Genomic DNA, 72,089 nt, shown 5'->3' with positions numbered 1-72,089 from the left:
AGTAAGAACAAACCGAGCTAAAAATGGAGAAGCTGACTCTATTGCTAAGGCAATATCCAGCGAGGAAAAACTCTAGGAAGGTGTACTAATGGAGCGACAATACTCACAGAGCTTCGAGCACAACGAAGTGCATATGACCAATGAGGACAGTAGCTGGATGCAGCCCCTCTTAGATTACTTACAAAAAGACATCCATCCAAAAGATTTGCAGGAAGCCATCAAGTTAAGCAGCAAAGCATCCAATTATAGCCTGCAAAATGGAGTTTTATATAGAAGATCTAAAGCTCACCCTTGGGTCAGATGTCTAACTGAAGCAGAAAGTGAATACATCATCAGATAAACTCATGAAGGGTATTGTGGTTCTCACGAGGGCTCGGATGCTACCATTCGAAAAATGTTATTGTTAGGTTATTACTGGCCTATAATAAGAAAGGATGTGAGGGAGTTCGTCCGAAACTGTGCAACTTGCCATAAGTACAACTGAGTGCCAAACCTGCTGCACTCCTTTAACCATTAAGCTCGGCTTGGCCCTTTTCCTAATGGGGCATAGACATCTTGGGTCCTTTCCCAGGGATTACTGGATAGAGGAAGTTTGTGGCAGTCGCGATCTACCATTTCTCAAAATGGGTGGAGAATGAAGCACTGAACACTATAACCTCACCCCGGGTCATCAGCTTCTTTCGAAATAATATTATGTTCAAGTATGGAATTCCAAATAAACTTGTTACTGACAATGGTAAATAATTCGATTCTGTAGCTTTCAGGTCCTTTTGCTCCGATTGGCATATCGAACTACACTTTACTTCAGTTGGCCATCCCCAAACTAATGGGCTCACTAAAGTGACGAACAGAACCATACTCCATGGCTTAAAGAAAATGCTAGATGGAGAGAAGGCAAGCTAGGCAGAGGAACTCTACAGCATACTATGGGCATGTAGAACAACACCTAGACAAACAACTAGAGAAACCTCGTTGTCCTTAATGTATTGAGTCGAGGCTATAATCCCTGTGGAGATAGGATTCCTAAGCTGGAGAACACAGAACTTCAACGAGCAAAGCAGCAACAAAAACCTAAGAATAAACCTAGATCTGGTGGAAGAAAAAATGGACGAGACTTCAATCTGGACTCAAGCTTGCCGCCAGAAAATGAGGAGGTACCACAATTAGAAAGTCAACAGTAGGAACTTTAAAGTAGGTGACCAAGTTTGGCGAAAAGCTGAGATATCTAAAGGCTCAGCAAGAGTAAGGAAGCTCAGACAGAACAGGGAAGGACCTTACAAGATCACAAAACAAATAGGACCTAGTATCTATAGGCTTAGAAAGCCTCATGGAGTGGAACTTCCTTGAGCATGGAATGCAGATAACTTGAAAAAAATGCTACTATGTGCTTGCAACTTAATGCTAAGAAAGAAAATAAAAGAAAAACTCAAGTTTTTTCACTTAACTTATACAGCCTCAGGACAAGGAAGTATTAGGGGAGATCGGATGGGCATGCTGATCTAGGGTAGGAGATGGATATATATGTTAAGTTTTTCCTGAGGTTTTTCATAAACGAAAATTCTCCATACTCCCCACTGAGCTACGGACTTAAGCAATTCTTGCCGAGCTTCAAAATAAGCTTCCTAACTTACGGACTTAAACAGTCCTGGCCGAGCTTCAAAATAAGCTCCCTACCTCATGGACTTCAGCAGTCTATGACGAGCTTCAAAATAATCTCCCTAACTTATGGACTTAAGCATTCTTGGCTGAGCTTCAAAATAAGCTCCCTAACTTACAAACTTAAACAGTCCTAGCCAAGCTTTAAAATAAGCTCCCTAAATTAGGGACTTGAACGGTCCTAGCCGAGCTCCAAAACAAGCTCTCTGACTTATGGATTTAAGCAATCCTGGCCGAACTACAAAGAGCTCTCCAACACACCGAACTTAAATTAATTCCAAGTATAGCAAACCAAACACTTAACTTTTATGAGAGGACAAAAAGGCCAAGAAAAGCAAGGAAAAATCAATTGGAATTGAAATGAATATTGTTTCCATTAAAGATCATCCAAAAGGAGTACAACCCAAGCATCTCTTTTTTACAAAGTTTGCCTAGTAAACTAAAAGCGATGTCTAGACAAAAAGGGATACACTAAAAGTTCCTAAGCTTATTCGATCTCATCATGAGAGACCGGAGGATCTCTGACAATTGTGATCCCCCGAACTTCTTGGGAGAGACCCACATGAGCATCTAGAGTCTCCTCTAATTTATCCTCTGGCTCGTGTAGAGATGACTTTTCACAAGCCTCTTCCTCCCGAGTCTCTGCAATAGTAGGAGATTCCTCCTCGTCTTTGGGGTATATGCTGTTAATAAACGTCCAATCCTTATCATGTTCTCGAGTGAACAGTTCGACGATAATTTTTTTCTGAAGATTCAGACACACTTGAGCAAGGCTCTCTTCTTTTCCCACCTCCTCCTCTTGCAAGCTCGCCTCTAGTTGCTTAACTTGAGCCCCCAGCTTACCAATTCGAAGTGCCTGCTCCTTATTCTTGGCTTCAAGCTCACTACACTCAAGTTTCAAATCTTTTATTTTCGCCTGATGTTTGCAGTTAGACTCAGTAAGAGTCCATTTTCCCAGCTGGATGCAATCATTCAACTGCACCTTCTCAACCTCCATCTCAACAATTTTATCTTCCAGAGTCTGAGCTCTCCGATAAGACATGGTCATAGCATTGATAGCCTACAAAAGAAAAGAAAAAATCAGTAAAGAACTACCCCACCTGAACTTGTGAGGTAAGGTCAAAAGCGTGAACTCATTTGAAAAAGTGCTTAATTAACTGTATCCCAAAGGCTCTCCTCATCCAAACGGTCAATAGACTCCCGATCTTTAGGAAATAGACAATATAAAGCCATCTCACGACTTGTAAATCCTCTTGAAGTGAGGCATGCACCCATACTTAGTCAGAAAATAGTTTCTTGGATCTTGGGGATTTTTATAATATTCACCGGCAGTTGCATTTGAAGAATCCTCTCGAGGTACTTTCTTCCTTTTCGGTATAGAAGCTATGACAATCTCATCTCCACCCATGGGAATTGGCTCTAACATGACAAGTTCAGCCTATCTTTTCTTGATTTTAGCTACTTTTTGCGAAGAGCTCTCCCCCTTTTTCTTCATTTGTTCAGCTATCTTCCTAAACTTCACCTTTCGAAGAGCCATGTCTGCACACACAAAAAATGAAGAAATTAAAATAGATTAGTGAAGTTTGGTAGTAAGACAATAAGACTATTACCAAGAGAAGGCATATTTGATCTCAAGGGGCTACTAAGAGAAAAGACATGGTAAGCCCGCTTAGTAATCTCCTTCAAACTCAAGGTCTTTGAGCCTCGGCCCTTAACAAGAGCTACACATATATGTTCTTCCTCAGAGAGTTCACCTTTGGCTTGACTTTATAGGGCTCGGTGGACCATTTATTTGGGATGTCACGACCTCCTTTATGCCTGATGATAAAGAATTTCTGCTTCCAATTTTTTAAGGAAGAGATCATCCCTCGTTTATGGAAAACATTACAGTTTTTTTTGAGCTTGCAAAAAGCAAAAGTCCTCCCTCCCCTGATCTCGCAGCATGTATAGGGCATGAATGGCCCGAGTTGTAAGCTGAGTTCCATCTTGACGAGCTAGTTCAGCAAGCCCGCAGATGATACTCAAACCGTTTGGGTGCATCTGGCTTATAGTTAGGTGATATTCATTGCAGAAAGATATTAGAGGCTCGCTCAAAGGAAGTCTCATCCCTGAATGAAAATCTTCACTGTAAAGCATGAGCAACTCGCTGTCTAAAGCTTCGTCCGCCCGCATTTACTCAAAAGGACAAACTAACTTATACTCTGAAGGTATGTTATACATATAGGAGACATTGAGAAGCTCACTCTCATCTATATTCAAAGGTGCTTCCTTTATTTTTATATTCACTTTCCTAACCTTATCGCTAGATCCCCCCTCCTCATGAAGTTGGGTATCCTCTTGGTCGGTAGAAACACTATCACTATCCTCAACTAATATTTGCACCTCCTCGCTAGCCGAGCTCATAGTGGAAGAATTAAAAGATGGTTAAAAGACATGAGATTCAACGTTCCTTACCAGAAATGAATGTGGAGAGAAATCCTAGTGAGAGAAAATTTTTAGAGAGAGATGCTCTGGATGCAAGAAAATTTAAGATGTGAAAATAGAGGGGATCTTAAGCATTTTTATAGGCCAAGGGAGAGTAAACGAAAAGGCGCCGAGCAACCTAAGAGTCGCCTCATCAAATTTGGACATAAATGACCAAAATTGTTGGGGGCCTCTTGATAACAAAATAATATTTTGAATAATATCTAATAATAAAACATATATATATATATATATATATATATATATATATATAATCTATATAATCTATAAATCTTAAACTAATTATTATACCTAAAAATCTTCAACTAAAGTAGGATATAATGGCAGTTAGTAGTGGAGAGATTATCTCCACTACCCCTCTTCTGCTTCCCTTATATATATAGAATTAAAAACTCCAAAGGCAGGATATACACTTCATCTCAAGAAATTCTCATTAACACAAATCAAAGGATAGAAATAATTTTTTGTTATCAACTCTAAAGTTACTAATTTTTGATAGAATTGCGAGGTGTTAATCCCCTCTGATCGTTGAATGAAAAAATTTTTAGCGCTTCCTGTTAATGTGTTTTTTAAATAATAAATTTATGTTCTGATCTTTATGGAAATCGAGCCGCTTAAAATCACAATCAACATGTGCAAACATTTTGTTATAAGAGTTTACAAACAATCTTGCAAATATGAGCACAAATCATTTATATTTTTTGATTATCTCATTAACAGAACCAACAAAACATGATTAAATTAACACAAATGCAAGAGTTATTTTTGTATTTAAAACACCATTAAACAACTGCATTAACACTTTAAAATGGTATTGAATATCAACATAGTTTAGGCTCTCTCTCTCTCTCTCTCTCTCTCTCTTTAACCATTAAGAAGTTAATTAGAGGAAACATAAATGGGTACAATAATTTTCAGTTAAGCACTATCAATTGAAGGAAATTTTCCTTCCTTCTAGATTTATTGGAATTGTGTGTGAATCTTATATACATGCACACTTAATTATTAAGCGTAGGCAGAAATTGTGTCCATAATTTAGACTATGCTTGCAACCCCAAAAATTTAATTTCTGCGCATAATGTGAAGAAGTCTTCATTTTCTTATGGCCCGATACAGTCTATTTTGAAACATTGCCCAACCATAATAATGTCTGCCACTTGAAATTCTCCTAAAGTCAATGTTTAAACTAAAAACTAAAACAATGACATATTGGACTTTTTACTTTAACACTAGTCACAAAGTTATCCTTCTAAGCAATTTTCTCTATATAGAAAAATGCAATAAAAAGAAATTTTCTCTACATAAATAGAATGGAGGGAGTATTGAAAAGACAAAAAAATGCCTTCCTTTAGTCTCTCATCCAATCCACAAACTTTTTTCTCTCTCCAAACCATAATTCACAAACAATTTTCTCTCAACTTCACCTTTCATATTTTCATCATACGAGTTCACAACAAGTCTCCAAACTCATGTGGGTGTTTCCCTTTAATGACAAAAGTTTTTGCTTTTTTCTTTTCTTTTTTTATGAACATTTCGCAATTGTTTGGATTTTGGTTGAATATAAAATATTCATTAGGAAAATTATTGGATATTTCTTCAAACAGTATTGATGTCGTCGTAGTCGTGACCAACATCCTCCTTTGGAGATAATTTCTTCTACTACCATTGATTTTGATAATGCTTCCTTTAGGTCTTCAATTTTTCAAGAATGGAGTTAGTTCTTTGTCCATATTACTTAGTTCGTTACTCCGAGACCCTAATCCGAGGGGCAAGTCCGATCCACTAAAAATGGAAGTTGGTTTACTTTAATTTAGAAAGGTTCATTAAAGACCTTAATTATCATGTTTTAGGCATTGGATTGTTGTTTTGTAAAAAACATCTATAATCAATCAAACATCTCTTCACATTGACTATAGGTTATGAGCACATATCATTTATATTTTCTAGTTATCTCATTAATAGAACTACCAAAACATGATCAAATTAAGGAAAAAATACAGTACAATTCCTATGTTTTGCGAAATACAACTAGTTTGTCCCTATCTTTTTTAAAATAGACTAAAACTTCCTTATAATTTACTTCCGTCGGACTATAAGGTCCTTCTATCCAATTTTTGCATTTTTTCCGCTGAGTACCTTATGAAATGACAAAAATATCCCTTTTTATTTTTAAAAATATAAGGACAAACTAGTTGTATTTTTTACATTATAGGGACTGTATAGTAATTTTTTTACCAATAATATTTTAGTATCTCTGGTTTCACCTCTGTATTTTCTTATTAATTTAATGAAAAAGATGCAAAATTGAACAGAAAGACCTAGTAGTGTAAAGGAAGCAAAACATAGGGAAAATTTGTATATAAATAGTTATTCAATTTACTTCCAAATAATTATAGTTAATAATTTTTCAATTTATAATTAATTATCCATTTTAATCTTACTTAATATGTTATAAGTTTTCTAACTTTATACTGATCAATTATACTCAATATAATTTAATTCAATCTATAAATAATCATAAATTTATTTTATTTTAAATAAATATAAAGAGAAATAATTAAAGCACACATTTTTACTATGAAATTTAAATAAATATAAAGCCAAATAATTATGAAAATTACACATATCACTTATTTGGAATCTTATGTGGCAGCACCATAGGAAAATCTCATGATTTTTAATAATGAGAATGAAATTAGTAGATAAACATATATTGAAATAGTGGAATATAAATAAATAAAATAAAATAAAAAGAGAATTAATTAGTTTGATTTATTTTATAATTAATATAAAAATAACTCACATAAAATGACCCGAAAATTTTTTTTTCAAAAATTATTCAATTAAAAATTTAACCGTAAATTTCAACCAATGAAATTTAACGAAAATAATTTTATATGCTACGAATCAAACCCGAAAACTAAATTCAAACCGTCAAACTCAGTTGAAAAACATGTAAATCAGTTTAAACCGAGCCAAAACTCACGATTTGGACCAAACCAAATTCAAATCGAACCTAAATCACTCTAGAAGATCCTAGAATATTGAAAAATTATTTTTTGGCCCCATTTTCTCTCTCCTCTCTCTCATTCTTCCCTCCTTGTCGCACGACAGCCCCCCGTCCCCTTACTTTCCCTCCATTTTCCGTCCACCGGACACGGAATCAGGCAACCAAGCAGTTTAATTTCATCTTCTCGACGAGGAGCTTATCGGTGGTATTGATTTGCGAAATAGAGGCCAAAATCGAGGAAGATCAGGATCGAAAATTTCAACATTGCGCAATGGAGGCTTCTAGCGATCCACGCCGTAGTCAGACTATAGAGAGGGCTTCGATTGATGCCTCATAGCCTTCTGGTCATTTTCCCTTCACCAATTTCGGCTACAAAGCTTGGATGGCGAAACCACCATGAATGATGGAGTTGGGGTGGCCGTGATCTTCGATCCGGCCAAATGAGCAACTACCTCCTCAAAACAACACCATATTCGGCTTCTACAAATGATCTCGAGCATTTTGGTATGTGTGTTGCATTATTCTGGGTTTGAAATTTTTCGGCCACCATAGACAGCGACGTTCAACTGACCAGTTTTGAGAAAATTGTGAGTTATGATTGATTAATTGTGAAATGCACTTGATTTTTAGTTTATACGTGTGGAGAATCAGAAATGTGAGCTTAATGGTTTAGCTGGAATGAGTTGAGAAAATTTGATTTTGGGCAAAGAATTTTATTGTGAGTGGTGTGATTAAAAATGGGTTGAGTCAATTTGATTTGGTTCTGAATTTAATTGTGATTATTTGTCTTGTTTGATTTTAAAGCTTTATATGGGTTTTAATATTTTCTAAGCATGAAAATTGACATGAATTGGGATAAGAGGAGTTTTGATTTTATGTTGAAATTATGAGTGGCCGAATAGGCCTAGTTAAATTATTATGATTCTTGTTAGAGAACCTCGATAGGTAAGTACACTTAATTCCGAACTTATGAATACAAGTAATTTAGAATGATTGTTATGAATTGAAAAGTGAAAGATAAATTGGAATATTTGAATTAGTAGATTTGATTCTTACTAGGAATTAGTTAGTTGGTATATTTTAAGTTGTAAGTTGAATTTCTTAGTGGATGTATTCATTAAATTTTAGTTTAATTGAAGCATTTGTTCTTAGTGGCTAATATAAAATTTAATAAAGGTTTAAATTTGTGGTTGTTATCTTTAAGCAAGGATAAAGGAATGAAGATTTGATGAAGCGTACCATAATAGTTAGACACTAAGGAACTACCTAGTGAAAGTAATTGAAATTAACTTAATGATATAAGTTTTATTCGAGTGCATATGTATTAAAGCTTTCATTTGTTAGGTAAATAGCTATAGAAGCTAGTTATAATTATATAAAATAAAGAATGATTGATATTATCATTGGAACATAATTGGAGGTTATTGTAGTTGTAAATTGATGGTTGGATGTTGATAATCGTATTAAATGGAGGATGGGCATTTGATTTGATTGATTGCCCGATAGATGGGCTGTGTGGATTGAATAAATATATGGTGAATATTTGACATTATCTTAATAGGTAGAAAGTTCTATTTTTAAGGGAAGTTTTGCCGAAATCTCGATCAAATCTAAGCTAGTTATATTTAATGACTAAGTTAATAGGTTTGTTTGTATAATTCTTTCATATGATATATTCAAAATAAATCTCTTTATTACTTTAGTTATTTCCTTTGCATTTATGATTTATTAAATCGTCCGAGTTCGTCCACCGCTCCTGCGAATCTGAATCTAAGAGCTTATCTTCTCTATCACTGTGAATAATAATAAACAGGGTATTACCATCTGCATCATTTATTTGATTATTACTTATTTAATTCATTACTTTCTACTTATTTTATAAATGTGTCTATTTGTGCATTTGCATAATCTTGTTTATTAATGAGTTGCATTTAAATGCGATGTTTGATTATTTGTGTTATGATATTGCTATGCCTTGTTTGTGTGAAATTAGAATGAATTGGTTCACCATGGGTTTGTGAGGGCAGTCTTCGATACCGTCGGCCATATATGGGGAGATCGACGCTCCCCTGTGCATTAGATGATATGGATTATATGGAAAACTGCAGGGTGACCTCCTATTGGTGTGGAAAGAAAAGATAGTATAAAAAAAATGATTGGGCCGGTCGATCATGTATGGGGATCGGCTTCCTGGTGCATACGTCATGAGAGGATGGGCCATGTGTGAGGACGGCTCATTGGGGGTTTCGGTGATACCACTGACTAATTTCCACTTGTTTGATTACCTAAATGTGTAATTACTTGTGGATGTTGATGTTGTGCCATATACTTGACCGGCTATGTATTCATTTTAGTGCTGTAGGAAGCATTTCGTGTGAATGCTTGTGTTATGTAATAATTACTATTCATTATTAAACTCACATTTCTTTTGTTTAACTTTTCCAGGAAGTAGATTCTTCTTTGTCCCGGCTAAAGCTCTATTTCTTTCACCGCAAAGCAAAAAAGAAATTTTCTAATTTCTGTAATTAATTTATTATATAGTTATATGTACGAGAACTTATTTATATTTATTTGTTAGTGAACTCCGCAGTTGTAGTATTGTAACCGATAAACTTATGAGGATGTTTAGTTATTCATTTATGTGAATGCAGACATCTGTTAGCATATATTATGAATGTTTCGTATTATAATTGGGCCCGAGCTATAAAATGTTTAATATGTTAGATCTGGACCAAAGTATAATATAATTATGATATTTATTATGTATGGCAATATGGGCTGATTGTTTAAAATTCATATTGAGATGGTTGAATTTTAGTGGTTCAGACTTACTATGGGCCTCGAGGGCCTTATGTTTACCTGGGCCCTAGTACTGGTCCGCCCAATGATTTCACGTCATGACATCACAACATCATTAAAATCTATAAATTAAGTAATTCATTTTAAATATGATAAACTGGACCATATTTTTTTTGAATAAAAAAACTCCATTGTATTTAATACAACTTAATTCAAAAAATAAATAATCATTCAATTTACTTCCAAATAATTATATTCACTACTTATTCATTTTACAATTAATTATTCATTTTAATCTTACTTAATATGTTATTAATTTTCTAACCTTATACTAATAACTCATACTTATATAATTTAATTCAATTAATAAATAGTCATAATTAAATTCAATTTATTTTTAAATAAATATAAAGATAGATAATTAAAGCACATGTTATTACTATGAAATTTAAATAAATATATAGTCAAAAAATAATAGCAATTATGCATGTCACTTATTGAAAATCCTACGTGGCAGCATTAAAGGTAAATCTGCCTGATTGATATATATATATATATAATTTAATTTTTTATCAATTTATTAAATACGCATATATTACATTTGAAAAATAAATATACTATATAATTGCGCAACCGCTCAGTAATTAATAAAGTTTGTCTAAAAATTAGACATCTGGTCAACTACTTAGGCATCACTAACCAACCTCAACAGATGAAATCTCATAATCAAAGAACCAACTGTCATTAAAAAATAATACAAAAAAAATAATATCTGTTCACCCGTTCGTGGATAAAAAAAGACAAATCAAGACATTATAATCAATAAATGTAATTTGTAGTTGGTGTAGAAGAAAGAGAATGATATTATTAAAAAGCAATCACTGAAGGGTATAATGGGGATGCTATTATTTCAATGTAACTAATGTCTACTTTTCAACTCTGAAGGAAGTACTGTCACATAATAAAAATTAAATCTCACATGTGTATAATCAGTTTTTCGATTAATTATGTTATTTAGAGACGTTCGATTATAAGATTTTACAAATTAAAATACTAAATTATTGTCATTTTCTGTTAAAATATATATAAAAAAAATTTAGACTATATAATTATCCATTTGAAATAGACAGTAGTAAGGATAAATTCACTTTTCAACTTTCATAAAAGGATTGGCTTTCTGAATTTCAAAAATTGTGTTTTAACCTCTTAAATTTCACATTTTGACGTTATACAATTTGTATTTCATTTTTAATAACAATCTCCCAGCTAAACTGAAAAGTGAAGTAACTCCAATGAATCACTAATATATAAAAATTGAATTTTAGAGGCCAGAAAGTTAAAAGATGAAATTTAAGGTAACTACAATTTCTTTTTTTTAAAAAAAATTCAGGCAATAAATTATGTATTGGGCAATGGATTTATTACTGGAAATCAACAATTATAAAAACTGAAGCAACCATAGCCTGATGGTCATTTGTTTATAAGTTTATTATATTCTATTTTATTTAAAAAAATAAAAAATAAAATTGTACGCAATCGCGTGCCAGGTCTGAAGGTATGTAATACTTTCTTTACCTTTGAAAGTCAGCATTGAAAAGAACATAACACGTGTAAATGACAAGGCGTGACTGCGTTAGCCGACCCTTTCTTGATCCTAGCAAGGAAGCCGCCTTAGAGACTGTGGCGGACACGTTGATCCCGCTCATATTGGCGCCGTCACTTTCTTTCATTATTTTATTCAGACTATGGTTTTTAAACCTGAACCAGACCGGTTTGGTTGAGAACTGATCAGGTTCCCCTTTTGCAAATTGAACCCTAGCCTCCAGAATTTATCATTAACGTACACTATCTCCTATCATATCACTCCCTATTGTATTCAATAAAGTTATTTTATTTTTCACTTATCTTATGAAATATTGTTTTTTAAATTACGTATCGGCTTCCTCGTATGATCGGTTTAGAAAAATCTCTAGGTGCTCCAATGATCAAAACCAGAGTTAGTAAAGAGATATTTTCTTGCTTTTGATACTCCGGAGAAACAAATCTTGATCGAACTCATATTTGCCCAATAGATACAATCAGCTCACGGTACAACTTCATATAGATCGATGTATTTTTATCTTCAACAAATAGTTTAATCTTCATTGCAGGTCAAAGCATATGGTTGCTCAACTGGTCAAATGCTGTGAAAATAGTAATTCATTATTCTTAATAATAGGGTCCCGAAGATTTCTTGGTTCATCATGTTATTGCTCTAGGTTTACATACAACCAAATTAATCTTAGTAAAAGGTATATTCTCACTTGCTATGTAGATGATTTCAAACAATTTCTAATCAATTATTATATTGTAGAATCAATTAAAATCACCTTAGTATTGATTACTATAGTAGGAGTAATATTTATTGCTATTTATACTTTTTTTAGCTGTTTACTAATATATGTTTAATAAAATTACGGTTCAAAAATCCGATTGAGTTTATGATCCTTCTCTATTTATATTAAAATCTCGATTTAAATCCTAAATTAAATATTAAAAATTTAATCCATAACTATATGTTAGTTTATCTAAATTGTTTTACAATTTAATTCAGCCTCTTTTCATTTGGTGAAAATATTTTTTAAAAAGATATCTTTTAGATTTTTTAATATTTGAAGAATTCAAAGAATTATTTATAAAATTTAATAAAAACAAATGAACTCATATTCTAAAAAAATTATGTTCTTTTTTAAATTAATCAAGCCGCTTACGAGTTGCTTGATACTTGGTTTTAAAAAGTTTTAAAAAGTTTTACTTAAATTCATTTTACAAATTTATCAATTTAAATTATGGAGCTCCTTTAACAAGTGAACTAAATTTAAAGTTGATTATTAGCTTACGAACAAGCTCATAAATTTAGTTTATAAAAATGGCTCACGAGTATTCCAATAAATCAAGGTTAATCAAAACTACATCAAAATAATATCGATTTGATTTGGTAGATTTTAAATTGTGCTCATTTATGATAAAGTCAAGTTTAGATTTAAATATTTTTAAACAAGTCAAACTCAAACCCGAGCATACTCTTGTTGAAGTAAACTTGAACTCATTAAAATTCTCGTTTATAGCCCTACTATTAGTTACTAATCGATCATTTACTCATTATAATTTATTATTGTTTTACATGGTTTTCTTAAACTCATTATAAAAAATATATAAAATGCTTATAAATTAAAATATTAAATAGTTTATAAGTGACAAGGATAATATTTTCTTTTATGTTTTCAAAAGATAAATTATATTCTTTAATACATAAATCCTAAATGGGTTTCATTTTCAAATCTTCCGGTGGCTATGGCTTGTTTGGCGGCACGTCTGGCCTGGGTTTGGAAAGTGGCCTTTTCAACTTTTAGTTTTTCTTGAAAGATTCTCTGACCGACTCCTGTTACCATCATTACGTGTCATCATCCTGTTGCTTGCAGGCCTTCTTTTTTCTGCGCCACACTATATTAGCAATTACCCATATCTCACAGATTCAACAACTGGAACTGGAAAAGTTATTATGACATACGAAGGATATCTATACACACACGTTAGTTCTTTTTAGCACCTGCATATGTATTTCCATATTAATACATTGATGCTTTGTTTTGATGGAGAGAAAATGTAAAATCACCGAGTAAGATGGTACTATTTATTTTATCTTTTTATTTTACATTCAGATTGGAGAGAAAATAAAAAAAAAAATAGAATAAATATATTTTATTTTATTTCTACCTTTGTTATTTTATGTTCTTCTCATTCTGAGAGTAAATTGGAGAACGTAAAATAAAGAATGTTTTATATCCACTTACAATTTTACCTTCTTCCAAACACGGTATTTGCAAAGCCCAAAAAGTTTTTACTTGTTATTTTACATTCCTTCCTATTTTACACCCGGTCAAACAAGCCGCTAACAAATTTAAATATTAATGTAATTTTTTATATATTTATTCAACTATATCTTTTTTTTTCTTTTAATAAAATAAAACTATAACTACCGTACAAAATTTCATTTTAGTTTGAGCAATTGAAGTGTTTTTTTGATATTGTAATTTTACTAATATTAAAAATCTATAGAGTTAATTTTACTAAATTCTAAAAATTTAAAAATTAATTCATTGAGGAAATACATAATATACAAATTAGTTTATTCTAAAGCATTTGTAATAAAAATAAAACTAAAGACTTTCGATTAATAATACACTATTAAACTTAGACTTCATCTGTCTCAAAAAGATAATTTATCTTTTTTTTTTTGGTTTGTTCCAAAATATAGTCCAATTTCCATTTTTTGGATTATAGTTAATTCGTTTTTGAACCCGTCTTCTTAAGATGTCCATTCTACTAGTAGTGAGTGGATTGAAAGGCATGCTTGACATGTGTTCCTCGTCTCTTGAATAGAACATCTGGGATGACTATCTTGATTTAGCTTGTCATATTAGGGATTGTACTTAAACGTATATAGATTGAGAATTTCTCACTCTTTTAATCATAACTCTTTCTACAGATATAATTTCAGAATATTTTTGGTATCATTAGAAATTAGACCGAGAGATCTTTCCAACAAAATATAACACGTAAACATCCAAGTTGAAAATGGCTACAAACCAATCATACCATATTTATACTGAATCAAACCATTTGAATTGAACTAGGAATAAGGTTGTTGTAGGCTAAACCGAAGGTCATTGCATGCTCTGTGATTTACAATAGACCATGTAGTCAACCATAGAGGAGCCTATGATCACTGCTGGAGCAGTGTTATGACCCTTTTTGTGCATTCTAAGTACGTAAGGTCGAAGTTTTCTCGAACTTATTTTTCCCTTAAGTTTAAAATATTCTTATTTTGGAGGCTAAAGATCTCTTCGAACTTGCTTCCCTAGTTCAAAGATTTGTTCTCTTCTAGGTTTAACACTTCTTTGATTTGCTAAACCTCGGTTCAACTTGTTGCTTATGTTTGGAGTCTCTTTGGTTATCCATTTCTCAAGATCATGATTTGACATTCTTCTTGAATCTAAATTCACCAAGCTGAAGCTCTATACCACAAAGATAGTGCCCCTGCCTTCTTAGCCAAAGAAGAAGCAAGGGCAGAATCTGCCTGCCACTAGCCAAAAGGCCAAGGTATGGATCTCCAAGTATCCTAATCCCTTTGAATTCAATATTCTCTTTATTTCTTCTTAGACATCTTTTCTAAATATGATAAAGAAGAATTAAAATCAATCAATTAATCAACTTTTTTCCTTATTAGACATCATAACTTGGTAAAAAAGACTTCCAAAAATATGATAAAAGAAGCGTAAAATCACCTCCATTTCACAATGAGTAGAATTGCATGGTTTTGATTTCTATTCGAAATGATATATAGGTAAACTTAATTTAAGTTGCAAACCAAATTAATTAAAACTCTCTCTCTCTCTCTCTCTTCTCTTCTTTTTTTCTTTTTTTTTTTTCCGTTTATTACTTTAGGAGATATGTGAGCATCCTAGAATCCAAAAAATGGTATAAATATGTACTCCTTGAATTATTTTCTAACTATTTCTTTTCTTTTCTTTTATTTATTGCCTATTGAGATTTTAGATATACCCATGCATAATAAGTTGTCATGCATATTGTAAGTGTTCATCCAAAATTTCTTTCATGAGTTGACCAAGTTCTATTTAAGGCTAAATCTAAAATTATTTTCAATCGAATATCTAGTTTCAATCCTTTTTAGTTTCGTGAATCAGTATATTTTTTTCCATTGGAATAACATTAGAGTCAAACTAAGTTTTTCTTAAATTTTCTCTTCGAATCAAAACTTAAATGATGACTTCTTAAAATCAAATTTTCTTCATATTCTCTTAATATTTATTTTACCTTCATTCTAAAGTCTGCTTTCGATACATCATGTATGGAGCTAAGTTGTTAAGATGTGACTGAATTGTTTACTCATAAGTATCACCTCTCTACAAAGGTTCATTGATGGCCTATTCATGCAACCTAATTGATCGTTCTACTAGATGTACTTCATCTTTATTGTTTTCGCCTTGATTCTTAATGAAATAAGCGCGAGGATGAACAACTTGGACTTCCGCAATTTGTCCCTATAGTGAAGCCACAGTTGAAGCTACTCAAAAGTGAGCATAGGAGAAATTGGATCATCGACAGGGTCATCGTTGGCATTAGGATTATATGATTTAGTATATAATATAATTTTTTTAGTTTATTTAATAAAATTTAAATTTAAATTTAAATAGAAAATTAATATATCAATCAAAATTAAATTATTTTTATGTTTTTTAGAAATAATTACCTTTATTTTTTAACTAGTAATTAAAATTAAAATCTTTAAAGATATTATATTCTTAACATATTTAATTATGTAGTATATAATATAATTTCTTATTTTATCCAATAGAGTTTAGATTTAGATAAAAAATTAATATGATCAATCAAAATTAAATTACTATTATTTTTTTAATCAATTAAATTAAAATTCTTAACGATATTTTTTTCAATCTATAAGCTTAATAAGAGCATTTTTGGTAATCTCAATGTTCTCCTCCCATCCCTGCTTATATATATAATTACAGCTTTTAATTATTAGTTATAGGGTTAGTTAGACATGGCCATATTACGGTTCCGGGAATCGGAACCGTCGGTTCGAACCGGTCCGGAACCGTAACCGGAACCTGTGAGAACCGGAACCGGGTCGAACCGGAACCAAAATCGGGCCAAACCAGTTCGGTTCCGGTTCTAGATTCTCTAGAACCGAAACCGGCGGTTCCAGAAAACCGGTCGGAACCGGATTGGAACTGCCGGTTCTCCGGCCGGTTAGAACCGCCGGTTCGATCCGGTTCGAACCGGCGGTTCTAGTTTATAGTAATTAAAAAAAAAAAAAAAAAAAAAAAAACGTTGCATTGTGTTTTACTTATGGGCAGACAATGAGACAAAGAGTCCACTCTTTTACCTATCCAAGAAAAGTCTACAGGGCCCATATCAACGTTCTTGTCTTTCTGTCTTCATTTTTGTTTTTTTTTTTTTTTTTGAATATTACTACATTAAAATTAAATAATTTAAAAATTGAATTAAAAATATATTGGCTAATTGAAACTAAAACTTAAATCAATTATAATGATTATAAAATAAAAAATAAACATTAAAATATATAAACTCATTCTATTAAATATTAATTATAAAATTATATACTCGTATTCTGATATATTTTAATTTATTCAGCAGTCAGGTTGTGATTCTTTCAAAAGAGTAAGTTTAGTTTCTGTTTCAATTAATTTCAGTTTATTTTAATATTAATGTAAAATAAGAGCACAAGAAAATCTAAAAGAAAATGAAGATTTATATGATTTATACGATGGGTCCTCAACGGGAACATCAACCGGTGGTGCAAATATCGATTAAGGTAAATGGAGTGAAATTGGTATAAGATAAGTAAAAACTACGTGGGCTTTGATTCCTCTAAACCCTAAGAGGATACGTAGGCAACTTAATTTTTTTTTTAAACAAAAAAAAATTTAAGTTCAAGCCCATTTTTTTTTTAAAATTATGTTCAAACTTTAAAAAAAAAAATTCAGTTGAAATTTTTTTTTTTAAAAAAATAATTATGTTCAACAGTTCAAGTCTTTAAAAAAATAAATTTAATTGAAGTATTTTTTAATTTTTTAGGTGTATTTTTTAATTTTTTATGTTCAAATAAATTTTTTTTAAACCGGTCTTCAAATTTTAAAATTTTTTAGGTGTATTTTTTAATTTTTTATGTTCAAATAATTTTTTTTTTTAAACCGGTCTTCAAAATTTAAAATTTAAAATTATGCGATTCGCCGGAAAACCGATCGGAACCGTCGGTTTTGTCACCGGATCGGAATCGGAACCGGACGGTTCCAAACTGGAACCGGAACCGGACCTTTTCGGTTCGGTTCCGGTTTCAATTTTTCTGGAACCGGAACCGCCGGTTCCGGAACCGTGGCCAAGGCTAGGGTTAGTGCTTTAGCACAGTGTGTACCCTCTTTTGTGTGGAATATCCATGAACTTGATGGCTTATCATAATCCGGGCACGGGGTGTTATATACAAAATTATTATAGTAGAATTTTACCAAATTATGTAAAAATCCTTAAAGATATATACAACATAGTTTATATTTAAATAGAAAATTAATGTAATAACTACTAGAAAATTAAATTAAATTAAATTACTTTTATTATTTCAACCGATTAAATTAAGTAAATATTATATCTTCTATATATATATATATATATATTGTGTTTACTGAATTATGATAATAAAATAATATGAAAGAGTAATAATTTACTATTATTATAATTTCACAATCAATTTTTTAAAATAAAATTAGTTATCTATCAATTTAAATTTTATTATAATAATTTATATTTAATTAATTTAATTTTTTACGTATATAATATAATATCATAAACTGTTTATATTACTAAAATATGAGAAATCAGTATTAACTTTTATAATAATTAATATATTAATCATTATTTTAGAGCATCATTTATAATTTTAATATTTTGTTTACTTTTTACTAAATTCATGAGCATATAATTAATTTTACAGTTGCTTTTTTTAGAAAAAAACCCTTTTAATAGTTTGCTAATATAACAAGTTATATTATAAATATTTCTTGAAAGTTTTATTTTCTATTTTATATCAAACATAAATCTTATAATATATTCCTTAAGAAATAATAATAAATTAATTTATTTCTTGTACAATAAATTATTTGTAGAAAATAATTATGATCAATCAAATTAAAGACTTATTAAAATAATAATTGAATATAGTATTCTTATCGTTTTTAATATGCATTTTAATATAATATAACAAATCAAAATTAAATTATCTTTATTTTTAATCAATAAAATTAAAATTTTTAAAAATATTAGATTATTAGCATATTTAATATATACCTTATGTAGTGTATATATAATTTATTATTTTATTCAATAGAACAAGATTTAAATAAGAAATTAATTCAAAAAAAAAGATTTAAATAGAAAAATAACATGATCAATTAAATTAAATTATTTTTATTTTTTTAACTAATCAAATTAAAATCATGCATTATGATATTTTTATTAATCTATAGACTTAGTAAGGCGTTTTTGGTAATTTCAATATTCTCTTATCTATTTCCACTTGTTTATATATATTATAGATAGATTTGATTTATTATTTATAAATAAAATAATAAAAATAACAGTAAATAAATAAATTAACTAGCACTTTCTAAAATTGTAAACTAATTAATTAGGAAGATTTCAAGAAGTAATTAATTATTAATAAAATAAAATAAAAAATAACCATGTCGGTTAATCACCTGTGGCTATACTAAGATAGGGACGAAAAATGCAATACGTGTAAGGAATCGCATGGAGACAAAAAAATATGAGATAAAAATCAGTGGATCCTTGTCAGCAACTAAAACTGAGTTCACATGCACAGACGAAAAAAAAAAAAAAAAAAAAAAAATGGCGCCTTGAACTCATCGTTATAAATACAAGATATCTTTGCTAGTTTGTCAGTTGGCAAACGGTGCGTTTGGGACTGTGGAGTTGAGGTGGTCTTGGTTAAACCGAGATCAGATCAGTGATGGCCGGCTGCTTCGTCCTTTTATTGGTTCTCTTTCTTTCAGGTTCGTTTTCAATTGTTTTAACTACCTTTGCAGAGTTCTGCTTGGCTGCCATGAAACTGCGAGAATATTAAAGAAAGTGAAGCAAACTTGAAAGCTTAATTTTTTTTTTCTCCTTTCTTTTTTTCTTTGTTTGTTGCACGAGAATAAGACTTGCTACCTACTTGAAGCATTATTCTTTGGCTTCATCTTTGCAGAAACTGAAAATTTTTGTCTCTAGCAAACGAACAGCATTCTTTGATATAATCTTTGGGTTTGATAAATGGTTTTAATGGGAATCTAATTAATTTTTCTTTGCACTTTGTTCTGAATTTTTCTTGATTAATGATTTAGCTTACTCATGTAGTTTATTCATTTTTTAAAATTTTCATTAAGTTGAAAAAATCTGGCATTGAGATTTATTTGTTGGAGCTGGATTTGAATTGTAAGGAAAAGATATGTAGTTGTGTTCTTGGAATTTCTAAGTACAATGGCTATGTCTTGAGGTATAAAACTCAAAACTTCTAATTTTTGGGCCTTGATAATTGTTTTTAGTATTTTCATGGATGGAGTTGCATAAGTATGGTAAATAATTTTCATTGAGCTAAAGAATTCTTGCATTGAAACTTATTTGTTGGAATTATATAATTATATAATTCAGCTGTGTTCTTGAAATTTTTGAGTAAGAATATTATATAATTTTGTAATTCTGGGTCTTGATTGATAGTGTTCTTAGTATTTTCTTGAATGGAATTGCATAAGTAATGAATCTTGAACTCTGTTTGTTTGCCCCAGATTCAGTTGTCCGAATACAAAGCGTTGGCGTTGGAATTAACTATGGCCAGATCGCCAATAATCTCCCGTCTCCCTCTCGAGTTGCGTTGCTCCTCCAATCACTGAACATTACAAGGGTAAAACTCTACGATGCAGATCCTAATGTCCTACTTGCTTTTTCCAATTCAAATGTAGATTTCATCATTGGTCTTGGAAATGAGTATATTCAAAACATGACGGACCCAGTTAAAGCTCAAAATTGGATTCAACAGCACCTTCAGCCCCACCTCCCTCAAACTAAAATTACTTGCATTACTGTAGGAAATGAGGTCTTCAATAGCAATGATACTCAGTTAATGTCTTATCTTCTCCCTGCAATGCAAACTGTTTATCATGCTCTTGTTAATCTTGGATTAGATAAGCAAGTCACTGTCACAACTGCGCATTCTCTTAATATCTTAGCCAACTCTTACCCTCCTTCATCTGGGACTTTTAGACCAGATTTTGCTGAATATATCCACCCTATATTGAACTTTCATTCTCAAATAAATTCACCATTCCTTATCAATGCGTATCCATATTTCGCGTATAAGTATAACCCAAATGAGGTTCCTTTAAACTATGTACTTTTCCAGCCTAACCAAGGGATGACAGATCCAAATACAAATTTGAATTATGATAACATGTTGTATGCTCAAATTGACGCTGTCTATTCAGCCATTAAAGCAATGGGGCATACAGATATTCAAGTGAGGATTTCAGAGACAGGTTGGCCATCTAAGGGAGATGCAGATGAAGTAGGAGCAACACCAGAAAATGCTGGCTTATACAATGGTAATCTTTTGCAGAGAATACAAGAGAAGCAAGGCACACCAGCAAACCCATCAGTACCGATTGATGTGTATGTTTTTGCACTTTTTAATGAGGATTTAAAACCTGGTCCAACATCAGAAAGGAATTATGGGCTCTTCTACCCTGATGGTACTCCAGTTTATAACATTGGATTACAAGGCTATCTTCCTGTGTTAACTTATTCTTCAGGATCAAATATAAATGTAAGAGTCTCCATCTTTACCTTTTCAATATTAATTTTTTGGGAGAAATGTTGCATATCAACATATTTTTTCTGTTATGAGCAAAACAATGCATCTAATGCCATTTCTTGCAATTTATATTGTTCTGCAGGTTTTGTCTGTATTCTGTCTGGCGATCTACGTTATAGCACACTTTCTTTATGCTTAGAAGCTTCAGAATTCATGATGTAGGGAGGGAGAGATTTTGAACACACACAAATTCTTTGAGATGATATAACTGCAAGAGTAGTATTTTTTTAGGTGAGATTCAAATTCCTTTTACAATTTGGAGCAAGATCCATTCTGAATTACACATCCAACTCTTGGACCTCACTAAATGTGGCCTATTATTTTTTAAATATCAATTTTCCACGAAATCATCACTGCATATACCTATGTGAAGAGAAGAAAAGGCCCTCTTTTTTCCCTTATTTTTTGGATCTAACTTATGGGAGCTGACTTTAGATACTATTGAATATATGTATTTTAGACATCTTTAGAATAATCTCCAAATCATACAGTTGATGTTTTCACAACATTTTTAAACCATCCAGTTTCTTTATGCTAGCTTGAATCAACTGTAATGTTGCCTAGTCAATGCATGCACCAAGTGGATGCTTTGATGTGTACTGGTTTTTGTATTAAGTCCAATTTTTTGGACACAGTTCATTTTTTTTTTTTTTTCAATTCTTTAATGGAAAGATATGGTAATGGATCTCCATCTTCCTTATCTCCACTTGCAATCATGCATGTGAATCTTTTTTTGCTGAGAAATTCTTGTTATCTTCAACTAGACAAAAGTCCAAACTTGCTTCTATCAGGAAAAGACATTGCAGGCCATCTTTCGGCTAACATTTCACACAAATCTTTATTTATTTATTTTTCTCATTGATCATCAAATTTTGTCTTTTGATTGTGAGCTCTTATTCCAAATATAATTCTGAGTCTGTATACCTTTTATCTCCATCTCCAAAATAGAATTTCTAGCATCAACCATGTCTATGTCAAACAAGTTCACATCAGTAGGCAAAACATTGCTATCAGGTAATCTTTATCAGATTGCATCAGCAGCAGAAGAATCTTGAATTAAATTACTATTGTAATTGATTTTTCACTAAAAATATCTTCTAAATACATCATCATCATCTCCAAGTTTTTCCAATCTATTTCCAAGTTATTGTCTTTTCTGTATTCATTGGTTTTGAAGGTGTAAAACCAATGACAACTTTCTCAAGGTATTTTGATGGTACTTTTGATTCTTCAGCATAGTTTTGTGGCTTAAAATAAATGATTAACTTAAAGAATTACTACTTTTTATTATGCTAAGAGTGAAAATTGTGTTTCATGTTCAACACATGTTACATCAATTGATACTGGAGCATAAAGTGGGTTAGTGGCTATCAGCATCATGGACACCCTGCATTCATATTAGATACCATATATTGCATCAGCAATGTTTCTGTAGGGGATAAGATTGACAGATGGACGAATCCACTCGATCGACCATTCGACAAAAAGTGACTGCCTAGCTGCCAAAATAGTTCATTTAATCTCCAATTTCTGCATAATAAAATATTTTCATAAGCTGTTGTTTCTTCAGCCATCAGAAGTGTCTCTCTAAGGTCCCCCAAGAATTGCACACTAAAGTTGTTTTTAGATTCTGATAGATCATTTCATATAAGCTGACCTTATTGACAATTAGTGGACATTTAATCTTTAAGGAATGGTAAGGTTAGCTGTGCTAAGTAGTTGGCTGGCTTGAAAAAGCCGGCCAAAAAATAAATAAATTATTATTATAAAAATGAAAAAGTTGTTGCTTCTTTTTCACTAGTGGAATGGTGCCGGTAGTGGTAGGCCATTGCTTGAATAGGGTGTCAACTGATTTGCTTGTTGGAGGTTGAATTCTTAAAATGACAGCAATTAATTAATTATGATTTTCTGACTTTCTGAATTCATTTACAGGTTTAATTTATTATTATTTGTACATGTGAATATTAATGTAGCTTTAAATTTTATTTATATGCAGGGAAAATTTGGCAGCAGGGATTATCCTAGCAGTTGACAAAGCATCTCTTCTAAGAGTTATATATTTATTGTAAAACAATAAATATCACTAACAAATTGTGGGATTTGCCATTCATCTCTGTGGGTTAAAGTTGCAGAAAACTTTTTTAGGGAATATATATGGTGAAATAAGGTAGGCAAATAGATTATATTACAAGGGAAATAAAACATATAATTCTTTGGCAGATGTCTAATAAAGAAAAGTTGGTTAAGATTTTGGAAGGCTTTTGCTATTTTTATATTTGTAAGTATGTATTTTGTGGACCATTCAATAGAATTTTAGAGAAAATTGAGTATTCTTGTGTGTACGCCTCTAATTGGAAGAAAAAGAATATTTTGTTCAATTCAAGATGTGGAATCTCTTGTTTTGACAATAATGTGACGTGCAAAAATATTTGATAGCGGTAGGTATGATTAGTTAGCATTAAATGCACGAGTTCTTTTCACATATACAATTTGCATCGTCAATTAAGCCATAATCTGTGAGTGGCATCAAACAATTTTAATAATGTAGATATTATTTAGATTCTAATTAAAACATTAAATACAATGTTAAAACTTTTTTCAAAAGCAGCATAAATAAGTCTCGAGGATGGTTATTACTATTTTTATCTTTTGCTTTTGAAAATAAAACAAAAAAAAAAACATTTTAAGTGTGGTAAGCTATCTATACATATGTGTATATATAATCACGCCTTTCCTCCCTATAAAATATGACATGCCTGCTGCAACATGATCACCAACCGCCGGTGACCAATTCATAAGTTTGAAAGATCATATTATATGAAATAGCATACCGTTAAAACGTTTATTAATTTAATACTTTACCTGAAATAGAGTATACAAAATAAAGTATTTGAAATTTATTGAAAGTTTAAGAACGTAAAATATAAAATTCCTTGAAATCAAACGGATCTTGAAAAAATTCTCTTCATAGAAATTATAGTTATCCAAACATTTAAAGCATAGAACATAAGTATCCCTGTGGTGTCAACCTGACAAATCTATAACCCAACATCTCATTAGGCATCATAATTGCATAATGATTATCTCTTTTAATATTTACATTGATAAAAAGTTAAAAGTTTACAAATTATTATATATACTAGTTAGTTTAATGAACTATACAAACTAAAAACAACTTGCTATTCAGTTTTCCCTTTGCCTTACTTGTGATAGGTTGATTCATCATCTTTAATTTAACGTCTCTAATTTAAAACTGAACATAAAAATTTATTAACCATAATCTTAGCGGTACAAAATTAGTATTTAAATAAAATGATATAAACTTTTTCTACTTAATCATATTATAAAAATCATTATCTTTCATATAAAAGATGTATCATATTATTTTTCTTTCTTGTATTAAGAATCTATAAAACTCAATTTCTCAATTTAATTTTATCTGTCATTACTCAACTTATTCCCTTTTCTCTCTATCATCCCTAATCTTCAAAACGTCCCATAAAAATGATTATGCTTTTAAATTTGTAACAATTAAGTCTAAAACCATTTAACTTCTCACTTTTGAACAGATTGCTTTGTTGGCATGCTAAATTAGTTGAAAAGTTGCCACATAATTGATGCCACGTCAACCCTAACATATTTATCACTTATTTTCATGCCCATTGACCAAAACCCTAACATACCTCTGTCCTCACTTTTCATCTATTTTTTCTCCCTAACGCTTTTTTGAAACTCTCTTAGTCATAGTCTCTCTCCTTATTTTTCTTCTTTTTTTTGGCTATCATTAAAATACCTCAAATTTTACAAGTAATTTTAATTGTACCCTAAATCCAACTTTCTTCTTCTAATACTCTGAATTTCAATTTTAGTTACAATAGCAACCTAATCTCAAATTGTATCCACTTTAATGAATAAAATTGTAAGATGAATAGATTTTTTTAATTTTAATATTTAATATAGAAGGAGTCTAATTTGGAAAAAAGGTTAAACTGAGACCCATAAAAATAATATTTTTGTTCATTAAATTGGTTATAATTTGAAATTAGGGTGTTATTGCAATTAAAATTAAAGTTCAAGGTACTAAGAGAAGAAAGTTGGATTTATGATACAATTAAAACTACACAAAGTTTGGGGTATTTTTAATGATTTAGCGTATTTTTTCTTTAAGCTTCTCTCATCCCATGTCAAGAACACATAATGTCGAAGTATGATTATGAAATAACCCGAATTTTTATTTTTAAAGATTTTCCATTTAAATTTAATAAACGGACAGCCTGGAAATGTATTTAATTATTTAAATGCAAATTAATAATTTGTACAGTGATAAACCGAATCGAAAACCAATTGAAAATCGGCAAATCAAAAGAAAACCAAGATTTGGGCTGAATCAAACCAGAATCAAACCGAATCAGCCCAAACCACTTCTAGAAGCCTCTCCCCTCTATATCCAGCGCAAACTTCACCCTCCCCTCACCATTTTCTGCACCACCTCCTCTCCTCTCTTCTTCTTCTTCTTCTTCTTCTTTCTTTCTTTCCTTTTTCTTTCTTTCTTTCCCTTTCTTCTTCCCTGCAACTGTGCGTCACTGCCAGCAACTCCAGCAGCTCCAGCAACGTCAGTCGATCACCACCACGTGCCAGTTGCAGTCGCACCACCTCCATCGCGCACCAGCACGTCCCGCAGCTCCTCCGCGCACCACAGTCAGCCCTCTGCCAGGCCTGTCGCGCCTACAACAGCAGCACCAGCTTCAAGCCTCGCTGCCAGCCGCTCCTCCGCCAGGTCTTGTGCCACCGCCGCCGATCGCCACTGTCTCCGCCACTGTCAGTTGGATCTGGCCACTGGCAGTTACTGCCCTTTGATCCGGCACACATAAAAACTCTCGATCTAGCGAAAATTTGACAAAAGATTATATTTTGGGGTAATAAAATTAATGCTACTAATTTTAGTTACTTGAATTAATTTTATTATTGTAGTTAATTAATTTAGTTAATTTAATTTCGTAATTGTGAGTAGTTAAATTAAGTTAATTTAATTTTCAGTATTGATTTATAATATAAATGTTGATTCACTTAAAATCCTTCGATTAATTTATTGAGGAATTTTGATGATAATATCATGAATGGAATGAAATGAATAATCGAGAATTAAAGGTTATGTTGATATTGATATTCGGATGGAGGATGAGAAAATTGAATTGATTGATTGCCCGATGGATGGGCTGTGTGGTTTGGAGTTATTAGATAAATTGTTGATATTTTAACAGGTGGATAGTCCGATTTTTAGGGGAGATGCTGCCGAAATTTCGGTAGAAAATAAAATGAATTTCGGTAGCAAATAAAATTCATTATAGAAATTTAATTATTTATAGAGAGTAGAAAATAATAGAAAATAAAATAGAGTTCGGTAGAGAAATAAAATTTATTATAGAAAAGAAATTAATATCGAGATTAGATTACATAGAAAAATTAAGAGTTTAAAATAAAATTTTAAGAGTGGTAAAGAAATGCTTTATCTGATATAGTTACTTTTGTTTTGTGTCATTCTTAAATTTCTTAGATCGCCCGGGTCCATCTAGTGCTCCTCCAGGACAGAGTCAAAGCTAGAACTTCGCTCTCCATCACTGTGAGTAATAATAAATAATGCATATCAACACTGCATTTGCATAACATTACATTTTTATATATTTACATATTGTATTTTCTCATATATATTATGTTATGATCACTATAATTATACTTGTGCATAATTGTGCATTTGGATGAAATTGGTGTATTATGATAAATGAATTGTTTGATTATTTGTGCTGTGTATATACTGTGCTCTGTTTGTGTGGAGTTGGGATGAAGTGGGTCACCATGGGTTTGTGAGGACGGTCGATAAATAAGGATCCTGATGAACTGATGAAAGTGGACCGTCGACCGGGTAAATGGGAGATCGGCGCCCCCGTGTGCACCTGATGAACTGATGAAATGATGTTGATGATATGGAAAAGAAAAGAGAGAATGTAAAAATAAAATATTGAGAGGACTGGTCAAGTGAGGATTAGACCGGTCGGCCAGATATGGGGGATTGGCTCCCCGGGTGCACATGTTTGAGAGGATGGGCTGTTTGAGAGGACGGCTCGTCGGGGGTTTAGGTGACGCCACTGACTAATTTCCACGTGATGTGATTATTTGAAGGTGATATTGTTTGTGGGTGCTGATGTAATGTCATATGGTTGACTGTTGTGTGTTCATTCAGTATAGTAGGGTGCATTTTGCTTGACTGTATGTGGTGTGTATTATTTATTATTATTCACTGAGTTGCAAAACTCACCCCCTTCTCTCCAAACCTCCCAGGTACTAGGAAGCAGTTGATCCGACTGAAGCTCTGCAATCTTCTCCGCAGAGTTATAAATGTAAACTTTATATTCTTGATATTTAATTTTGAATGTATAAATTATTCTTTTATCAGATTTTTTTTTTTGGACTCCGCAGTTATAGGGCTGTGTATTTAAATTGGGCCTTATTGTTAGCACTACGCTATAAATTAATTATTGTGCAATTAACTGTAGGTAAACTAGTAAGCCCTTATTGTAATTATGAGTTATTGTGAATAGGCCCTGGTTAAATTTTATGTATTATTTGATATTGGGCCAGATGTTTGAAAATTTTATAAAACTTATATCTTAAGTCATATGGGCTTACTGTTTTGTTGAAATTAGGAGAATCATGTAGACAGATTGAATAATTTAGGCTTACTACGGGCCTCGGGGGCCTTAAGCTTACCTGGGCCCTAGTGCCGGTCCGGCCCACGGAAATGGGTCGTGACAGATTAGTAAATATTCTAGTTGTAGAAGGTATGATGTGAGATATTGTAGATGTGGGCAAGAAGCAATATTGAAGACTGCACGGAACATTCGCGTAGTTTTGTTCCGTAGGTGAAATGGAACACTTCCAATGAGGTCACCCATCATGAGATTCCCTTAAGCGAGCACACTTAACTCGAGTTCTTCCAACTCTTCAGGTTATTTCACTAAAAGGTGTCTCTGGTGATTAGTTTCTCCCATTTCAATATATGCTTCGATTCATTCATGTGTCCTGCATTCCACTATCCTAACTAGCCTTGCCATTCTAGAACTTTGCTAGGAGCTTTACTCTACCACCCTCTTCAAAAAATTTAGTCAGATTGGGATGTTACACAAACACCCGCTTGTTGTCGTTTTCCAGAATGGGTGGACCTAGTTGTACACCTAGGATCAAAATGGTGATTGTTGGATTATTGAGAAAGCTTGATTGAATGGAGAAGATGAAGGAAGAGGGTGAAAGGAGAAATAAGAAGATGAAATGCTTATGTTTTATGCTTGCTGTCTATGTTTATATTTTGAATAGTTTTTAGCTTGATTGTGGGGAAATAATGCCACTAAGGCCATTTGTAATTGATTTTTGTGTTATGGTTTAGAAAGGTGTAATGAAGAAGTTAAGCCTTTCGTTTACCTGATACCTCTATCTCTATTTTAAATTGAATGAAATATAAGTTTCTTTATGATATTTCATGTTATATTAGAAACTCGTATTTGTATGTTGGAGGCAATAAAAATTATAAAAACATTATGCATGCTTTAATTTGCAACTAGGATTCTGTAAAAGTACTCAAACAATCTGAGACTGCAACTTCAACCCATTAAAATTAAACTCAAGCAACTTGAAATTGCAAGTAAAAAAGGATAAAATTTGAAAATTCAATAACTTGCAATTCTGATATATAATTGTATGAAAAGGTGTGGCATTTCAAAAAATAAATACCATAGCCTCATAAATGTTAGAAGCACAAAATATGGATATGATTCAAAAATGAAACCAAACATGCAGTAGCAAGTTTCAGTTTTAAAGCACAAAATAAACACATCACTTATCACAAACTATCACAAACCGAAAAAATATTTTTGAACATAAATAGAAAAAGCTTCAATATTACTTCGAAGGATGCTTAGTTTTTTTTAATAACTTGTTCCTTTCCTTTCATTAAAAGTAATCCTTGATTGCTGTGTTGGAACATGTTGTATGGCATTAGCTTGTGTTAAATTACTTATTGGTATTGATGAAGCTTGCAAATTGCTCGTTTGTGTTGATTAAGCATTATGGTTTGTAGCCTTAGATGATTTTTGATAGTGAGGGTCTCGTATATGTATGGCACAACCCAAGAGGGAGGGTGAATTGAGTTTTCTAAAAATAAAAATTTAACTTTCAAAAACAAAATCAGAATTCTGTTGCAGCGGAAATAGAATGCATTTGTGAGAATAAGTTATTAAGATTAGAACTTCGTCACAAAGCTCTATGCAGAAAATAGAAAGACTTTGTAAAGAGCAGCTATTGATTAGAATTGCTTCACAATATCTTAATCAATTTCAAAAACACTTTATGAAGGAAAGTTATTAAGTTTTGAACTACCTCATAAAGTTTAAAACAAATATTAAAATGTATGTGAGAGACAGTTATTGAATTTCTGAATTGCTTCACAAAGCTTTAAGTAAACTTAGAAACCTGATTAAAACCCAAATTGTGAAATATATTGAATATAGAAGAATAGATTAGAACTTGGTATATTCACAATGCGGAAGTCCAAAGTTCTAATGTTCAATAAAGATAAAGCTTATTCGAGTTTAGAATAATAAAACCATTAACAACTTAGCATTTCTAAAAGATTAACAGAAGGGTAAATAAAATGGTATCATGCAGAACTTTAGAAAATAAAAAGATTAACACAGCGATTTATAATGGTTCGGCACTAACTCGTATACATCCACTCCCCAAGACTCATCTTGAGATCCTCCACTATGTTGTCTCTTTTTAAGGGTAAGAGACAAACCAACAGTACAAGGCAATAGATCAACATCTAGATCTACCCTTTGTCCCGCTAGATTTTCCAAAGGTTCTAATCAATCTCAACCCTTTCTGTTTTTGCAGAGAACAGAAACTCAAATCAAGACATTAGAATCCACACAAGGAGAAGGTCGCTTGATAATCTATTTCACAACAGCTTTTCACCTAAGCTATTACATAAAAGTTTTTCAAATAAAAATCTATCTACAACAGATTACAGAATCTATATTGACAGAGAGAAATGCAAATGTAAGCACAGGAAAAATAGAAATCAAGATTAGAAAGCCGTTTTAAAAAATAGAACTGTTTTTCAAAAGAAGTTGTTATAAAATTTTTTCTTTTTTCTTAAAAGTATTTCATGAAGCAATAAAATGAAAAGAAATAAGGGGTTAAGAGCAAGTTTTGAGAGATTTAAAATATTTGATCAATGGACTTATACTCTAAAAACAAAAACCCACGTCTTTACAGGGGATAGACGCCTTTTATAGAGAGGATGAAGGTCCCATTTTAGAAAGTAAAATCTTTAACTTTTAAAATAAGAATTTTGACTTTCCAATACTAGAAAATACGGTGATCTTGTTGCCAAAAATGTTTTGAGTCAAAATTTTTTCTTTTAAGGTAAGCGAATAAAAGCAAGATTTTGGACTTTCCTTAAAAATAGTTTCGGAACATAAAAACCTTTTTCAAAATATTTTTTACCAAAAATAATTGAGATAAAATCTCTTTCATTTAGTCAAGTGAATAAAAACAAGATTTTTTTAGAGATAGTTTTCGAAAATGAATGAATCTTTTTCAAAAATTTATTACTAAAAATGATTGAGACAAAATCTCTTTCATTTAGGTAAGTGAATTTAATTTTGAATTTTCAAAGAAACTTTTTCAAAAAATATTTTTGAGAAAGAGAGAAGAAATGTTTTTGTGCTTGTAAGTGAATATTCTCTCTATCCTACAACAAATCGTAAAATGTTAACCACTAAAATCTTCAATGGTCTTCATGATCTTCAATTATCCATGGATTTGTAGGAATTTGCCTTGTTTATTATTTTCCATATTTTAAACATAAATAAATCTACATAAAATAATATTAGCACATATAAAATAATTAAATTTATTTATTTTGCTTAATCATCAAAATTTCAAGATAAAAAATTGACCGTTGAGCCAACAATTTTCCCCTTTTTGATAATGACAAAACTAATAAATTCATCAGACATAAAATCATGTGCTCCCCCTAAATTTATGCATGCCAATAAATTATAAGTTTTAAGAATAACATATTTTATCATGAAGCAAAATTAGAACATATATAATACTCCCCCTGAATAAGTGCAGTAAAATATCTATGGGGATTAGAATAGAAAATAGTTTTAGAAATTGACATTAGAACATATATTCAGAATTAAAAACTGAGTTTTAAAGTCTAATAATCAGAGCATATGATTAGAGCAAGAAGAAATAGAAACTGACATTAGAATTAAAAACTAAGTCCAAAGTCTAACCTGCAGAGCATACGTTAGAATAGAGAACTAAGTTCTAAAATCTAATTATCAGATCATCATATAAAATATATAGCCCATATTCTATTTTCTAATCATCAAAATATCCTGCGTTCTCCCCTTTTTGTGATCATAAAGAAGGGTTAGTAAAACAAACACTGTCAAATAAAGATAAATAAATACAAATAAAGACAAAAAAAAAAGTTCCACACAAACTGCAAAGACAACTAAAGAATTAAAACAAAGAAAAGAAAATAGTTCACAAAACATAGTCAGAGCAGATTAGAAGGGAGTTAGAGGGGTTTGGAATCAGTTCTAAGTCTCTTAGACCTTCTGAGGTTCTGTGCAGGAGAAGTTTCAGCAGGACTCTGAGAACGTTTAGAAAAGGGATGCAGAGGAGGCTTCCTTCCATGAACTCTATGCTTTTCCGTAGTGTGCTTCACTTTCTTAGGCTTTTCTGAGGTAGGAGTGTAGGGTGTGCTTTCTACCTTTAGAGTAGCCAGCCTTCTCTCATTGACATTTTTCATCCTTTCTAAAGACTCAATGAGGGACTGATTGTGTGCAATCACAGCCTTACTCTGTTTGATAGCCTCATCCAGCTTCTTATTATGCTCTTCAAAGAGTTCTTTTTCAGTTTGTCCAGCATAGCCTCTCACTCCTTTGTGCTGTCAGAAACTCTGATTCCTTTTTAGCCTCAACCTCAGTCTCTTTTCTTCTTTACTAAATTCTAATTTTTCTGTATCAGCATAACTGGCTTCCTTAACTTGTACTGCCTCTCCTTTTTTAGTCTCTTCTTTAGGATCAACAGAATCCTTTTTCTCTTCAGTTACTGCTTCATCTTTTTCTTCTTCTAACTCTTTTTCTAACTCTATTTCTTCCTCAACTACTGTCTCTTTTTCTTTTTCTGTTTCTTCCTTTTTCTCTTCTTCTGATTCTTCTTTCTCAGCTTCCTCCAATTTTCCTTTTCCTTTTACCAATCTTCTTTTCTTCTTCTTCTCTTCTTATTCTCAGCTTCTTCTTCTTCTTTTTCTTTTTCTTTTTCTTCTTTTTCTTTTTCTGCTTTTTCTTTGTCCTCAGCAACTTCTTTTTATTTTCCTTCTTCTCCTTGTTCATCCTTTAGTATCAAAGATCCACTATCCAACTTTGAAACATTATGTTTTCGCCCCTCTCCCCAATTTTTATTTTTATTTTTATTGGCTTATTGAGAGAGTTGAGATCCCTTAAAACCCCGGAAAAGGACCTCGGAAAACTACTTTTTATTTGTTTTTATTGAAAATGGTGTTAAAACCTTTTGGGAATGCGGTGCCGATAAATCGGTCTTACAAATCATTTGAGTCGCCACCCATTATTTCGGCAATGGGACCGTTTCCAATTTTAATTTATAAAATGACTCCATTTAACCCATTTTTATTCAAGGCCAATTATTTGAAAAACTGGTCAGGCGCACCATGTGCGATTCTAGGTAAGGGAATTGGGTACCCGGAAAATCGGCCTCTTTTAACCTACAATTTCTAATTGATTTTATTTTAAAAAAGCCAAATTATTTAATTAAACCCAACCCGAATAAATCGAACCGAGTTCCTATGTGGAAAATTAATTAACCGTCCCAACTAGGTTCATTCATTGCATTCATAATAAATCATCATCACATTCACCATTCATCCATAGCAAATATAATTAAAAGACCCGCTCTTGCCTTATGGTTAAAGGCGAGCCACAAACCAGGTTTAATAATATACTTAACAATAAATAATAAATTCTAAAATCTTATAATCATAGTAAATTAATTTGTTTGATTTGATTAGAACACAATTTGCCCATTATTGGTCATTTTCCAAATTAAAATTAAACATTTATTTAATGACATAAAATTAAAATGAAATAAGAAAAAGTGTCCTGGAACCCTAGAACAGTTGCGTCACGCAGCTGTACAGTTTCGTGACGGAACTACTAGTTGCGTGGCGAGACTGTTCCTGAGCTTATTAAAATTCCCAGTTTTATTAACTATTTATTAAAAACATAACATTAAATGAAAAACATAAAAATAAAATAAAAATTACTCCCATGAACAGTTCCATCACGCAGGTGGTCCAAGCAAAATCAAGGTCTTTTGGACATGAACAGTTGCGTCACGCATGTGGTAGCTGCGTGACGCAGCTGCTCGGGTCCGTAACTACCTTTCAAACTACTCTTTTTACGTGGTCTTTTTGTCAATAGATGTTTAATATAACTCAGAAATACTCAAAAATGGGCAAAATGTTGCTTAACCAATACCAAACTAACCAAATACTAAGAAAATGAGATTTTTAACAAATAAATAACTAAAAATGGAAAAGAAAGGTTTAAGTGATTACCTAACCCTCAGATTCAAGGATTGCATGCTGTTTAGACGATTTGGGGATATTGCTTCACAGTCCCAGAAGTATTTTAGCACCAAGTTTTAACAACAAACGTTTCTTTTCTTTCTTTTCTCTCTTTTTCTCTTTTTATATCTTTTTTTTTTTTGTTTTTAAGTTTTCAATCTAGCTTTCTAATGGCTTAATCTTCCTCAAGATTACTCACTTGAGTTCTTGGGGAAAACCCTAGCCGCAGTAGATTACTTTCAACCTAAAATGTCTAAGTTCAGAGAAAAAATGAGAAAAAGTCCCGTTTAAAACACAAAATGTTGTATTTATATGGGTAGGGCAACAGAACAAAGCTGCGTGACGCAGCTACTACCTGCGTGACGCAGCTACTACCTGCGTGACGCAGCTTACTTTTCGTACAGTTGCCGCGTATCCATACAAACAGTCCACACCATTACACGGGCGTGTGCCAGGGGTGTCAGCCTGGTTAGAGTTGCGTGACGCAACTGTGAGTGCCGTCACTCAGGTGATAGCTGCGTGACGCAACCCTAACGCGAGTCAGACCCTTTTGGACCGGTTTGATTCAATTTTGGTTTAAAAACACTTCTGGTTGACTGTGATTCTTTGTTCTTTATCCTTATATCATCACCGAGTTAGGTGGGGGCATAAAATTACGCGTCAACAGTTTGCCCCCCACTTTATCATTAATTGTATAAACGATTAATGTTAAAGTAGTCCATTGACGCGCCTTCAATCTGGCAATCATCTTCGAAGCTCGGTTTGATCGGCTTGGAAAGATGTTGAAATGATTTGATCATCTGGCCACCTACTCAGCTCGGTTTGATCGGCTTTCGTCGGCTCCAGTTGGATCAGTGGAAACTTTTGGTTTGATGAAGATACCTTCGAAGCTCGGTTTGATCGGCTTGAAGGGTTTTGATTTGATCATTTGGCCACCTACTCAGCTCGGTTTGATCGGCTTTTGTCGGCTCCAGTCGGATCAGTAGAGACATCCTCGAGACTCGGTTTGATCGGCTCGAAAGACGTTGGTTTTGCCCTAGTCAACTTCGCAATTCACCATCATTGACTGGGGAAGAGAGTTCAAACAGCTTCGCAATACACCATCACTGTTTGGAGGTTGAAATTATTATGATTAGCTTCGCAATGCACCATCACTAATCAGTAGGACCTATTGGCTTCGAAAAACCATCACCGTTTGGCCTGAAAAATTGTTCACAAGAAAAAGAGCAATATCTGTGTACAAACAGATATTGGTTTGATGAAGATACCTTCGAAGCTCGGTTTGATCGGCTTGAAGGGTTTTGATTTGATCATTTGGCCACCTACTCAGCTCGGTTTGATCAGCTTTTGTCGGCTCCAGTCGGATCAGTAGAGACATCCTCGAGACTCGGTTTGATCGGCTCGAAAGACGTTGGTTTTGCCCTAGTCAACTTCGCAATTCACCATCATTGACTGGGGAAGAGAGTTCAAACAGCTTCGCAATACACCATCACTGTTTGGAGGTTGAAATTATTATGATTAGCTTTGCAATGCACCATCACTAATCAGTAGGACCTATTGGCTTCGAAAAACCATCACCGTTTGGCCTGAAAAATTGTTCACAAGAAAAAGAGCAATATCTGTGTACAAACAGACCTTGCCTTTTGTTAGAAAATATTGGAACATCACATGTCCCCATGCATTAATCATAAAATAAAGGATTTGTATCAAGGCAAAAGATTATACTTTTGCCCCCAGTCCGGAATTCCGACCTAGGACAAAAAATATTCACTTTTTAGTTTGGTTTAATAATTTTATTGTCAAAGTTTGGTTTAATAATTTTGCAAAAATTTTAGCAAAAATTCTGGCATAACAAATTTAACAAATTTTTTGTCTGCATTTTCAGGTATACCCTTTCTGATGCAGTGGTTGGAAGAAAACTTACCTGAGGCTAATCTGGGCAATTTGGTGTTTCTGCCCCCTGTGCGGTGAGTAGACAAAAATTGCTGAAGTGTGCGAGCCGCATATCGACGTCAAATTGCTTAAGCGGGCCATCATGGGCTTTAGATGGGTCGAACAGGCCTTGCGGGCTTGATAGAAGATGATGGGCCCATTGCTTTGGGCTTGGAGAAGTGGGCTTGGGCCCAACTACTTACTATAAGTAACTTTCTTCTTAACCAATTCGTTTTCACTTATCACAAACCCTAAGCAATCTGAGAATTCTCTGAACTTTCAGCCGAAAACAATGTCTCAACTCTTTGAAATTCCCGCTTCCGCCTATACTCTAGAGATGGAGACTCTAGGGGAGCTTTTGGATATCCCGACTTTTGACAGGGAGCCGGTGCCGGTGAGCCGAAATCCACTGACTTCGGGGATGCGACCACTGCAGCTCCTCCCGTTGCCGGGTACCGAGTTCCCGGTGCGATATGAGAATAGCCGGATGCGCGGCTTTCAGGCCGAGGTAAGTAAAAATTTTTTTCGAATTTTCTTGCTTTCGATCTATAATTTTGGTGATTCTATTGAATTTGTAGTCTGTGCATGCGTCGATAGCTGCGCCACGCAGGATGGAGTTGCGTGACGCAACTGTTCCTGCGTGAACAGTTGCGTGACGTAGCTGCTCTAGATGAACAGTTGCATCGAGGCGCCAGAGAACCCTAGTGTAACATCCTCTTGAGTTGAGTCGGGTTGAACCAAACCTGGTTGGGGTAGAATGGATGATAAGTGGACTTATTTGCATGGAAAGTTTAGGACTTGTTTGCCTCCAAACATATAGCTTGGGTAGTAAGTTGTAGCCTTTGTATACTTGAGGTACCAATTAGAGAGTTTACACAGCCAAATCACTTCTTCTAGAGTCTACCCGTTCCTATTATTTTCACTTTCCTATTTTCACGTTTTTCATTTTCTTCTTAAGTTTCCCTTCCATTTCCTTGCACTTTTCATGCAAGTTACGCAGTAAGTCCACTCCAAGTAAGTAGAATTCCTTGAAGTTATATGTTATTCACTCTTTAATTGAGTTATATTGGAGATGAGTTATGAGAATTCTTGTGTATAGGAGAAGAAAGTTCCAAAGTTGCAGAAAAGAGAAGCTAAAACAGAGGTCAAGCCTTTTGACGTCAAGGTTTGATATCTCATGCTGTCTACTATTTTCTTTGCATGTAAATTGTGTGGTGTGTTGCCAATGAGATGATATGTTGCTTGTTGTTGGGTGGAAGTACTGGAAATGATGTGAAAACAGGGGATGAATATATGAAGCGGAAACAGAGTTTGCTGGAAATGTTACCAGCAACTTCATCTTGATTTTGAACCCATATAATGATGGAATTAGGAATTGTCATAGAAGAGTTATTTGTTCCTTTCTGTGTTAGCTTTACATGGGCTTTTGAATCATTCAATTTGGAGTTAGCTATTGAGAGTTATGGCCAAAAGAATACAGACTGCACAGAATCACGTCGCGCGCTCGCGCATACTGGAAAGCAAGTCGTGCTCGTGATTTCCTATTGCGCGCTCGCGAGGATCACATGCACGGTCGCGACTTTGGCCAGAAGCTCTCTGACCCTCAGTGTGTGCATCTCGCGCTCGCGAATCACACAAGCGCGCTCGCGACTTCATCTCGCGCTCGCGACTTGGGCTGCGCGGTCGCGACTTGAGCCAGAAAACCCTCTGACTCTCAAATGCATTTCTCGCGCTCGCGAGGTTTGAAGACGCGCTCGCGACTTCTCTCTGGGAAGCATCTCGCGCTCGCGACTTGGAATGTCGCTCTCGCGACTGATGCTTTGACACTCTTTTGCCTTTCATTTGCTATGTAATTACATTCCCTTGCTCAACATGCATGCATCCAATCATTGTAAAACAAAACATAACATAAGAACATGCATTAAAATAACATGTAAGCATTTATATGATGTGAAATCAAATAAACATGATGAGTTATGATGTTGTGACACTATCAATGTGCTGTTGTATTACATTGTAGTTATGCAGTAAGCTCCATTGAGGTTCGGTAGAAACCATGTAGATAAGGCTATGTCGCGACATAGAATTGCAGATCTGCGCCCCATACAGTTTGAAACTCCGGCTACAGGCCGTTGAGTGGATATGATTAAACCGTGCGGTGCAAATCCGGTTAGGGGCACCAAAGCGGACAGTATCTCACTAGGTCATACAGTGGCATAGGCGAATCCGGTTCGGGGCCTATAGCCTACAGTATTCATACAGTTTATCTTATCACTTCGGTTTCACTATAACCTTATGGAGCCATACAGACATTGTAACTAATATTTAATGAACCATACAGTATAATACACAACAAGAAAGATCATTCAGATAAAATGAAAGTAAGATGATATGTGTGATTATCTGTGCCTTATGTGTTTACATGGTTGTTACTTGGCTCTTTGTACTCATGTATGCATTTAATTGTTACTTGATATGTTGAGATATCCACTGGGCTTGTATAGCTCAGCGAGTTACCTGTTTAACTCGCAGGTTTTGAGACTGGTCTAGAGAGCGTCAGTTTACAACTGCAGCAGTTCATCTGTAGAAGACTCAGTCTTCAGGGTAGCTTCTCGTTTTGATGTGTATTTTTGTTTCTTCCTTCCATGGCATGTACAGGGCACACAGTTGGGCCCATTCCATTTTGTACACTCGTATCATGTATATACATATTCAGTACAGTATTAATGTAAACAGCATCGGTATATATATATAAATAGTCAGTATTATGATATTAGCATGCCAGATCATACATTTAGTCACCCAGTTTGTAACATCTCGACTCGGTTCATTCGGGTTATCGGGTGGACCGGGAAGGGGTGTTACAAATTTTGGTATCAGAGCCCTCGGTTTAATTTCCCCGGGCTTGAATGCATAAGTCAGTATATGTACATGCCATGACTACCCTGATGAACTAAGCAGTTGTTATTATTTTAGGAGGATGTCTCAGGAAGGTGAAAGTGAGTCACACGCCTCCAGAGCAGTGGAGGGTGAGGCTCCCGCAGCACCAGGTCAAGCAAGAACAGTGGAGGGTGAGGCTTCAAGAGCACTAGATCAAGAGGTGCTGTTAAAACAACTTGCAGATACTTTTCGACAGATTGCAGGGGTGATACCTCAAGCACCAGTAGTGGTGGAGAGAGAGAGAAAACCCCCATTGGAGAAGCTTAGAAAATATGGTGCAAAGGAATTCAAAGCGAGCAAAGATGATAGTCCCGAAGTAGCTGAGTATTGGCTAGATGGGACATCGAGAGTCCTAGAACAATTGCAGTGTACAGCCGAAGACAAGTTGATTTGTGCCACTTCATTGCTGATAGAGGAGGCATATACATGGTGGACCACTGTGCAACAGAGAGTAACAGCAGATCAGCGTACTTGGCAATTCTTCTTGGATGAATTCAAGAAGAAGTTCATTACCGAGGCTTACCTAGATGCGAGAAGGAAAGAATTCTTATACCTGCGACAGAACAGAATGTCTGTAGCTGAATACGAAAGAGAATTTACTAGACTCAGCAGGTATGGTAAGCAGATAGTGGCTACAGAAGCCGAAAGGTGTAAGAAGTTTCAAGAAGGCTTGAATGATGAGATTCAGATGGGAGTGGTAGCTTCCAGATTCAGAGAATTCTCAGCCTTGGTAGAGGCAGCTCAAGAGATAGAGCGAATACAGGCCAATCAGCGTTCTAGACGCCAGCGGTCTCAGCAGAGAAGAGACCAGACTCAGAGTGCACCCAGTACACATCAGCCGGAGAGCAAGAAATTCAGAGGTGCAAGTAGTTCATCTGGTTCTAGGCCTCCGTTTAGTCAAGGCTTAGTCAGGGGCACTAATATGCCAGCAGCATCAGTGGTGGCTAGTTCTACCAGTGGGAGTCGAGGTTCAGGCAGAGGTTCTGGTAGAGGCACTGGTAGAGGTGCAGAGTCAGCCGGTTATACTTCGTCACCTTGTGAGCATTGTGGCAGACGACATGGTGGAGATTGTTGGTTGGTGACTGGTAAATGTTGGACATGCGGAGCCTCAGATCATCAGAAGAAGGATTGTCCTAAAAGGGCAAGAGTTCCTACACCGTTCATAGCAGGCCGAGGTCGAGGCGAGACCTCCGGAGTGTAGAGACAGCAATCAGAGACTGTGGACAGGCCTGAGACCAGGGGTCCAGCCAGGGTTTATGCCATGCGAGCCAGAGAAGATGAGGAAGCTCCAGATGTCATAGTTGGTGAGTTTTCTTTATGTGATCATGGAGTTTATGCTTTAATTGATCCTGGCTCATCTCATTCATACATTAGTGCGCCTACACCCTGGGTTAAAGGGTTAGCGGTTGCACATGTGGGTCAGGGTATGTTGGTTACCAATCCATTAGGAGATGTAGTAACAACTCATACAGTGATCAAAGACTGTCCAATTGTTATTCATGGAAAGGAATTTCCAGGAGATCTTATGGAGTTGCCATTTAGAAAATTTGATGTTATTTTGGGTATGGATTGGCTATCTAGACATAATGCTCTAGTTGATTGTGCAAAGAAAAGGGTGACATTATCTACACCAGCAGGGGAAGAGATTACAGTAGTTGGGAAGCGGCGAGATTTTTTGAGTAATGTGATATCAGCCATAACAGCAAAGAGATTAATTCAGAAGGGTTGTGAAGCATACTTGGTATGTGCATTACACGCAGAGAAAGAAAAGTCGAAAGTGGAAGACATACCAATAGTGTGTGATTATCCAAATGTATTTCCAGATGAGTTACCAGGGTTACCACCAAGGAGGGAAGTGGAGTTTACCATAGATGTCTATCCTGGAGCAGCACCAGTATCTATTGCACCTTACAGAATGGCACCGTCAGCTGCAGGAGTTATTGGATAAAGGCTTTATCAGACCCAGTGTAGCACCTTGGGGAGCACCAGTGTTATTCATTAAGAAGAAAGATGGATCGCTCAGACTGTGCATTGATTACAGACAGCTGAATAAACTGACAATCAAGAATAAGTATCCATTGCCTCGAATCGACGATTTGTTTGATCAGTTAAAAGGTGCAGGTATGTTTTCTAAGATCGACCTCAGGTCGGGATATCATCAGTTGCGTATAAAGGAAGAAGATATCGCTAAGACTGCATTCAGGACCCGATATGGTCACTTTGAATTTTTAGTCATGCCATTCGGTCTCACAAATGCACCGGCGGTTTTCATGGATCTCATGAACCGCGTATTTCATTCATACCTGGATCAGTTTGTGGTGGTGTTTATAGATGACATTTTGGTTTATTCCAGAGACAGGGCAGAACATGATAAGCATTTGCGAATTATACTTCAGACATTGAGAGATAAACAGCTGTATGCTAAGCTCAGTAAGTGTGAGTTTTGGCTAGAAGAAGTTTCTTTCTTAGGACATGTGGTGTCATCGGAGGGTATCAGAGTGGATCCTAAGAAGGTTGAAGCTATTATTGATTGGAGACCACCCAGAAATGTCACAGAAGTTCGAAGTTTTCTGGGTTTAGCCGGTTATTACAGACGGTTTGTAAAAGGATTCTCCATCATTGCATCACCTTTAACAAGACTATTGAAAAAAGAGGTTGTATTTCAATGGGATGCTAGATGTCAGCAGAGTTTTGACACTTTGAAGAGAAAGTTGACTGAAGCACCAGTGTTAACTCAGCCAGTGTCAGGTAAAGACTTTGAGATTTACAGTGATGCCTCTCATACTGGGTTGGGATGTGTACTCATGCAAGATAAGAAAGTGGTCGCCTATGTCTCCAGACAATTGAAACCACATGAGTTGAATTATCCAACCCATGATTTAGAACTGGCAGCCATTGTTCTAGCATTCAAAGTATGGCGGCATTATCTGTATGGTGAAAAGTGTTACATTTACACAGATCATCAAAGTTTAAAGTACTTACCAACACAGAAGGACTTGAATTCAAGACAACGGAAGTGGATGCATGTAACAGACTGATTTTTTTTTAGTGTCGGTAATAGTGATTTACCGGTCTGTGAATAGTACCATCGGTCCGGAACTTGGTATTATTTTAGTCCGGAAAAATTACTATGCATAGTTAATATTTTATTTACTATTTTTGGAGCATGTTTGCATGATTTAGGTGGGTAGAAAATATTTAATGAATATTTTTGGAGAGTTTATGTATTGAATGCATAATATTTCTAGTGTGGTATATTAAGAAATAAATGAGGAATTATTTTAGTGGAGTTAATTTAATTAATTGGTGGAGTTAAATAAGAAGTAGAAGAGAATTATTTGAGGAATATTTAGAGCCATTGGATGAGATTACTTAGGACTTGATCTTAGCCACACATTTGCATGATTTTAGGAAGTCAAATTTGACTTTGGCACTTAAAGTAAACACCACAACACTTATTTCTTTCTTCTCTTCTCCTTATCCACGCCATCTCCATCTTCTTCCTCTTTCTTTCATTTCTTCATTTTCTTACCTCCAAATTTACCACCAAACTACCTAATTAAATCATAGATTAGTACTTAATTCTTAAGAATTAAGAAGTAGAAGTTGAGTTTGGTGATTAAAACCAAAGAGAAGTGAAGTTACCATTGAAGCAAGTAAGTTGTGGTTTTTGAGTTTTGTGAATTGTTAAGTAGAATTCATGGTTTAGACATGTTATTGATGCATTAAATCATGCTCCAACTATTTCTTTTGTTAAGTTTTGCTTGTAATGTTGATTTTTCATGCTTTGAAGAGGTTGGAGAACCATCCTCAAAGGGGAAAGAGAAAGCCAAGGAGTAAGGCTTTCCAAGCTTTTTCAAGCTTGTTAATAAGGTTAGTGCAATCATAATTTCACTTGTTTAAGTTGTTTTTACATGGTTAGGGTTTTGAATATATTTTGGGAACTTTGTATGTTTTGTTGAAATTGCTGAATTTTAATGTGAGATGTGTTCTGCTGTGGGATTGGAACTCATTTTTGACCCCTTTATACTTCCCATTTGTTTCTGACTTCTTCATGAAAGTTGTAGCTCTATTTCTCAGCTTTCCAAAACATATTCTTATGTCCAATTTCAATACTTGTAGCTCAACTTATGAGTGAAATACCAAAACTGGTTCTGTTATGGTGTCTTCCCTGTATATCCGAAATGATTGTCCATTTTGACCACTCAAATGGCAAAATAACGTTTTATGTTCTTCCTAAAAGTTATATATTTACTTCTTATCTTTCCAACCCATCCTCTTGTGTCCAAATTGGAGATACATAGCTCAATTTATGGCTCAAACACCCAAACTGACTCTGTTGTGTCGAGCCACATGCATTACTAAATTGAGTGCCCATTTTGACCACTATAATGATAAGATTAGGTTCTGAGTTCTTCATAAAAGTTGTTGCCCTGTGTCTTGAGAATTATCTCGTTTTGGATTGGTTTCATTTGAGTGTTTGGTGAAGTAGGAATTCAAGAAACATTGGACTTGGTTCTGCTGAATCAGGTCTGATCTGTTGGTCTGTGTTCTGAGCTTTTGTTTGCTATCTTACTCTGTGATCTGGGCTGTGGTCCCTTCTGAAAATTTGTAGAATTTTGTCTTAGCTTTCTAATGAATCTGATTTCATGCAATTTGGAGACCCATAACTCAATTTATGTGTTAAAAACCCAGCAGAGGTCAAGTTTATGGAAATGCTGAAAAGTTCTTGATTTATGTACTTTTCTACTATATTAAGTATATATACATTTATAGTGTTTTGAGTAAAACTTTTGAACTGATGAGTACTAAATGAAGAGGTTTTGAGTTATAATTATTGCTTTTGTGAAAGAATGTTTTTGATTTGGGCTCTACTATGCATGATTGAAACGTGGTATGATGAGATGGATTTTCTTATTGTGAAGCTATGATCATATGCTAGGGTTATCAGCCCTTATAAATAGGCGGACGCGCTTATTGTGTGATGGGGTGGTGCTTTCATAGGCCACGGTGGTGCTTTCATAGGCCACGACTGTGTGATGGGGGTGGTGCTTTCATAGGCCACGGTGGTGCTTTCATAGGCCATGAGTATGTAATGGGGGTGGCGCTAATATAGGCCACGATCAAATCTGCTTATGTTCATTCTGCATGAGTATGAGCCTTAACGAAAAATGAAATTTTGTTGTTGCTATACAAGAATGAAGACATATTTGTATTTATAATCTTCTCATTTCTTTCAAAGTATTTGAATTAAATGAATGCGATTTCGGTATTTATATAGTTGAGTAATTTAAGTTTTGCCTTGGCTTTTATTGTTAATTTAATTGTTGGTTATTTAGCACCACTGAGTCTTCCACTCAGCGCGTTGATTTTTATCACGCGCAGGTTAAGAGCGGAGGGTGTTCTTAAAGACCAGAGGACAAGCATCAGAGTAGAGATCACATTTTGGGTAGGATATTGTGTAAATGGTGATTTTTGGCATGTATGTAAAGATTGTATTATGGAGGTTGTATATAATAAGTTTATAATGTATTAAGAGTTATGATTATTGAAGGAAATAACATCTTATTATATTTTTGGTGTATGATGATTATATATTCCTTGAAAAGAATGTGTTTAGACTATGATGCGTATGTTGATGGATATTTAGAAGTGCTTGTGGTATGTTATGTTGAATTGGAGTTTTGGGGTTTGGAGAAAATTGGAAGTGTGTATATTTTCTTTGTGTGGCAAGTTAATTTTTAGGGGAAACTCTTGCGAAATTTTCGTAGGAATTTCCTTAAATATTATTTTCGTTAACAAAAAAAAAAAAGAAAAAAAAAAAACAAAACAAAACGTTAATTACTTGCCTCCTTATGAAAATTTAACCACTTCTAATTTGTGATCTAGCTTTAATAAGTGACATAAGACGGTGCTCCGGCACTGATTGTGGCATCCGCCGTCTGGTTCTCCGGGATTGACCGGTGGGTGTTACATTTTGTGGTATCAGAGCATAGGTTTAGACGATTCTAGGATATATTATTTGGTATGAGAGTTTATCCGATTTGGAGTCATGATATAAGTGATTTAAGTTAAGTACATGCCATATTAGTCTGTTTTGGGAATTTCTCTCTGATGCGAATCCACTGGTCTTTGTAGGTATTTAGTGATGTCTCAGCGCCTGCCGGATGAGGAGGTGGACAGTTATGTCCCTCCAGAGGGTGCTATGTTAGAGGGCGGTAGGCCAGCCGGTGGTGATGCTGGTGGGATTTTGGGTTCTGATGCAGAGCGCGCCTCAGCTGTAGGGCAGGCTACTGCGAGTCCTGCGGGGCCTAATCAGGGTGATTTGGTACAGCAGTTGGTAGCTGCATTGAGGCAGGCTGCGGGAGCTGTTCCCCAGGCTCCAGTCGCACCAGCCCCTGTTCCAGTTCATACCCCGGTAGAGAGACTGAGGAAGTATCGTGTTGAGGATTTTATGGTTCGGAGAGATGATGATCCTTCTGCAGCAGAATTTTGGCTCCAAGCTACAGAGAGGGTTTTGGACCAGATGCAGTGTACTCCTGCAGATAGATTGATTTGTGCTGTTTCCTTGCTAAAGGAAGAGGCTTACCTATGGTGGGAGTCTATGGTGAAGACAGCGAGAGCTGAGGATATTACTTGGGATTTCTTTCTCTCTGCTTTTCGGGAGAAATATGTAGGGGAGTTATACACAGATCAGAGGATAGCAGAGTTCCTTGAGCTTAGGCAGGGACGGATGACTGTCTCCGAGTATGAGCGGGAGTTTCTGCGGTTGAGTAGGTATGCTTCTAAGTTGGTCCCTACTGAGGCAGATCGGTGTAAGCGGTTTCGGAAGGGGTTACTAGATGAGTATAGGATGCACTTGACATCCCAGCCCCACACTACATTAGCTGGTTTGGTGAAGGCTGCTATAGAGCTTGAGCTTATTCGGAATGAGAGACAGGCCAGAGGTCAGAGGATCCAGCAGAGCAGTCAGTATAAGAGATTTCAGAGTGCTACGTCTGGACAGACTTCAGGGGTCCAGTCTAGTAGCAAGAGATTTAGAGGCGGACCGCAGATGGGGGCCAGACCGGGCCAGACAGTTGGTCGGGGTATAGTTCCGAGATCAGCTCCTCCGGTTTCATCTGTTGCTAGTGGTGGAGGTGCTACATGGCCAGGTCTACCGATTTGCAGTCAGTGTGGCAGGAGGCATGTTGGGGTGTGTTGGGGAACTACTATGAGAGCTTGCTATAGATGTGGATCCACTGAGCATATAATTAGGGATTGTCCTATGACTGTGACTCGTCCAGCTCACCAGGTTGGGAGGCCAGCTTCCTATGTTCAGAGAGGCAGAGGGAGAGGCCGTAGTGAGGGATATGGTACTAGGAGTGAGAGACCTGTGTCTGAGACTGTGGAGAGACCAGAGGCTAGAGCACAGGCGAGAGCTTATGCCATTAGGACCAGGGAGCAGCGGGATGCGGCGGACGTCATTGCAGGTACCTTCTCTATCTTTGACACTTTTGTACTTGCTTTGATTGATCCGGGCTCCACGCATTTATACATATGCATACATGTGGGTAGACTGGGTAGTATGCATGCTGAGACATTAGAGCACAGCGTTGAGGTTACTAGCCCTTTGGGTCAGAGTGTAGTAGTTGATCGGGTGTATAGAGATTGCCCTGTAGTCATTCATGGGTATGTATTTCCGGGTGATTTGATAGAGTTGCCTTTTCGGGAGTACGATGTGATATTGGGTATGGATTGATTGTCTAGACATGGGGTCATTGTTGATTGTAGATGTAAGAGGATTACAGTCCAGACTTCATCTGGTGAGGAGATTGTAGTTGTGGGTGAGAGGTCGGATTACCTCTCTAACGTTATTTCTGCTTCTACTGCGAGAAGACTTATCCAGCATGGTTGTGAGGCCTACTTAGCCTGTGTACTTGTTCCAGAGTCAGAAGCTCCTAGTGTCCATGATATACCCACAGTATGTGATTTTTCGGATGTGTTTCCAGAGGAGTTGCCTGGTTTACCTCCTGAGAGAGAGGTTGAGTTTGGTATTGAGGTTATGCCTGGTACTGCACCGATATCCATTGCTCCGTATCGGATGGCGCCTGCTGAATTGAAAGAGTTAAAGATTCAGATTCAGGAGTTGCTTGATAAGGGTTTTATTCGTCCTAGTGTATCTCCATGGGGTGCTCCAGTATTGATTGTAAAGAAGAAGGATGGCTCACTTAGGTTGTGTATTGACTACAGACAACTTAACAAAGTTACTGTGAAGAATCGATATCCATTGCCTCGGATAGATGATTTGTTTGATCAGTTGAGAGGGGCTAGTGTATTCTCGAAGATAGATCTGAGATCAGGTTATCATCAGCTAAGGGTGAAGGGATTAGATGTACCTAAGACTGCTTTCAGGACACGCTACGGTCACTATGAGTTTTTAGTGATGCCATTTGGGTTGACTAATGCTCCAGCAGTTTTTATGGACCTGATGAACCGGATCTTCCATCCTTATTTGGATCAGTTCGTGGTGGTTTTTATTGATGATATTTTGGTGTACTCTCCGACTAGAGAGGATCATGATCATCACCTACGAACAGTTCTGCAGACCTTGAGAGACCGACAGTTGTATGCCAAGCTCAGTAAGTGTGAATTTTGGTTGACTGAGATTGCTTTCTTAGGGCATGTTGTTTCTGCAGAGGGTATTCGGGTGGATCCGAAGAAGATTGAGGCAGTGCTTGATTGGAAGCCACCTACTAATGTCACAGAGATTCGCAGTTTCTTAGGTTTGGCTGGATATTACAGGAGGTTTGTCAAGGGGTTTTCTCTTATTGCAGCCCCTTTGACTAGACTTCTCCGTAAGGATGTCCGTTTTGAGTGGACTGATAGATGCCAGAGTAGCTTTGAGAAGCTTAAGGCGATGCTTACTGAGGCTCCAGTTTTGACACAGCCAGCTCCAGGCAGACCATATGATGTTTATAGTGATGCTTCGCATAATGGTTTGGGTTGTGTGCTTATGCAGGAGGGCAAGGTGATTGCTTATGCTTCCCGGCAGCTGAAGCCACATGAAAAGAACTACCCTACCCATGATTTGGAGTTAGCAGCTATTGTGTTTGCCTTGAAGATTTGGAGACATTACTTATATGGTGAGAAATGCCACTTGTATACGGATCATAAGAGCCTTAAGTATTTGCTTACACAGAGAGAGCTTAACCTGAGGCAGCGCAGATGGTTAGAGCTACTTAAGGACTATGAGTTCACTATTGATTACCACCCGGGTAGAGCTAATGTAGTGGCAGATGCACTCAGTAGAAAGGCATTAGTTGCTCTTCGTGCTATGAATGCACACTTAACTGTGACTAAAGATGGTGCTCTTGTAGCAGAGCTTATGGTGAAACCTAGCCTACTGCAGCAGATTAGAGATGCACAGCAGGGTGATGAGACTATTGCCTTGTGGAAAGGCCTAGTCAGAGAGGGTAAGAAGAAGGGATTTGAGATTAGAGAGGACTGCTTGTACTTTGAGGATCGGATTTGTGTGCCTAAAATTTCAGAGTTGAGAAAGAGTATCTTAAAGGAAGCTCATAGTAGTCCCTATGCTATGCATCCTGGCAGTAATAAGATGTATCATGATTTGAAATCACAGTATTGGTGGCCGGCGATGAAGAGGGATATCACAGATTATGTGTCGAGGTGTTTGACATGCCAGCAAGTGAAAGCAGAGCATCAGTTTCCTTCTGGTTTGTTACACCCTACTTCTATTCCAGAGTGGAAATGGGATAAAGTTACTATGGATTTTGTGACTGGATTGCCTTTAACTCCTAAAAAGAAAGATGCTATATGGGTAATAGTTGACAGGCTAACTAAGTCGGCACACTTTCTTCCTGTTAGGACTGACTTCACCATGGAGCAGTATGCAGAGCTTTATATAGATGAGATAGTGAGATTACATGGGGTTCCTTCTTCCATCATTTCAGATAGAGATCCGAGATTTACTTCTAGATTTTGGAAGAAGCTACATGAGGCTTTGGGTACTAAACTGCATTTCAGCACAGCTTTTCATCCTCAGATTGATGGTCAGTCAGAGCGGGTTATTCAGATTTTGGAGGATATGTTAAGAGCTTGTGCTATTGAGTTTGAAGGCAGTTGGGAGAAGTACATTCGACTTACTGAATTTGCCTACAATAACAGTTATCAGTCGAGCATTCAGATGGCTCCCTTCGAAGCACTATATGGCAGGAGATGTAGGACTCCACTGTGTTGGTCGGAATTGAGTGAGGGTAAGATTATAGGTCCAGATTTGATTCGAGACACAGAGGATAAGGTCAGAATTATCAGAGATAGATTGAAAACAGCTTCAGATCGTCAGAAATCTTATGCAGATTTGAAGAGGAAAGATATAGAGTATGCAGTGGGAGATAAGGTTTTCCTTAAGGTATCTCCGTGGAAAAAGATATTGAGATTTGGAAGAAAGGGTAAGCTTAGTCCTAGGTTCATTGGTCCATATGAGATCATTGAGCGTGTGGGTCCATTAGCCTATAGACTAGCTTTACCACCAGACCTGGATAGGATACATAATGTTTTCCACGTGTCTATGTTGAGGAGGTATCGGTCCGACCCATCACATGTGATACCAGTTGATTCTGTTACCATAGAGCCAGATTTGACTTATGAGGAAGAACCAGTGAGGATACTTGCGAGGGAAATCAAGGAACTAAGGAATAAGAGAATTCCTTTGGTAAAGGTCCTTTGGAGAAACCATAAGACCAAGGAAGCTACATGGGAAAGTGAAGATATTATGAGATAACAGCATCCTCAGTTATTTACACCAGGTAAATTCGAGGACGAATTTCTTTTAAGGGGGGGAGAACTGTAACAGACTGATTTTTTTTTAGTGTCGGTAATAGTGATTTACCGGTCTGTGAATAGTACCATCGGTCCGGAACTTGGTATTATTTTAGTCCGGAAAAATTACTATGCATAGTTAATATTTTATTTACTATTTTTGGAGCATGTTTGCATGATTTAGGTGGGTAGAAAATATTTAATGAATATTTTTGGAGAGTTTATGTATTGAATGCATAATATTTCTAGTGTGGTATATTAAGAAATAAATGAGGAATTATTTTAGTGGAGTTAATTTAATTAATTGGTGGAGTTAAATAAGAAGTAGAAGAGAATTATTTGAGGAATATTTAGAGCCATTGGATGAGATTACTTAGGACTTGATCTTAGCCACACATTTGCATGATTTTAGGAAGTCAAATTTGACTTTGGCACTTAAAGTAAACACCACAACACTTATTTCTTTCTTCTCTTCTCCTTATCCACGCCATCTCCATCTTCTTCCTCTTTCTTTCATTTCTTCATTTTCTTACCTCCAAATTTACCACCAAACTACCTAATTAAATCATAGATTAGTACTTAATTCTTAAGAATTAAGAAGTAGAAGTTGAGTTTGGTGATTAAAACCAAAGAGAAGTGAAGTTACCATTGAAGCAAGTAAGTTGTGGTTTTTGAGTTTTGTGAATTGTTAAGTAGAATTCATGGTTTAGACATGTTATTGATGCATTAAATCATGCTCCAACTATTTCTTTTGTTAAGTTTTGCTTGTAATGTTGATTTTTCATGCTTTGAAGAGGTTGGAGAACCATCCTCAAAGGGGAAAGAGAAAGCCAAGGAGTAAGGCTTTCCAAGCTTTTTCAAGCTTGTTAATAAGGTTAGTGCAATCATAATTTCACTTGTTTAAGTTGTTTTTACATGGTTAGGGTTTTGAATATATTTTGGGAACTTTGTATGTTTTGTTGAAATTGCTGAATTTTAATGTGAGATGTGTTCTGCCGTGGGATTGGAACTCATTTTTGACCCCTTTATACTTCCCATTTGTTTCTGACTTCTTCATGAAAGTTGTAGCTCTATTTCTCCGCTTTCCAAAACATATTCTTATGTCCAATTTCAATACTTGTAGCTCAACTTATGAGTGAAATACCAAAACTGGTTCTGTTATGGTGTCTTCCCTGTATATCCGAAATGATTGTCCATTTTGACCACTCAAATGGCAAAATAACGTTTTATGTTCTTCATAAACGTTATATATTTACTTCTTATCTTTCCAACCCATCCTCTTGTGTCCAAATTGGAGATACATAGCTCAATTTATGGCTCAAACACCCAAACTGACTCTGTTGTGTCGAGCCACATGCATTACTAAATTGAGTGCCCATTTTGACCACTATAATGATAAGATTAGGTTCTGAGTTCTTCATAAAAGTTGTTTCCCTGTGTCTTGAGAATTATCTCGTTTTGGATTGGTTTCATTTGAGTGTTTGGTGAAGTAGGAATTCAAGAAACATTGGACTTGGTTCTGCTGAATCAGGTCTGATCTGTTGGTCTGTATTCTGAGCTTTTGTTTGCTATCTTACTCTGTGATCTGGGCTGTGGTCCCTTCTGAAAATTTGTAGCATTTTGTCTTAGCTTTCTAATGAATCTGATTTCATGCAATTTGGAGACCCATAACTCAATTTATGTGTTAAAAACCCAGCAGAGGTCAAGTTTATGGAAATGCTGAAAAGTTCTTGATTTATGTACTTTTCTACTATATTAAGTATATATACATTTATAGTGTTTTGAGTAAAACTTTTGAACTGATGAGTACTAAATGAAGAGGTTTTGAGTTATAATTATTGCTTTTGTGAAAGAATGTTTTTGATTTGGGCTCTACTATGCATGATTGAAACGTGGTATGATGAGATGGATTTTCTTATTGTGAAGCTATGATCATATGCTAGGGTTATCAGCCCTTATAAATAGGCGGACGCGCTTATTGTGTGATGGGGTGGTGCTTTCATAGGCCACGACTGTGTGATGGGGGTGGTGCTTTCATAGGCCACGGTGGTGCTTTCATAGGCCATGAGTATGTAATGGGGGTGGCGCTAATATAGGCCACGATCAAATCTGCTTATGTTCATTCTGCATGAGTATGAGCCTTAACGAAAAATGAAATTTTGTTGTTGCTATAAAAGAATGAAGACATATTTGTATTTATAATCTTCTCATTTCTTTCAAAGTATTTGAATTAAATGAATGCGATTTCGGTATTTATATAGTTGAGTAATTTAAGTTTTGCCTTGGCTTTTATTGTTAATTTAATTGTTGGTTATTTAGCACCACTGAGTCTTCCACTCAGCGCGTTGATTTTTATCACGCGCAGGTTAAGAGCGGAGGGTGTTCTTAAAGACCAGAGGACAAGCATCAGAGTAGAGATCACATTTTGGGTAGGATATTTTGTAAATGGTGATTTTTGGCATGTATGTAAAGATTGTATTATGGAGGTTGTATATAATAAGTTTATAATGTATTAAGAGTTATGATTATTGAAGGAAATAACATCTTATTATATTTTTGGTGTATGATGATTATATATTCCTTGAAAAGAATGTGTTTAGACTATGATGCGTATGTTGATGGATATTTAGAAGTGCTTGTGGTATGTTATGTTGAATTGGAGTTTTGGGGTTTGGAGAAAATTGGAAGTGTGTATATTTTCTTTGTGTGGCAAGTTAATTTTTAGGGGAAACTCTTGCGAAATTTTCGTAGGAATTTCATTAAATATTATTTTCGTTAACAAAAAAAAAAAAAGAAAAAAAAAACCAAACAAAACGTTAATTACTTGCCTCCTTATGAAAATTTAACCACTTCTAATTTGTGATCTAGCTTTAATAAGTGACATAAGACGGTGCTCCGGCACTGATTGTGGCATCCGCCGTCTGGTTCTCCGGGATTGACCGGTGGGTGTTACAATGCAGATTCTGGCTAATTATGATTATGTCATTAATTATCATCCGGGCAAGGCTAATGTGGTAGCGGATGCCCTTAGCCGGAAATCCTTGTATGCTTTGAGCTTAATGAGAATTTGTATGGAGTTACAACAGCAAGGAGCTATTCTCGCACAGATGCAAGTACAACCATCTTGGCTTCAGGAAGTTGCAGAAGCACAGAAGAAAGATGCACAAATAGCCCTATGGGTTAAACAAGTCCAGGCAGATCATGGTGGGAAATTTAGATTGGATAGCAATGGAGTTTTGTTTTATGCAGATAGAATTGTTGTACCACAGACAGGGGAGGTCAGACAAAAGATTCTGCATGAAGCTCATAACAGTCCATATACAATGCATCCAGGTAGCGCCAAGATGTATCAAGATTTGAAGAAAGGCTACTGGTGGCCAGGCATGAAGAGAGACATCGGAGATGTTGTAACAAGATGTTTAACATGTCAACAAGTAAAAGCAGAACATCAACTGCCATCCGGGTTACTTCATCCCATAATAGTGCCAACATGGAAATGGGATCAGATCACGATGGACTTTGTTACTGGCTTACCTCAAACACAGCGGAAGCATGATGCAGTATGGGTAATTGTGGACAGATTAACCAAGTCTGCTCATTTCCTACCAGTTAAGACGGACCATTCTCTGGACAAGTTAGCAGAAATTTATGTTAGTGAGATAGTTCGACTACATGGAGTTCCATCATCCATTATCTCTGATTGTGATCCAAGGTTTACATCGAAGTTCTGGGGTAAACTTCAAGAGGCATTAGGAACGAAACTGCATTTCAGCACTGCATTTCATCCGCAGACAGATGGGCAATCAGAGAGAGTGATTCAAATCCTGGAAGACATGTTGAGATCATGTGTTATTGAATTTGAAGGCAGTTGGGACAAATATGTATCTCTCATGGAATTTGCCTACAACAACAGCTATCAAGCGAGCATCAAGATGGCACCCTATGAAGCATTATATGGTAGAAGATGCAGAACACCTGTATGTTGGACAGAACTTAGTGAGAAGAAGATTTTGGGTCCAGATTTGGTGAGAGACACAGAAGAGAAAGTAGAAATCATCAGAAGACGGCTGAAGGAAGCAAGTGATCGACAGAAATCCTATGCGGATTTAAAGAGAAAAGACATTGAGTATTCAGTTGGGGACAAAGTATTTTTGAAGGTTTCACCATGGAAGAAGATCCTAAGGTTTGGACAAAAGGGTAAGCTAAGTCCTAGGTTCATTGGTCCATACGAGATTGTTGAACGCGTAGGACCATTAGCCTATCGCCTAGCATTACCTCCAACATTAGATCGAATCCATAATGTATTTCATGTATCCATGTTGAGAAGATACAGATCAGACCCCTCACATGTGTTATCAGCAGACGAGATTGAAATTCAGCCGGATCTCACGTATGAAGAAGAACCAGTTCAGATCCTAGCCAAAGAAACTAAAGAATTGCGGAACAAGAAAATAGCATTGGTGAAAGTTCTTTGGAGGAATCATAAGACAGAAGAAGCAACTTGGGAATCAGAAGAAACCGTGCGACAACAATATTCGCATTTGTTTACAACAGGTAAACTTCGGGATGAAGTTTTTATTTAGAAGGGGAGAACTGTAACATCCTCTTGAGTTGAGTCGGGTTGAACCAAACCTGGTTGGGGTAGAATGGATGATAAGTGGACTTATTTGCATGGAAAGTTTAGGACTTGTTTGCCTCCAAACATATAGCTTGGGTAGTAAGTTGTAGCCTTTGTATACTTGAGGTACCAATTAGAGAGTTTACACAGCCAAATCACTTCTTCTAGAGTCTACCCGTTCCTATCATTTTCACTTTCCTATTTTCACGTTTTTCATTTTCTTCTTAAGTTTCCCTTCCATTTCCTTGCACTTTTCATGCAAGTTACGCAGTAAGTCCACTCCAAGTAAGTAGAATTCCTTGAAGTTATATGTTATTCACTCTTTAATTGAGTTATATTGGAGATGAGTTATGAGAATTCTTGTGTATAGGAGAAGAAAGTTCCAAAGTTGCAGAAAAGAGAAGCTAAAACAGAGGTCAAGCCTTTTGACGTCAAGGTTTGATATCTCATGCTGTCTACTATTTTCTTTGCATGTAAATTGTGTGGTGTGTTGCCAATGAGATGATATGTTGCTTGTTGTTGGGTGGAAGTACTGGAAATGATGTGAAAACAGGGGATGAATATATGAAGCGGAAACAGAGTTTGCTGGAAATGTTACCAGCAACTTCATCTTGATTTTGAACCCATATAATGATGGAATTAGGAATTGTCATAGAAGAGTTATTTGTTCCTTTCTGTGTTAGCTTTACATGGGCTTTTGAATCATTCAATTTGGAGTTAGCTATTGAGAGTTATGGCCAAAAGAATACAGACTGCACAGAATCACGTCGCGCGCTCGCGCATACTGGAAAGCAAGTCGCGCTCGCGATTTCCTATTGCGCGCTCGCGACTTGAGTCAGGTAGCTCTCTGACTCTCAATTGCACAACTCGCGCTCGTGAGGATCACATGCACGGTCGCGACTTTGGCCAGAAGCTCTCTGACCCTCAGTGTGTGCATCTCGCGCTCGCGAATCACACAAGCGCGCTCGCGACTTCATCTCGCGCTCGCGACTTGTGCTGCGCGGTCGCGACTTGAGCCAGAAAACCCTCTGACTCTCAAATGCATTTCTCGCGCTCGCGAGGTTTGAAGACGCGCTCGCGACTTCTCTCTGGGAAGCATCTCGCGCTCGCGACTTGGAATGTCGCGCTCGCGACTGATGCTTTGACACTCTTTTGCCTTTCATTTGCTATGTAATTACATTCCCTTGCTCAACATGCATGCATCCAATCATTGTAAAACAAAACATAACATAAGAACATGGATTAAAATAACATGTAAGCATTTATATGATGTGAAATCAAATAAACATGATGAGTTATGATGTTGTGACACTATCAATGTGCTGTTGTATTACATTGTAGTTATGCAGTAAGCTCCATTGAGGTTCGGTAGAAACCATGTAGATAAGGCTATGTCGCGACAGAGAATTGCAGATCTGCGCCCCATACAGTTTGAAACTCCGGCTACAGGCCGTTGAGTGGATATGATTAAACCGTGCGGTGCAAATCCGGTTAGGGGCACCAAAGCGGACAGTATCTCACTAGGTCATACAATGGCATAGGCGAATCCGGTTCGGGGCCTATAGCCTACAGTATTCATACAGTTTATCTTATCACTTCGGTTTCACTATAACCTTATGGAGCCATACAGACATTGTAACTAATATTTAATGAACCATACAGTATAATACACAACAAGAAAGATCATTCAGATAAAATGAAAGTAAGATGATATGTGTGATTATCTGTGCCTTATGTGTTTACATGGTTGTTACTTGGCTCTTTGTACTCATGTATGCATTTAATTGTTACTTGATATGTTGAGATATCCACTGGGCTTGTATAGCTCAGCGAGTTACCTGTTTAACTCGCAGGTTTTGAGACTGGTCTAGAGAGCGTCAGTTTACAACTGCAGCAGTTCATCTGTAGAAGACTCAGTCTTCAGGGTAGCTTCTCGTTTTGATGTGTATTTTTGTTTCTTCCTTCCATGGCATGTACAGGGCACACAGTTGGGCCCATTCCATTTTGTACACTCGTATCATGTATATACATATTCAGTACAGTATTAATGTAAACAGCATCGGTATATATATATAAATAGTCAGTATTATGATATCAGCATGCCAGATCATACATTTAGTCACCCAGTTTGTAACATCTCGACTCGGTTCATTCGGGTTATCGGGTGGACCGGGAAGGGGTGTTACACCTAGCTTTCCCTGAACTTAGGATTTTACCCCTTTGCATGCGTTAGAAGCTTGATCTATTGATGAATATTTGCTGCTATTCTTATACGACTTGATCTTGCCCTGAAAATTGCATAAAAATAACGCAAACACAATGAAATTAAACATAATTTGAATTCGTCAATGAGGCAAAGCCTTGAGCAGTTGCGTGACGCGACTGTTCGTCAACGAGGCAAAGCCTTGAGCAGTTGCGTGACGCAGCTATGGAGATGCGTGGCGCAGCTGTGGAGATGCGTGGCGCATCTGTTCTTAGGATGCCAAATTTTGAACAGTTGCGTGAGACAGCTGTGGAGTTGCGTGACGCAGCTGTTCTTCAGGGTGCGCGACTTGGGCAAGTTGCGTGACGCAGCCATGTAGACGCGTGATGCGGCTATGTAGTTGCGTGACACAGCTACGGTTTAACCCGAGACTTGGATTTTTAATTTTCCTGCCATAGAATAAAAATAAATAATTGTCAATATAATATTTTTCTTACACAGAATAAAAATTTTTCTTACACAGGTTAATCTGGGCAAGGCCTGCTCGGGTGGATCATCCACTAACGCTTCTGGATTTTGGGACCTGTTAGACCCTCCCATGCGAGCTCGGGTTATTACTGCCGGCTTCGGCGATTATGCTGCGGGGCTCCACCGCACACAGCCTTATTTTCCACCTGCTATGCGGTACGCGCTGATGGAGCGGTGGAACGACTGCACGCAAACCTTTGTGTTCGGGTTTGGCGAGATGACCCTCACACCGGTGGATTATGCTGCCATCACGGGCTTTCGTTTTACCGGTCCAGTTACTCCCCTGGACGCTCGGTACCAGACGGCTACCTTAGGAGCTTAGCTAGTCCGCTCTCTGCTTGGTGTGACCACACAGACCAGGTACATTGCGCAGGGATGAGTGTCGTATGAGGTAGTCTATCGGTTCTGGGCCGAGAGGATCAGGACCAGGCTGGTGGCTTGGAGGGAGTTGCTAGTGGAGGCCCGACCTGCTGCACCTGCTTATACTCAGGAGGAGAGGGACCAGGCTGCTCAGTCCTTTCTCTTTTACATTATCTCGTCTCAGCTGCTATGCACCTCCCAGAATAAGGGAGATCTGGCGGTGCTGGTATGCTTGAGGGACTTGAGCTAGGTCGGGTCCTTTGACTGGGCCACTCTAGCTTTGCCTCACCTCTATCATGGTCTGGATGTGTGGACCCGTGGTAGCGGTGAGTCGAACTAGCAGTTTATCCGGGCACTGGAGGTAATTCCTTATTCTCTTCATCTTTCTCTATGTCATTTTATTTTCAACTGTTTAACTGTATACTGACATCACTGTAATCTTTACTGCAGGTGTGGGCTTATGAGTACTGCATCTATCCAGGCGGTCCGAGTGGCGACACTCCTGCTGAGTCTAGGCAGATCCCTTGGTATTTTGCCCATTGTCACCACACCTATGCCAGTGCTGAGGATCCAGAGTACTGGAGGAGCTTCCTTAATGATAGGGAGCTGCCTGATGTAAGTACAAAAACCTTCTGAATAATTTAGCTTAGCTTTCTTCCTTCGTTTACACTGTATAGTTACTGATTCTTCTATTTTTGCAGCTGCTTCTGACTCTGTGGGATTGTGATGCCTGGAGGACTTATTCGGGCCGTGAGGTAACAGAGCCGCATACCCGGTCGAGGCTCCTGATGCGGGGGTACTGGATTGATCGGTACTACCTAGGAGAGAGAGTTTATGATACTCCGGTGGCCCCAGCACAGCGGCGAGTGCCTCATGCTCCTCCTCGTCATATGTGCTTACTAGAGGGCATGACCCGAGAGGACCTGGAGGAGGAGTATAGGGGCTTTTCTGCTAATGATTTTCTGTCCGCTGGCGACTTCACCGCATACTTCTCCTCTCGGATGCAGGCTCGGCTTCCCGAGGTCTTGGAGTACACCCAGGTGACTTCCTTATTTTCAGTCTCATTTATCTTCATCATTCATTTTTTCACTGTTTAACCAACTGACTAAATTTCTTCCTCTGTGACTTGTTGCAGGAGCGGAAGACACATAGGACGGCAGCCCATTACAGAGCTGAGGCTGCAGCTGAGGCAGGGGCAGCGGTTGCTCCGGCCGGACTGGCAGGGGTAGTACTGGGCGATGTCCCCTTCTCACCTGGCATGGAAGTGGTGCTGGATCCTGATCTGGGTCTGGGGTCGGGCATCACTATTCCTGCTGACCTTAGGCGGGCTCCTCCACCAGTGCAGTTGGACCCTGAGCACACCACAGATGTGAGTTGTAAACTGAACTTACAAAGTTAAGAACACTTTACCTGAATAACTCTTTAATGAATGTTTTATTTTTTATTTTTTATTTTTTATTTTTTTATGTTTGCAGGTGCCCGCCCAGAGGTACCAGGAGCTGTGCCAGCAGTTCGGGTTCGCCCGGTCCTTCATCGGTCAACTCTACTCCGAGCGGCATGAGAGGGTATGTATGATCTTCTTGTGCTTTGCCTTCTTCTTTATTCTTTGCTTCCCTTTTCTTACATATCTCAGTTTTTACAGGATTTGGAGATCGGGAGGCTGCGGAGGCACCAGTCTCGCCAGTCCAGTGCTGTGAGCCGACTCCAGGCGGAGGTGGACCGGCTCCGGACGAGGTTAGAGGTAGAGGGTATCGCGCTCGACTCCTCCGAGGAAAACGATGACGACCCTTCTTCCGATGACGCACCACCGTCTCCACCCCCTTAGGCGGCTGCAGGTCTGAGCCGGAGGCGACGATAGCCCTGCCTCGGTGTTTCAGCCATTTTTGAACACTTTTTGAACGTTTAGTAGTTTGTAGGATTGATGTACAGCTTGATTAATTTTATGATGTCATTTACATTTTTTATTATTTTACAGTATTTTGCTTTTATTACATTATCATACATGTTTATATTTTACAACTGTGAGATCTTATTCCTGCAAAAACAAAACACAAACACAAAAACACAAAATAGTGGTGTCCCACTTATTTACAAAATTGGTCCACCTCATCAGCAGTCAATGAACTAATTTATTGTAAATGAATAAATGAAATGAGATGAAATAAATAAAGAATAAAATAATGAACTTAAAAATGAAATACGACAAGAATCAATCCATAAACATAAGTGGATCGTAACACTTACCTGACAGGGCGGTTAATGCCGTCATAAAGACTCAACCTCCTTATTATACAAGCTGTCCTTCTTATTAACGCAAGCTTAAATGTCCACCAACTGGAGCGATCTATACATAAATGCCCTTCTAACCACCATTGACAGTAGATATCAGGTCAAATAATCATGATGGTGCTTCGTTCATTGGGCCCTTTACTCTTCTATAAATGGAGGCTTTCCTTTACGTCTCCTTCACTTCCAGCATTCGAAGTAAATCCGTTTCTTAGATAACCCTTTTCCATGGCTTTCAGGAACCAAGTTTCATCCTTTGTCCAATCCATTCCTGACGACCTATGGCAAATTCCTCCTATGAACCAACTCGTTTGGCTGAAATATTTCAAAGACTTAAAACCCGACCACGACTTCTTATCTTGGCTCGTCGCATATTTCAATCCTAACACCATGGTTTTCCGGTTTGAGACTCTGAAGTAACTCCGACCTATGAGGAAATGTGTGCCGTGATGGATCATCATCCTGAACAGGATGAAACTCTGGCTTTGCCCCCAGGCCCTAGGTATGATCTAGCTGAGATTGTGGCCCTATGTCCGGTTTACCTCCCTGATGGCATAAACACGGATCAAGGCCTTCCCTTGGAGCCTTTCCTGAGTAGGGTTCTGTCCATGGATCTAGATCCCTTTTGGATTCGAGCTTGCTGCTTCTTGCTGTTGAATGTGTATGCCATGAAGAATCGCCAACCTGGAATTGGAGATTTTCGACTTCTGACAGTTGTTCGCGACATGCAAATGTACCACCATACTGTCTTCATGATGATCATGGGAGAGACGATGTGTTGGGTTAGGGATATCGCCCTTCACATCACCAACTTCAATATTCATCATCGTGGTTGTCCAATGTTGTTGCAAGCCTGGGCTCTAGACAAGTTAAGCCTGATTCTTCCGGTCCCAGCTCGTTTAATTCCAAGTTATGGCCCTGCCAACTTTCGGTCTCGAACTCGAGGACGCTTCGATTTCGGGGATAACCCTACGATTCGGTGGACTTGTCCTTGGTGGAGGATCACACTGGTAACAACCGAAAGTATGAACCTCAACTACGTGTTGTATGCCAGTCTAGACCGTTCCATGGCTTATTTCCCGGATAGGATCAGTCGTCAGCACGGGATGATACAGCGTGTTCCCAGAATCCACAACTTTGAAAGTGGTCTCATAATGCCGCATCTGTTGTCCAATTTGACTGACCGTTGGCGAAATCGAAACACCAGGTATTTAGATGAGGGGACGATGCAGGGCACTGTGACACCTGCATATGTCAATTGGTTCTTTACCCTCTGATGATGTCATGCTCTGTGAAGGTTGGCCTCTGCTGATAGGCCCCACTAGAATAAAATGTTGTTTGTTGCTTTTTTTGTCTCTTCTATGCTCAGGCTATGAGCTTTTATTTAATGTATCTGCTTTGCTTTTGATTAATGACCCCGATGACTCTGTCTTTTTTAATTCCTGCTTTCTGCACACACGAATCAGCAAATGACAACAAACCTTTTCTTTCGAAATCATTTGTTGCATTAGTTATTTGGGCCTCCTGCCCTTGGGTTAATAAATGAAAGCTCATAAAAAGAAATTATTATGCAAAGACAAAAGCTTACACTTGGAAACAACAAAGAATGGGGTAATTATTTTATTACATGCACAAATCAAACAAAAATAACCAATGTAACTCCTTTATGTATGCATGAACCTATATGAGTACTAAGGTTTTATTCATGGTTTTATATTGATCTTTCCAGGGAAATCACTGAGAAAATGGTGCTCGTCCTTCTGATCAATGCTTTAAAAGAATTCATTGTTTAGGCAGGACCAACAGCCAGAACATTTTAAACCAGATGAGTCGATCTTTAATCAAATAAGCAGAGAGGAAGGTCTTGCATTCTTTGACCATAATCCCGGAACAAAAAGAAAAATTTTGAAATTCAAATCCTTTATTAATCTTACTTCTTTTCAACATTATACAGAAGTAAAGAAAATTTATTTTAATGCAATGGTCATTTATTTTAACTGCTCATTTTCCTATTCTCCTTCGAGTCAAGTTAATGGCGTTGAGCAACCAATCACAAATCTATCACGAACGCATGGCATAGATTTCGCATTTAAACTAAGCACCACGCGTTGATCCCGAAATTTTATTTTTTTTTATCATTATTATACTTTTTTTTTAATTATTGTGCTCTAACTTTTGCCTAGGCCGCCCTTTCGGGTTTTCAACCTAGCGAGCTTATTTCTTGCCTAAGCCGCCCTTTCGGGTTTTCAGCTTAGCTGATTTTTTTTTATCGAAATCATCATTTCAGGCATAAAATCTTTTCATTTGGTCCTGGTTGACAATTCGGTTGACAGGCTTCCCTTCCATGGTGATTAATTCAGCGGCACCTTTTGCTAATAGCTTCTGAACTCTGAACGGTCCATGCCAGTTGGGTTTAAATTTCCCACCAGGATGATTCTGGGCTTCGTGATCCAATAATCTATACCTTTCAAACATCTTCGACAGGATGCTTTTAATCTCCTTATTCGTAGCTTCTACTGCACCATTAGCCTGAGGGCGATAAGGAGAAGAATGGTGATGCTCAACCTTATATCTATAAAGCAACTGACCAACGTCTGCTTGAAAATGAGAGCCATTATCTGTAACTATGTGATGGGGCACACCATAGCGACAGAAAATGTTCTGTTCAATGAATTTAGCCACATGCTTGGCGGTTAAGGTTTTGTAAGATTGAGCCTCAATCCATCTAGAGAAGTAGTCAACTGCAACCAATATATACTAATAGTCGTTCGATGCTGCTGGCGAGATTTTGCCGATGACATCTATGCCCCATGCAGAAAAAGTCCAAGAAGGAGCTGTTGGATGGAGTTCAACAGCAGGTAAGTGGCTTTTATTGTCATGATATTGGCAAGCTTTGCAATGGCGCACATACTGAACACAGTCACCTTCCATCTGCATCCAAAAATAACCTTGCCTCATGATTTTTCTTACTAGGCTCATGCCGCTTAAATGAGTATCGCAAACTCCTTCATGGACTTTTCTCATTATGTCTTCTCCCTCTTTCTTACTCACGCATCTTAGCAGCATCCCATCCCAAGCTCTTCTATAGTGTTCACCATCGGCCAGGACATAATTCAAAGCCATTTTTCTGAGAACTGTACGGTCTTCTTTCGTTGCATCATCAGAAAAAGTACCGTCTTTCATATACCTCAGAATATTCATAAACTAGGGTTCTTCCTCCGACTCCACCTGGTTTACAAAATGTTCTTGATAGCATGGGATATTGGCTGCGGTAATGATAAATGGCTTCTTCAGAACTTTACTCAAATCTTGCCAAGCCGATGCTAAGTTTGCCAAGGCATCCGGAATTCTGTTATAGGTTCTTCCTATATGAGTGAAAGTGATCTTGTCGAATAGTGCTGCCTTCTTCAACAAGTACTCGACATAGGGCTTCAATCTTTCTTCTTCTACTTTCCATCTCTCGTTAGCATGTTCAATAACTAATAACGAATCTCCTATTACCTCGACCTCCTTAGCGCCAGATGCAAGAAGAGCTTCCATTCCCATGATGCATGCTTCATATTCAGCCATATTGTTATTGACCGGGAACAACAATCTCTTGCACATTGTGGTGACCTCGCCATTAGGTGCTTCTATTACAATACCAGCTCCGGCTCCATTTCTGTTGGCTGATCCATCAAAGTACAACTTCCAAGCCCCTGTTTCAATACACAGCAAGTGTTCCTCTAGAAACTCCAATTACCACGGTTCGTCACTTGTAATTGGATTTTCTGCCAGGAACTCTGCCACAGCCTGACCTTTGACCTTTTTCTTTGTTACGAACTTTGCATCCACGCTAGACATCTGAATTAACCATTTAGACAACCGTCCTTCTAGAGTAGGCGTTCTCTGCAAATACTTCAGAGGATCAATTTTGGAAACGAAAGTGACCCTGAAGGAATCAAAGTAAGGCCTCAACTTCTTTATCGACCATACTACTGCCATACATGTTTTCTCCACCATGTTGTACTTCTCTTCAATAGGCAGTAGCTTCTTGCTAATGTAGTAAATGGCCTTTTCTACTCCAGCGGCGTTCGGATGTACCAACATTGCTCCAACTCCTGCATCTTCTATAGATAGATACATGATCAGAGGTTCTCCTAGTCTTGGTGAACTAAGCACCGGTGGATTCATCAGGTACTTCTTTATGTGGTCAAAGGCTTTCTTGCAGTCCTCATTCCACTTAACTGGCTGATTCTTCTTCAGTAGCTTGAAAATTGGAGCACAAGTGATGGATAACCTCGAAATAAACCTGCTGATGTACTGAATTTTACCCAAGAAGCTCCTCACCTGATGTTCTATTCTTGGTGGTTCCATATCCTGAATGGCTTTTATTTTGTCGGGGTCTACCTCAATCCCGTTAGGTCCTACAACAAAACCTAACAGTTTCACTTTCGTTACTCCGAATACGCACTTCTTGGGATTGAGTCTCAAGTTATACTGCTTGACCTGTGCAAAGAACTTCTCCAGCATCTCTGCGTGTTCTTCCTGTGTTCTTGTCATGATCACCATGTCATCTGCATATACTTTTAGTCCTTTATGGATCATATCATGAAATAATATTATAGCCATTCTCTGGTATGTTGCCCCGGCGTTCTTCAGTCCAAATGGCATCACTCTATAGCAGAAGGTCCCGAAATCCGTGGTGAAGGCAGTCTTGTGCTTGTCCACTAAGGCCATCAGTATTTGGTTATATCCGGAGAATCCGTCCATGATAGAATAACATCCCATTTCGGCAGCACTGTCAATCAAAACATTTATGTGCGGAAGTGGAAAGTCATCCTTAGGCGAGGCTTTGTTCAGGTCCCTGTAGTCGACACAGACCCTTATCCTCCCATCTTTCTTCAGCACAGGGACTATATTAGCCAACCATTCCGGATAATGTACTACTTCCAAGAATCCTGCACCCAACTATTTCTAGACTTCAGCCTTGATCTTATCCTGCCATTCTGGTCTGACCCTTCTCCTTTTCTGTTTCACCATCTTAACACTCGGATCAGTAGGAATGAAGTGCTCTGCTATTGATCTGTCGATTCCTGGCATGTCCGCGTAGCTCCAGGCAAAGACCTCTGAATTTCTTCTAATGCATTCTTGAAGATCCTGTCTAAGCTCAGGTTTAAAGTCTGATCCGATTTCGATTATTTTAGGATCTTCAGTGGTGCTTAAGTTAAATGCAAAATGATGCAATGCATTTATGTCAAATATGCGTGTGGTATAATCAATGCCATGAACGTGACAATCAGGAAAACAAGAAAACAAGTAGTCAAAGTTCACTTCCATTGATTGAAATAACAAAGGCAAACCATCCATATTGTTCTCAAAACAAACATCAGAAAAGCAAAATACAAGATTAATTGCCTGCTCAATACATTCATCACAAGTGTTCTTTATTGCCTGAATTACTTCATCTGCATCTGCATCTTCTTCTTCTTCCGGGGTAGCTTCTGCTTTTTCCTTTTCAAGCTTCATCTTCAATACCTTCCTCTCTGCCTCTTCGGCGTCTTCAGCAGCTAATACCGACTGGAGGATCCGTGCCTTGGCCTTCTGCTCTTGCACCGTCTTGGAAGCTTCATCCCCAATCCCCCCAAAGTCCTCAAACTTGGATATCTTCTTCGACCACTCAGATTCAGTGCTTGCTTCCATCATACCCATTACGAACTCTGTTCCTTCAACCAGCTGTTCCAAGGAAGGTTCAGGAGACTTGATCAGTTTCTCTTCAAAGTCTGTCATGAATATTTCCAGGCCAGGGTAGGTCTTTCCCCTACTCTGAAATTCCCCTGCAGCTTGTGGGACAAAGAAAATATGATTCAGATTTGGCCCTCTAACCGGATACCGGATCTCATACCTTTCCTTCTTCCTATTCTCTGAATATCCCAGCCCGCGTCTATCTTGTTGTCCATATGCCGATGAGAGAGGTTCAAACCTTCCTTATAGCTCCCGGCCCAGCCCTTTGCCATACTGCCACTGCATCTTTTTCATCATCTTCCTTGAAAAAGGACTCATTCTGTTTACCGCACTCTTATTCTCATTAGTGGGCGCATCAATCACTGCCACCTGGAAACCAGACAACGGCACTGTCACCTCTAAGCCTTCCACTGTTGCCACATTCAGGTCTTCTTGCGCATTAACGGTCACCACATCTGTACCCCATGGAATCTTCACTTTTCTGTGCAGGGTAGACGGAATTGCACCTAGAGGATGGAGCCACGGCCTCCCCAATAACAGAGCATAGTTGGCTAAGATATTAAGAACCACCACATCTACCCAGCTCTCTACAGCCCCTGTGGAGATCTTCGCTCTGAAAGTTCCTTTTGCGTTCCGCATAGTGTTATCATAAGCTTTGACCACCATGTTTGATGGTTCAAGTTCTGCCTCCTCAATTTTGAACTTGGATAGCATCTTCAACGGGCACACAGACAGGGCTGACCCGTTGTCCACCATTACATTCCGGGTGTCACGCTCGTTAACGGCAATCTGGATGTATAATGGCTTGAAGTGGTTTCTTCCCTTTGGTGGGAGGTCCGAATCGAAGAAAGTGATTTCGCCAATTCTACGCTGCAACACGTTGATCATGTCAACACTCTAGATCCGAGCAGGCATTCTGACAAAAGTCATGGCTTCCAATAAAGACTCCCTATGCTCTTTGGATGCTATCAGCAAATCCCATAATGAAATATCTGCTCTTGTTCTCTGCAATTGGCTCAACACTGAACTGGCAGTTACACCACTGGGTGCTCGGTTTTGATTGCTCTCACCTACCTCGACAGTCTTCTTCTGCACTTTCACTACTTCCTCTTCTTTCTTCTTTTCTTTTGGTTCTTCTCCGCCCTTCTCTGTTGTCTTCTTTTTCATTCCATCAGCAGCAACCTCTTTTCCCTTAGCCTGCACACTGCTATCGGGATTGTATACTCGCCCACTTCGGGTTAAGCTCTGGACACCTACCTCATTCACGTCCTCTTCGCTGCTATAATACCACTGCTCTTCTTGATCAACTAAGCTTTTCTGAATTGCGAGCTGGATCTGCTCGTCTTCATCTTCTAGCACGTCGCCCACTTTCACAGTAATGCTCTTCTCAATCCATATTTTCACAGGCATCTTCCCTTCTTCATCGCTGCTACAGTCGTCCCATATGTTTAGCATTGCGCACATTCATTCTTCCCACTCAGCTTCTGCCAACACAACTTCTTCCGGCAATCCACTTTCGATTGCATTGACTGATCCACCCGACTGAGACTTGCGGGGCGGATAATTATACTGATATTGAGGGAGTGGATTATTCTTGGTGCTGGGTTTGCTCCTCTCAGAAGGCTTGGTAATTTTTCTGCTGTCAATCAGATCTTGGATATCGTGCCTCAACTTGAAACATTCATCAGTCGAATGCCCCTTGCACTGGTGATAATCACAATTCCGATCCATATACCTTCCACGCACAGGTTTAGTCGGATCGACCGGCAGCTTTGAAAGTACCCCATTCTTGATACAAGACCTCAACACTGTACTCAAGGGCCTTCCCAGGTCTGTGAATTCTCTCCTTACTCTTTCATTGACTGCCCCCACTGTATTATTGCTTCCTGACTAATTATGGTTGCTATTTCCAACATTTCTGTCATTGTAGGAGGTCCGATAGTTGCCAAACCCTCTGTTCTTCTTCTTTTCCTCCTTATACAGCTCCTCTATGTTCAAACCAGCTCTTTGAACTAGAGCAAAATCAATGAGAGGTTGGGTCAACATTCTCTCTTTAAAGAAGGGTAACAAGCTTCTACTAAAGATTCTAATTAGCTCTTGGTCCTTCGGCCTCGTCTGGACCCTGTATAGCTTAGTTCTCCACCTCCTGTAGTAGTCAGAAAAGCTTTCATCTTTCCCTTGTCTCAGACTCTCCAAATCGCGCAAGCCAAATTCGTCACTCTCATCAGTCTTAACGTGCTTAAGAAAAGTGGTCTGCAGTTTGACCCAGTTCTTCTGAATCTCCTCATCTAGACCATCATACCATCTCCGACAGTCCTTATGTAGTGTTTGTGGGAACGCTCGCAAAACATCCTCCTCATTGTATCGGTTCATCTGAGAAACTCGGAGGAATTCAGACAGATGAGAACGAGGGTCGTTATCTCCCTCAAACACAGTATGCTTGAATGTTTTAAACGAAGCGGAGCTAGTTGGGTGCAAAACATACTCGGTTATGTGAAAGTTGGTGACCGGGTCCTTTTCTTTCACTACAGACATTTTCTCAATCTTGGCTTTCAGCTCAGCAAGTTGTTTGATTACATCATTCTCAATTGGGACAGTGTTTCCCATAGAAGTCTGATTATCTAAAGTAGGTTCTGGGATTTGCCTCTCTTCAACCACTGGTTGACTGCTTGAAGTGGGAGGAGTTTGATTTTGGGCCCTATCTTGGGCGAGAGCAGCTGCTACAATCTGAGCAATAGTTCTTATCTGGGCTTGAGAAAACCCAGGCTCATTCTCCATATCATCAGCCATTTCCATTGGGTCTGAATCAGAATCTGAATCCGATGAACTTGAATAACTCACAGAACTGACTGGGATAAACTCGGGGATTGGGGATGTTCTGACTAGGCATTGACCAGGGCGTTGGTTCTAAACTCTTGAAGCAGTTTCCCGGGAAGGATCAATTCTGACAAAAAATGTCTGAGTTAAAGTAGGTCCTGCATGTATGCATGAGAAAATGAAAGCACATCGGATGAAAATGCATTGCTAATGTGCTAAGACCGGCATGGAAATAAGATCTCAATATCGACGACTGGATCCAAAATTCGGTGTGAATAATATGACAATAACTTATTTTGTATTTGAACATTTCGGGCATTATTTGTCGTCGATCGTTCCTTTTGGATTTACGATCGACTATTTTCTCTCGAATCCTTAACTTTTGCCTCGGAATGGAAGAACTTCCGAGCGGGATTTTTGTTATTATTTCTTTGTGTATATTTTTTTGTATCCTTACTTTTTGCCTTGGAACATATGGCTCCAAGCAGGATTTCATTTTATTTTGTTACAAAATTTTGTAATCTCTCACTTATTTTCAGATAATGCGAGAAATGTAAAAATACAAAGGAACTGCAACCCCCTTATATCTCCCTTTTCTTTTGGGTGTTAATTCGCTATAAGTGATTGCATTATATTATTCAAAACGAGTTTGAGGTCCAGTCTCAAGACCAAGGTCAAATGTCCATACCGAACATTAGCTCTTATTGATGCATGGCTGAAAAAGAAAATGTTACTTGATGCATGAATGTCACAATATATGTACAGTTTATAACATACAGGGGAACGAGAGTTGGGAAATGCATGCCTTCCAACCTTATTTCTCCCACACACGGATTCCATTGGTATAAATTTCGACATTTGTTTCCTAGGAATTGGTCTAATCTCGACAACCAACAGGGGGTTTTGAGATTGACGATATCAACTCTCGGAAATGAATGCGGCACAACAACAACAAATAGAACGGGGTATTTCCTTAAGGGAAGTGACTATGGTTTTTAACTATATGCATTGGCTTTAGTCTTATTAGGCTTACAAAGTCTGGGTTCCGCAAACAGGATTCGGGCTTTGTTGGGCCTACTCCTTTTGACGCACCTTTAAGGTATTAGGCTTGCGGTTGGTAGTAATGTTAATTCTCGGATGGATGCACCTAAAACGCAAGGTTTAGGCTAGATCTACTGTCAAAGTTAACACCAGTACCGAAGGGTGATACGGGTAGAATGTGGTGAGAAAAGAGAAATGTGGTATGAATGCAAAAACCCTAGAAAAAAAAGGAAAGCAAATAAACACATACGGACGATTAAAAATTTTCCATCGGCTTTTCTAATCAATTTTATTTAGAAAAAAAGTAGGCTTTTATAGTCAATTCCTAATTGCAACCACTTATTTATTGAAAATAACCAGGGATTAGTGGGTGCAAGATCCCCAGCGGAGTCGCCAAACTGTTTTCGCCCCTCTCCCCAATTTTTATTTTTATTTTTATTGGCTTATTGAGAGAGTTGAGATCCCTTAAAACCCCGGAAAAGGACCTCGGAAAACTACTTTTTATTTGTTTTTATTGAAAATGGTGTTAAAACCTTTTGGGAATGCGGTGCCGATAAATCGTCTTACAAATCATTTGAGTCGCCGCCCATTATTTCGGCAATGGGACCGTTTCCAATTTTAATTTATAAAATGACTCCATTTAACCCATTTTTATTTAAGGCCAATTATTTGAAAAACTGGTCAGGTGCACCATGTGCGATTCTAGGTAAGGGAATTGGGTACGTCGGCCCGTTGGAAGCCGACTCCGGGAAAATCGGCCTCTTTTAACCTACAATTTCTAATTGATTTTATTTTAGAAAAGCTAAATTATTTAATTAAACCCAACCCGAATAAATCGAACCGAGTTCCTATGTGGAAAATTAATTAACCGTCCCAACTAGGTTCATTCATTGCATTCATAATAAATCATCATCACATTCACCATAAGTCATCATCACATTCACCATTCATCCATAGCAAATATAATTAAAAGACCCGCTCTTGCCTTATGGTTAAAGGCGGGCCACAAACCAGGTTTAATAATATACTTAACAATAAATAATAAATTCTAAAATCTTATAATCATAGTAAATTAATTTGTTTGATTTGATTAGAACACAATTTGCCCATTATTGGTCATTTTCTGAATTAAAATTAAACATTTATTTAATGACATAAAATTAAAATGAAATAAGAAAAAGTGTCCTGGAACCTTAGAACAGTTGCGTCACGCAACTACTAGTTGCGTGGCGCTACTGTTCGTGAGCTTATTAAAATTCCTAGTTTTATTAACTATTTATTAAAAACATAACATTAAACGAAAAATATAAAAATGAAATAAAAATTACTCCCATGAACAGTTCCGTCACGCAGGTGGTCAAAGCAAAATCAAGGTCTTTTGGACATGAACAGTTGCGTCACGCATGTGGTAGCTGCGTGACGCAGCTGCTCTGGTCCGTAACTACCTTTCAAACTACTCTTTTTACGTGGTCTTTTTGTCAATAGATGTTTAATATAACTCAGAAATACTTAGAAATGGGCAAAATGTTGCTTAACTAATACCAAACTAACCAAATACTAAGAAAATGAGATTTTTAACAAATAAATAACTAAAAATGGAAAAGAAAGGTTTAAGTGATTACCTAACCCTCAGATTCGAGGATTGCATGCGGTTTAGACGATTTGGGGATATTTCTTCACAATCCCAGAAGTATTTTAGCACCAAGTTTTAACAACAAACGTTTCTTTTCTTTCTTTTCTCTCTTTTTCTCTTTTTATGTCTTTTTTTTTTTTGTTTTTAAGTTTTCAATCTAGCTTTCTAATGGCTTAATCTTCCTCAAGATTACTCACTTGAGTTCTTGGGGAAAACCCTAGCCGCAGTAGATTACTTTCAGCCTAAAATGTCTAAGTTCAGAGAAAAAATGAGAAAAAGTCCCGTTTAAAACACAAAATGTTGTATTTATATGGGTAGGGCAATAGAACAAAGCTGCGTCACGCAGGTAGTAGCTGCATGACGGAGCCGCGAGCTGCGTGACGCAGCTTACTTTTCGTACAGTTGCCGCATATCCATACAAACAGTGCAGACCGTTACACGGGCGTGTGCCAGGGGTATCAGCCTGGTTAGAGTTGCGTGACGCAACTGTGAGTGCCGTCACGCAGGTGATAGCTGCGTGACGCAACCCTAACGCGGGTCAGACCCTTTTGGACCAGTTCGATTCAATTTTGGTTTAAAAACACTTCTGGTTGACCGTGATTCTTTGTTCTTTATCCTTATATCATCACCGGGTTAGGTGGGGGCATAAAATTACGCGTCAACACATTATGACCCTCACTCTTATCTAAATCAACTTTCAAAAACTAAAAAACAGGGGTAAACACCATACAATAGGGTAATTTCTTTGGGTTGTTCTGCATTTTATCAAAAATGATATGGCACAAATTGAAGGGTTTCTTTTCAATTATATGCCACATTATGCACATCTCAACTTGGTTTATATATGTGAGCGAACCACTCTTTGGATAGATAAAGTGCACAATTAGCTTATATAACCACTTCATTCTATTATTCAAATTAGAGCACTCAATCACATTCTGTTTTTCCGTAGAACCTTTCTTAATAATTTTCTTTACAAACTCTTCCTCTTTATA

General features: G+C 36.9%; 1 protein-coding gene and 3 long non-coding RNA genes across 6 annotated transcripts; all 4 read left to right on the top strand.

The window, feature by feature from the left end:
• The first annotated feature begins 19,440 nt into the window (after positions 1 to 19,440).
• On the top strand, positions 19,441 to 23,856 carry LOC105643948 (Glycosyl hydrolase superfamily protein). 3 transcript variants are annotated; one of them, XR_016322688.1, is made up of 4 exons: positions 19,441 to 19,620; positions 20,398 to 21,425; positions 21,556 to 21,704; positions 23,470 to 23,856. XR_016322688.1 is itself a non-coding variant. In XM_012229193.3 (3 exons), the coding sequence occupies exons 1-3, from the start codon at positions 19,578 to 19,580 to the stop codon at positions 21,610 to 21,612; spliced, it is 1,134 nt and encodes a 377-aa protein (XP_012084583.1). In that variant the 5' UTR covers positions 19,443 to 19,577; the 3' UTR covers positions 21,613 to 22,021. The 3 variants fall into 3 exon arrangements, 1 of the variants encoding a protein (XP_012084583.1); XR_001047347.4 differs by having other exon boundaries at positions 19,443 to 19,620; positions 20,392 to 21,425; XM_012229193.3 differs by lacking the exon at positions 23,470 to 23,856 and having other exon boundaries at positions 19,443 to 19,620; positions 20,392 to 21,425; positions 21,556 to 22,021.
• A 3,170-nt stretch (positions 23,857 to 27,026) lies between these two features.
• LOC149498982 (uncharacterized) lies at positions 27,027 to 28,170 on the top strand. The gene is made up of 2 exons (XR_016322444.1): positions 27,027 to 27,093; positions 27,810 to 28,170. It is a non-coding gene; the product is annotated as an uncharacterized LOC149498982 (long non-coding RNA).
• Positions 28,171 to 42,226: 14,056 nt separating this feature from the next.
• Positions 42,227 to 44,784, top strand: LOC149498981 (uncharacterized). The gene is made up of 3 exons (XR_016322932.1): positions 42,227 to 42,719; positions 42,857 to 42,936; positions 44,449 to 44,784. It is a non-coding gene; the product is annotated as an uncharacterized LOC149498981 (long non-coding RNA).
• A 5,264-nt stretch (positions 44,785 to 50,048) lies between these two features.
• On the top strand, positions 50,049 to 52,488 carry LOC149498980 (uncharacterized). Its single transcript, XR_016322677.1, has 3 exons — positions 50,049 to 50,541; positions 50,679 to 50,758; positions 52,250 to 52,488. It is a non-coding gene; the product is annotated as an uncharacterized LOC149498980 (long non-coding RNA).
• Positions 52,489 to 72,089: the final 19,601 nt, after the last annotated feature.

Source organism: Jatropha curcas, chromosome 1 (assembly GCF_041381405.1).
Source record: "Jatropha curcas cultivar XTBG-Jc1 chromosome 1, XTBG_Jcur_1.0, whole genome shotgun sequence".
Classification (NCBI taxonomy): Eukaryota; Viridiplantae; Streptophyta; class Magnoliopsida; order Malpighiales; family Euphorbiaceae; genus Jatropha; species Jatropha curcas.
The sequence above is the reverse complement of the archived record's forward strand: the minus strand, read 5'-3'. Positions and strand labels throughout refer to the sequence as shown.

What these genes read in the sequence shown, in the direction of transcription:
- LOC105643948 (XM_012229193.3), top strand. Translation starts at nt 19,578, where the DNA reads ATGGCCGGCTGCTTCGTCCTTTTATTGGTTCTCTTTCTTTCAG. An exon ending in ATTGGTTCTCTTTCTTTCAG is followed by an intron (nt 19,621 to 20,391) that starts GTTCGTTTTCAA and finishes TGTTTGCCCCAG; the next exon opens with ATTCAGTTGTCCGAATACAA. An exon ending in CTTCAGGATCAAATATAAAT is followed by an intron (nt 21,426 to 21,555) that starts GTAAGAGTCTCC and finishes ATTGTTCTGCAG; the next exon opens with GTTTTGTCTGTATTCTGTCT.